Raw genomic sequence first — 72,089 nt, forward strand, 5'->3', positions numbered from 1 at the left:
TTCATATTTAGGGTGTTAATAAACATACTTGTGAGTAGATCTAAGATCCTGGTAAAATAATTTCCAACAGATACTTCCTTCTTAGCCTTGGCCACTGCAAGGTTATAACATTCCCGAGCAGACTGCTGGTTTCCTCTCAGACAGCCTACCCCATTCTTTGTTGGGAACTTCAGGCACGAGTGAAATATTAATGTGACAACCTTTAAGTCATACAAGGCTAGCCGACCAAGCATTAAGTTAAAAGCTGAAGGAACATCCAATATTAGGAACTGTGCCATGATAGTTATGCTCATCGGAGCTTGTCCAACAGTGAGGGGTAGACGAATTTGTCCTAGAGGTGCAACTCCTTGACCGGAGAAACCTTAGACAAGCTGGAGGCATGGGATTAGATCTTTCAGTTGGAGTCCCTTTTTTTCGTAAGCAGTTTTGAACAAGATGTTGGAAGAGGCTCCATTGTCGATCATGGTTCTAGCCACAATTTTATTAGCTATCTAGACTTCTACAACCAGCATGTCGTTGTGCGGATGACTTCTTCTTTCTCGTGGTGCACTGTTCGGCCATACCTCTCCCGAGCTTTTCCCAATCTCCTTCCATGTGAGGGCCTCCAATAATGACTTGCAGATGTCCATCTACTGGTGGAGGTAGCAAATCTTGGTTGTGCTGACCTTGGTCGGTCTTGACATACTTCTGCAGGTGTGGATTGTTTTTCCTTATTAGGAATTCAATTTCCCGCTTCAAGTTGTAGCATTCATTGGTGTCGTGGCCGTAGTCTCCGTGGAATCCAAAAAACTTTGTCATGTCCCTTTTGTTGGTATCTTTCTTCATGGGCCCGGGCTTCTTGTACACTTTCTATATCATCAGTCAGAATAGTGAATGCAGTGTACTTGGCATGATTCTCCCGGGGAGTCTGTTTGGACTTTCCAGTGAACTTTCCTTTCTTTCCATTCCCTTGCTTGTGGTTGTTTCTGGAACGCTTGCCACTTGAGCTTGAATTATTTGGGTAGTTGGGAAGTTGGGCGGATGTTCCAGTGGAAGGAGCCTTTGACTTGCCCGGCTTTTGTTCACCTTCCGCTCGTTGAATGGCTTCTTCGAGCTTGATGAAGCCTTCGGCTCGGTCAAGGAAATCACTCATTGAGTCTACTGGCCCGTTTTTCCTTATATCCTTCCAAAGTTCACCGAGGACTTCGATGACCACCAGTATCGCGGATAACTTTCCATCCTCGGTTACCTGTGAAACTTTGGTTGCCTCTGTCATGAATCTGCTGATGTATGCCCGGAGTGGCTCGCCTGGTCGTTGCTTAACTTCGACCAAGTCTCCCAAATGCAATGGAAGTTGGCATGAGGAGGAGAATTGTGCATGGAATTTCGAAGAGAAGGTTTTCCATGAACTAAACTTTCTAGGAGCCAACTTAAAATACCATTGTTGAGCGGCTTCCGACAAAGTGGCAGGGAAGATTCTGCAGCATTTCGAAATACTTGAGATGGGAAAGGGGATCTTCTCTCCCCATGTACATTTTCCACGTCGGCATTTTGAACTTGTGGGGAAGTGGCAGAAGATTGATCTCTGGTGAGAAAGGAGTTCCACGTGCTCGGTCCAGCTCAAGATCATTGTTTATTTGTCCAGCCATGCCGTGGAACATATTTTTCAGTTCGTCAAGCTGAGCCTGTACGACTGGGCTAACTTGCTCGGCATTCTGGTCAATTTGAATTACGTCAGCATCTTTCTGAGCGGGAATTTGAGTATGGGCTCCAGGCTGCACGATCGTCGTAATATTCTATTCATCTACTCCCCTCCTTCTGTTCAGATCATTCCTTAGGTCATGGGTTGCTCCCTACCTTTGAACACAAAAGTGCCTGGTTGCCTTAGCGATTGATTCGCTTGGTTGATGGGTGGAATGGCACCATTAATCTGGTTGGAACCATCAAGTATGACTTCTCCTGATGAATTACCAGACAAGGTCCGCTCACCTACTGCTGGGCCCATGAGCGGAACTCGTGACCGGGGAATGGGTGGCTGACCATTTATAGTCTGGGAAGTATTCATCGTTGGATCTTCGTCTGTTCCACCTAGGGGAATGACATTCGGTGGCTGTTGACCTACAATTTGATAGGCTTTTCGTATCAGCACGGTAGCCTGCCGACTACGGTTTTCGATCTCTTCATGGTGAGCCCTTAATGCCTCCATCTCTATATCCCTCCATTCAGTGAACATGCACCTTTGTTCATCAAATGCGAGTTTTACTGCAGCACGAAGTTCGTCCTGATCATGATGCAGGGTGTTGTTATGATTCTGCAGGAGTCCAAGAGCGTCACAGAGATTTTGTAATTCAGTGGCATCTCCGATAGTCGTCTGGGTGTTGGTTCCAGGCGGAACAGTTGTGTTATGGACGCCCTAGTTGGGTGCGGAACTGTTATTCCTAGTCTCTCGCACACCAGGCGCAATTCCATCTATAGGAACTATTTTACCATTCCCCACGCTCGCCGTCTGTCCAGGATTAACAGCCAGCGGAACCCTTGTGTTTCTTGGATTCTGCAAGGCAGGATCCACCGTCTGTGAATTTGTTGGATCAGTCAAACCTCTACGAGTTTGCACCATCGTATTTGTGGTCAGATTTTGAATAGAGAGCGATTCTTGATTCTTCTCTCAATGAAAGCACCAAAATGTTGACTTCGCTTTTAGCCAACGACAATGAGTCTATTTTACAAGCGATAAATGATTCATAATAACAGATATATGATAAAGCAATAAAAAGACACATGAATTTTGTAGAGGTTCAGCCCCGAGCAGTTCAGTAATAGCCTAATCCTCGTTATTTGTATTGACTTAAGATCAAGGAGAAAGATTCCTTTTCTTATAGCTCTTACAACAATATCTCTAAATATATAATTCTTAGATAATAGTATAGTCTTAGCTCAACTGCTTTTCGACCGATCTTTTGCCCAGTGAATATACATCACTATGTATAGGGCTAGTAAGCTTGGAGAGGAAGAGTTTCCCCTCTCGTTACAATACGTATAAACAGAAAGATCGTGGGATCAATGCTGAATACAAGGATCGTGAGATTGAGGTTGAATACACTAATAGTGGGATCGTGTGTATGCCATATCCACGTAAACTGATCCCTGAGTTATAGGGATTGTGCTGATGACTCATGATGCAAAAGCTGAATTCGCTAAGTGTTGGTTGCTCTGCGCGGATTGCTGAATACTTTGCTCTAAGCGTGCCAGCGATATGTCCTGCTCGGACTATGCTTCCCGGGCAGATATTCCAAGTGGATTCCACGTGTCACCATTCATGTGATGCCACGTTAGAGTGCAAAATTTGGGATAACAACAAGGATGACTTGAAAGGTACAATCGATCCAAAAAATGCCTAAATCACTTTCCTAGTCATGCATAATTTATAATTTTGCCTGAAATAGCAAGCAAGCAAGTTCTAAAATTTTCCAAACAACTTTTCATAAGTCAAATTTAGCATACATAAATCAATTCAACTACTAGAAAATGACCTAATATGATTACATGTTCTTTTAAAGCACAAAATTAACATTAGTCAGGAGTATAACATCACCATGCACACAGATTTTTTAAATAAACTTTTCAAATCATGCTATCTACTTACTTCCAAATTAACTCATATTAAGCAAATTAATTCACACAAAAAGAATTAATTTTAGAAACTAAAGATTAATGAAAATTTTAACCAAAAATTTAAGTTTACCCACCAAACTAAAGTGACACATTGTTCCCAATGTGACATTAAAAGAAAAGGGAAGGGAACTTACCTGAGCGACATGTGAGTATGGCGGTCGTGGTGGCGGCGAGTAGAATCCACCTCTTGCATCCATGAGAACCTTCGTGCCAAACGAAGAAAACTGTAACGCCCTAAATAATTAGGCACACTACCCAAAATACTTATGAAACCCTAATCCCCTAAACGGGATTATTAATCAAAAGGGCACGCAATTTAAACTTTTATAATAAATGGAAGGAAAATAAAACTTGTAATAAGTTAAACTTTACAACCTAAAAGTTACAGAAATTGGGATCCCAAAAATATTTACAAAATATTATTTCAAGTTTCTTTCTTTCAGCAAACCTAAGCGGAAAAATAGAGTATCAAAATACATCACTAGTAGACCCAACTCGCTGTTGGAATATGTTTTACCAGGATTTAGATTTACTAACAAGTATGTTTCATTAACATTCTAATATGAATTTCTAAAACAATGAAATGAAACACATATAAAGTTTCAGAAAACCTTACATTGGGTGCAGCGGAATAATATGTCTCCTTCCACTCAGATCTCTAACCCTTGTATTCTGTCTGTCGCATAGTATCACCAAGATCTGAGCCCGAATGTCCTTCTCTTCATTCTGGATTCTTCACAATCTTCCACACTATGATTGAGATACCACTTGATGTGCGTGGGCACTCACTCTATCACTCAAGGGTTTGAAAATTTGAAGAAGAAAAGCGAGGGGTATAGGTTCGGCTATGACTATAGAATAGGAGGCTTACTTTTTCTGAAGACAAGAAAATTTCATCTACATCCACCGTTAAGTGTGAGCCATCATTATCTATTTATAAGTAACCACTAGGTTTAGGTTAGGAATTATTAGGCATTAAAATAATGAAAATATTAAGTGGATAATACCAACCAAGTGGCCGACCACACTAATGGGCCCCACTTTTGAATTTTTCCACTTTTGACAAAATTTTCTTTATTTTCTCAAAAATGCCACTTTTCCAATTATAACCATTTAAATGCTAAGTCTAATTATTTAATAATTAAAATTAATTATCAAATAAAATTTCCATTTAACATATTTATTAATTAGACATAATAAAGTCTTCCAATTAATAAATAAAACCTAGAATTCACAATTTAGCTGTTGCTTAGTGAAAATTCATAAACAAGACATAGTCTAATTTTAGAATTATAATTGATTAATTAAAATCAATTATCCGAGTCTTACAAGTAGTATGGTCTCAACTAGTATGGGGACCATGGGCCTATACAATTGAGCTTTCAATAAGCCGAACTAGAATTTACCAAGTAAATTCCCTAACTTATTAATTCCTTATTGTATCCACTCATAGAACTTGGAATTGCACTCTCAGTCATATAGAACGCTCTATATGTTCCACCATATAGATACGCTATCAACATTTAACCATCGTTATAATCTCAATAATCAAAGTTCCTCTATAGATTATTTACACCGAGTAGGAATAAATTTACCATTTCACTCCGCAATGTATTTTATCCTTAAAACACTTAGCTTCCTGTAAATGATATTTCAGTGAATATAATCACTGAAACAAGAGCTCTTCTATTTACCTCTATTAAGCGAAGCTCGAAGGAAATCATCGTTTCACTTCTGAGTACCTATAGAACCTATAGATTCCATATCTATGTTTAGCGCTCCTACTCAATCATACTACCATGTTCCCAAAATGTACGTATCACCCTGACTAGAAAGTAGGTTTAACTAACAAATCAAAGAACATGAATAACACTCCTGAGATTGAACCTAAGCATTTCACGATTAATCTTTTGATCTAAGATCAACTAGTGATATTGACTTAGAAAGATACAACAGTAAGATTATAATATCTTAACCAAGATCAATATCGGTCCAATCCAATGTATACTCCATACATTTGAAACTAGCATACTTTGCCAATGTTCTGGAAAGAACATAACACTTATGCAAAGTGTAAGTACACTTCATCGCTGATTATCACATCAGTGTAAATCCAATGCACTAATGAAATAGGGACTTTGTCTTTCGAAGCATATAATCACAATCACATTCCACTATTTTGACATCACTGTAATTGTAAATGACTATATGTTCTGGACTTAACAGATTTTGTATATATTAAACCATAAACATGAAAACAACATGTAAACATAAATGACTTCTAATCTTTTATTGATAACAAATTAGATTAGATTGAAATGGGTTTTATTTAGGGCATAAAATCCCAACACCCGCTTGGTCTATTATGGCCCGGACATGTACATTCTTTGCCCAGCTCCTACACTCATGGCTGATTAGCTATAGACTTACCCTTTCCTGCACAGTAGAGCACCCGTGAGCCAAGCCCAACAAGACAGTATAAACAATAACAATAATAAGCTCATCATGCTATTTAAACAGTAATGCCATTCATATTTATATGTCTGTGTGACACAGATATGCATGTTGCACTCTCATGCCCATTTATGTCTACGTGACGTAGAACTATGTGTTGCACTCACACATTTATTTATATCTACGTGGCGTAGACCTACGTGTTGCCCTCACACATCCAAATACAATAAGGCCTTAGAATGGTTCATCTCGGTTATCGTTATCGAGTCCAACCGGATTATTCCTTAAGCGCATAATCCTTAAATCTCATTACATTTAACATGGCATGGCATTTACACACATATATCACTAGGGTAATAACCCTAGGCTACCAGACCGTTCCTATTAGGGTAATAACCCTAATCTCGGTTACTAAATAATTATACATATCATTTTCAACATAAGCGCCACTGCGCATACTCTATATGCTAACCACTGTCTTACCTGTTGTCCCGCAATGGCAGAGATTCTGAATCCTCGGGTGCTCTTGACTAGGTGCCGGTTATCCTAGTCACACAATTCGCGATTTCACAACTAGGATCAACCCCTGATTTCAAACTCATAAAATATATTCTTGGCATTTAAAATTCAGATAATCACATAGAGCTCGGAACGAGCTTTTTAATGATATAACGAACTCCCAAATCGGAGTTCGGAATCAAAAGTTATGAAATTTCAAAGTTTGCACTCAAACTACTCAGAAAATCGAGGGCGGGCCGCGACATGCCCAAGCCATGCCGCGACACCTGGAACAAATCCCAGGTTCCACCAACAGGGGCGGGCTGAGCATGCCGCGGCACCTGGGTTGAAAACCCAAAAACCAGCCAGCAAAAACTCGAATTTTCAGCCTCAATTCATCACCAAATCATCCCATTTCAACACCAAACTTTCAAATCAACAAATAAGATTGCTAGCAAATAATAGATGCTCAAATAAACATATTTCATGCATCAATTCCAATAATAAACCCTTAATTTCAGATTGTAAAAATCAACTTAAAATGATGTTCAAACTCCAAAACTTCAAGCTCTAAACTTGAGCTTCAAACCCACATACTCAACCAATTCCAGTAGAAAAATACCAAATAAAGTTAGATTCAAACATAAGAATCTCCCTAGAATAACATCCATAGCTTAACAATAAAAATTCATCACAAAGTTCTGGAATCAACACCCAAATCCAAGAAGATCAACATCAAACTCCTTTTTCATGCAACTCAAGATCAACAACACCTATTCATGCTTTTCTATAATTTATTTCAGTAATAAACAGAGATCCAAACCCATAGAAAATTACCTCAAACTCAATCCAAAAACAAGCTTAAGATTTAACAAGAACAAAGCTCCAAAACAAGCCAAGAATCAAGCTTTTCTTCCCAAAAATCAATTTAAATAAGAAGAGGGTTTGAGAGAGGGAGAGGGGTCGGGTGAGAGGGGAAACAACCAGAATTTTCATTTGCTTTTCCTAAAAAAATCAATTTTGTCAAAGTAAATCAAATAAGGTCAAAAGACCATTTTGCCCCTAGGGCCATATAACATGCATAAACACTCTCAAGGGCATAATTGTCATTCCATGCATAACTAATTTCAAATAAAAAAATTCAGATTTCTCAATACCAAATAAAATGCCAATATTTAATCCAATTTGCATTTCGGGCCCAAACCCAGTTCGACCCGAAATACTCGATTGTGACTATACCGCGCCAACCTGTCTGAACACACCTGAAAAGACAACAGAGGCATACTATATAATAATATAGTTCTATTAAGCACATAATTAAATTAATTTCATTAATTTACCCTTCTCGGGCTATAATTACTAAAATGCCCCTGGCTCACCAACAGGGTTTTACCATATAACAAAAACTCCCAATAGCTTCTCTACTCTATCATTTCAAATAGAATACAAAAACTCTACTTTATCTATTTTACCTTTTACTTTTACATAATATCATACATCAATTATTCTATTTTCTCTTTATATAATTTAAATATTATATTTGTTAATATATTTTATTTATTTAATTTATTTAATGTATTTATAGAATATAGATGATGTGAAACAAAAAGAAAAAAAACAACAAAAAAAAAATTAGCTAATAGGTAAACCTTAACTAAATATGGAGATGCACTATTTATGAGATAAAATTTTGAGGTATTATAGCTGATTTATTGAAAAGGCTACTTTAAGAGTTTTGAGGCATAATTTAACTTTTTACCTATTATACCTCATATATTGGGAGTGCTCTTAATGTTCTAAATTTTAATTTTTTAAAAATATAATTTTTTTGGGTATATATATTTTTGTGTATAAATGCATATATAGATTTTTAGATTGTGTAATTAGATTTTTTAAATATATATGTATGTATAAATGTGTACATATATCTTTACACACATATATTTTATTTTAATTTTGATTACCATAGATAATTGTATATGTGTGTGCTTAAGTGTGAGTATTTATATATGTATATGTGTGTGTAGTTTTTTATTATTATATATATGTGTGAATATGTATATATGTATATATGTGTATGTGTGTGTGACACTGTGAGTATGTATATGTATATGTGTTTGTGTGTGTGAGTATGTATATATGTATGTGTGTATGTGTGTGTGAGTATATATATAAGGGGTTGTACATTTGTCTGCATTTTTGAGGCGATCAGTGAACCAAGATTGCAGTGTCAACTTGATAAATTCAACCAAAGTAGTTATTGGATATTTCCTAAACTCTTCTGTCACACTGTTGAAGCTTTCAGCATGTTGCTGGTCATGATGTTGTATCGATCACACAAACAATAAGGGTGAGCCCACTTCTCAAAATCTACACTCTCCACATATGTAGCAATGGTAGGATTCACCTTTCTAAGCTTCTCAAAATTTCTATCACATTCAGTTTTTGACCATGAGTAAGCAACATTATATATTTGGTTGTAAAAGCATCAACCTTGAACTTAGAGTTCACGTTCATAACAATGTAGTGATAACATGCACAATGGACTACTTCGGGGAAAACAAGTTCAACAGTATGATAAATGCTTTGATACCTATCTGACATAATGTAACACCCTAACTAGCATAGGCGTATTACGTGATTTTTAAACATACCGTGCAGCTTGTTGCTAATCAACGAGGTTTATGGAAATCGTGATTAATTAAAATTTTGGCTTTTTAATTAAACTTATAAAATATTTATACAAAAATACTCGGGATCCCGATTACAAAATATTTACAAAAGTTCACTGACTATACAAAATACTTGTCACCTAGCGACTAATTACAAAAATAGCCTTGCTGTCCCGAGGATCGTACGCTCCAGGCCTAACCGCCCCGACATGTACAATCTTCACCGGCTCGCTCTCACGGTCCTTCAGCCTTAGCCTTGCCCTTACCTACACATAAACATAGCACTGTGAGTCGACAGACTCAGTAAGAAAAGCATAATCAAATATCATACATATATCCCGAGTTATGATCAAACGCCCATACCCCTGACCATAACCCTAACTGACGTGTCCCACACGATACTGAGTCCTGAACGTTCATAAGACGGTACTATTGACAAGTAACAACCTATACTCGGTACACTTGTCATACTCCAGCTGCTAGTCATACTCTAGCCTGTACCGATGTGTTACAGTATCAGCCTATACTCAGTACACTGGTCATACTCCAGCTGCTAGTCATACTCTAGCCTGTACTGATGTGATACGTCAAATAGTACAGAACCACCAACCCTAGTATCAGCCTATACTCGGTACACTGGTCATACTCCAGCTGCTAGTCATACTCTAGCCTGTACCGATGTGATATAGTGTCAGCCTATACTCGGTACATTGGTCATACTCCAGTTGCTAGTCATACTCTAGCCTGTACCGATGTGACACAGTCGGATGGTTCGAAGCCAACATACATATCTAATGTAATCTAACAGGCTTCCTACATGCACGCTAAACATGTAATATATATGCATACTGTTATACTAATCTTACCTCAATTCCGAATTCAGGTGTGCCGGTCAACCTGACTGGAACGAACTGCGCGACGGTTTACAGGCTCCTAAACCATAACAATCACAACACTATAAGTGATACGCTAAATCACTTCCCGAGGACTTAAACTAGGAACTAAAAGTTTCCCTATCGATAAAAAGCACGGCAATACCCCAAATAAAATAAAAAACGAGAAAAATCTAGGGTTCCTGAAAATTTCCCAACCGGCAGACCGGTTGCACAACCGGAATTCCGGTTCTGGAAATTCCTGAACCCCATCCGGAATTCCGGATGCACAACCGGAATTCAGATTCCTCGCAGGAAGCTTTCAAAAAATCACACATTGCTCAAATCAAATCCAATTTACCCCAAACCTTCCAGACCTGTTCTAAATACCCTAGAGAACAAATCCAAAGCACTAAAACAGCCCAGAATGCACAGATACTAAAAATGCCATGTGAGCTCCAAGCTTTGAGTTTCAAACTCAAACTTGGCTAAATCTCACCTACAAGCATCAAACCTTGATTAAAACTACATAAACATGCATTTAGAAACTGTAGAAAACATACACAAACTCATGCAACAATCACAGCAACCAATTTCAAAATTTCTCTTTGAAAACTTAAGCTTTTGAATAGAAAATCTATAACTTTAAACAATACCACTAATCATGCATTACTAGCAGCTCAATTCAACTCAAATAATCATGCTTAAATCTCTGCAAACAACAACAAAATCACAGCAACAACAACAACCTAAACTAAGCATGCAAACCAATTCTTTTCCTAAAAAAAACAAGAAAACTAAAGAGCAAAGGACTTACCAAGAATTAAGATCACAAGACTTTGATAAATTTAGCTTGAAACACACAAAGAATCCCCCCCCCCAAACCCAGCTGCTCAAAACCGAAAGAGAGAGGAAGAAAGAGAGAAAGAGAGGTTTGAGAAAATTTTGGTTTTTCCTTGATTTTTTTTTCTAACTTTGAAAATAAAAGATGAATGAACATACCAACACTATATTCAGCCAAAAGTAAATCAAATATCATTAAATCTCTAATTTCTAAGTCCACTAAAGGACAAAACATAAATGGGGCAAAATGACCATTTTGCCCCTTCCCACCAAAATAGCATTAAGAGCACTAAAGGGGATATTTTGGGAAATTCTAAATTCCCGGCCAATCCCGACATTCCCAATGTCTAATAAACCGTCCCAATCTACTAACATACTAAGTTGTGATTTTACTGAGCCAAACACCGAGTTCCATGTTACCGGGCACCGGAAATGTAAAATTATGAAAATCACTAAATGACATATAATGCATTTCAGAATTCAATAATAACAGTATAAATAATTATTTAAATATCTATAAATAATTTTCCATAATTAAATATGATTAACTGCTAATTTCCAAATTAAACTAAGCGGTCTTTACACATAAACACTAAGTTTTTAATCACCCCAATTGCTTCCCTTAACTTCTGTAAGAAATACATCCAAGAGTCGTTATTCTCACTGTCAATGATACCAAAAGAAATCGAAAACAATTGTTTGTTGGCATCGTATGCCACGTCAACTAACATTATACTGCCATACTTTGTGTTCAAGAATGTGCCATCGATACTCAAAATAGGACGACAGAAAGTAAATCCCCTTCTACATGCACCGAGTGATATAAAATAGTACTTGAACTGCTCATCCTCTAAATACAAGTCAGTAATGGTACCTGGATTCTTCTATTCCAGCATTACAAGTATCTAGGTAGCTTCATGTATGAAAACTCCAGCGTACCCCTAGCATACGTAAGTGCCTTCTCCCTGAATCTCCACGCATTCACATAACTCATCTAGATACCATAGGCGTCAAATATGTCCCTCTATAAGTCTTTAGCCTTGTACTTAGTTCCATCTTAGGTGTACTTTCCCTTAATAAGGTGGCCAACCACCCATGGTGCTGCTTGACGGTGATCTGAATGTCTCACATTCAGGTTACATGTGTGTTCGTTGTGAAATACAGTAACCTCAAAGTTGTCCGAATGTATCTTCTTCCTCCCCCTCAATCTCCATTTACAATCTGGATCCTTGCATGTAATGTACAACACATTGGGGGTTGACTTCTTCACCATCCACTCAAAATTGTTATTAAGCGCAAACTTACCCACTACTTGTCTCAATTCTTCCTTGTTTTCATAAAAATTGCTAAGTTGTATCTCCCCTAATTCCTTACTTTGTAAATAAGTAGTAAGCTCATGATTTTCCATTATATCTTCCTTTGTCCACATAGGAGCTTTGAACTTGGTACAAACTTCAAATGACGAGAACGTTGAGAATGTTGCATGACGAGGAGGAGCATGTTCTTCGGATCTGCCTTGTTGACTGCTGCTAGTTCTAGGTGTATTGTAATTTTCATTACCATGGTTGCTCGGTGCACACTCTAACCTCAAGGAAGGTATCTCTACGGCTTCATCAACTACAAAATCATGTTCATCATTCATATTCAAATCTACAATAGGATCGTTGTTGTAGAAGAGAGTATCAAACTCCTCAAACTGATCAAATCCTGCCGCTCCTTGCTGTTGATCTACATTGGTAGGAACCTCCACATTCACACCAATTCCAACATCTATTTCGGGAACGAAAGACCCTATCACACTTAGAGAGGATTAATAGGCGGGGTAGGCTCCAAATTTCCAATTTTTTTCTCACCTTAGTCACAAATAATGGCATAAAATCTGTGTTTGACATTGTTGCAGTCATCTCTAAGAACGTTCTTAGTTGGTGTTACTTCTTAATAAGCTCTGGCGGAACCATTTGTCCCTTCATGTACAAGGAATAAATCTCCAATTTCAAATCATACGCGAAAGGATCAATCTCCAACTCTTCATATAAAATCTAGCGCATTTGTTGTATGGTTGTGTCAATTCTAACTGTCAACGTCAAACTGTCTTCGGCTTTATAAACTCAATTAAAACCCTCAACACACCAAACACCATCGTACAATACAACAAGAAACACAGTCGATCCTGTAATTTCAAACAAAAAAAGGTAAGTTAGGGAAAAATACCAAAAAAATTATAAAAAAAACTAAAAACAACAGAAATTTAACATAAACGACAAACTATCGACATTCCATCAATATCTCATCGATAAGAACTGTTAGGATTTCGAGCAGTGGCATCGTCGACAGAGGATTGACATATCATCAATATCATATCGATAATATTAATGCTAATTGATATAATGTCGATAAATACACATTGCATGTCATACCAGTGTACAATTGGACATTTAATGCTAATTAATTTTTTCCACCTTTCCAACTTCTATTCCATCTGTCGTGGCAATCGACAGCTGTCAACATATCATTGATATAATATCGATAAAGTGTAGCCTCAATTTACTCCTATCCACATATTATCGATAACCTATCGACAATGTATCGACATTATATCGATAAATGCACATTGCATGTCATACATGTGTCCAATTACACATTTAATGTTGATTAATTTTTCTTACCTTCCCAACAACTATTCTGCTCTATAAAAGCAAATTTATACTTCATAAGTTACATATTTTCTTATTCTTTAACCATAGAGTGTTCTTCTCTTATAAGTTGTAAATGTCTAGTAAAGAGAACAAACACAAACTTCTATCTGCTGAAGAGATCAAACAGGAACCTAGTGACAAAATTATTCCAAAAATGCAAGAATATATAGATTGATTTAAACATTTTGAAAATGAAAGGCTGGCGAATGAATGGAGGTTCCTACAGAGTCAAATAAATGATGAGTAGATGAAATATTCATATCCACCACCAGGGTTCCCCGAAGAGTGTCGTCGTTGCAGATTAGGTTATTTTAATGGCGAACCGGTCAAGCCTAGATCTTTATGCCCATATTACGAGTCTCACCGACAGAGTAAAGACTTTTAAATTTTTATGTTATGATTGTTTAGTAGTTAGTTTTAATGTTTGTTTAGTCTTTACTTATGTCTAAAAAATTTCACTTGTTTCGCGTCTAATGTTTAAAAGTTTACAATATTTTTTGTCTTAAAGTCAATAATATATGACATTCTATCGACAAATTGTCGACAACAATAAATACCAGTAAATATTCCTAAATATCCACAATAATTTAAATTAATTAGGTGTATTGTCGACAAAATGTCGACATAATATCAACAAATTGTCGATATATTGCCAAATATATGAATTTATTTAAATTACTTTATTTATCGACATGATATAGACATTTTGTCGATATCATGTCGATAATGGCCATCCCTAACCTTCCTTCGCATATTATCGACATTGCATCGATATTCTATTGACAAACTGTCGATAATCTCTAGAAAACCCAAATTCCGACAGAAAACCAAATTTACCAAATCTATCCTTTAAGACCAAAAAATACCAGTTTCGACAAATACCACACACATATGACAAAAGCAAACTACATACTATTACAAATGAGAGAGAGAGAGAGAGAGAGAGAGAGAGAGAGAGAGAGAGAGAGAGAGAGAGAGAGAGAGAGAGAGAGAGAGAGAGAGAGAGAGAGAGAGAGAGAGAGAGAGAGAGAGAGAGAGAGAGAGAGAGAGAGGTGGTGGTTTTTAGTTTTTTTACATTTTTTTTTATTTTAAAAAAGGGTAAAATGAGAAATTCATGTAATCAAAGGTCTTATTTGGTAAAAATTTGTAAGGGGATTCAAATTTGATATGTGGTGTTTTATTATGCATCAATAGTGAAATGTTCCATTAGAAAACAAATTGATGTACCACAACAAAAAAATTATAATATATTAAATCAACTTATATGGGACATGCTCCATATTTTGATCACAGAAATTTGTTTCGTTGTTCATAATTTCTTTTGAATGAATAAAACATGATAATACTTTATATATAGTTAAGGGTATTTTAGGTAACAAAAAGTAAAAAAAAAAAAAGATATTTGCTTTATTATTCTTAAAAAGAGACATTAACTTTCACTAGAGAGAGAAATAAAACCATTTACTAGTATTTCTCTAAAAACTAATGTATGAAATTGTGTCCATAGAATTTAGTGATATAAACACAAGTCGAGCATTTTGACATAACACGAAACCAGTACGAGCATGACTAGGCACGAAAAAATATAAATTTTGACACGACACGAGACGATCTGACAAATTGGTACAACACGACACGAAAAATGTGGACTTAAACACGATACGACACGAAATATATAGACTTAACCATGACATAACACGATAATCTTAAAAGACATGGCACGTAAACACGAATAATCTATTCTAAAAGCGTGATATATGAAAAACCTGATATTTGATAATAATAATAATAACAATAATTTGAATATTTATTAGTAAATATTTAAATTTTAATAGTTCTGATAATTTTTTTATATAATTTTATGTGAAAAATTGCTAAAAAATTATATAAAAATAATTGAGATTATAAAAAACACATAATTTTAGTAATTATCTCATTAATTATAAAAATAAATTGTGAAAAAATAGAGCACGAATTTAAACTTGTATAAAAAAACCGGCTGACATGAGTAAAACACGACACTAATATGAGCACAGCAAAAGACAACCTATATTCTTTTATGGTATGATATCATACGACACAACCTATATTTTTTAGGGATATTGGCGGCTAAACCACCTGAACTTTACGGTTTGTAACACTTAACGACAAAAATCGAATTTTTGGCGGCTAAACTACCTAAACCCTGGTTCCGTTTTGCTCTGCACACCTCCGTCCAAAAAACACAGTTAAGTGCCACGGTGGACTATCCATGTGTACACACTTGTACACGTGGCAAATTTTTAGTGGTCCACATAATATTAGTTAAAAAAATAATTATAAATATTTAAAAAAATTAAAAAAAATCAGAAAAAAGAATTAATTCTTTTTTTTTTCTTTTTCCTTTTTTTTTCTTTTTTTTTTTCTCTTTTTCTTTTTCTTTCTCTTTCTTCTTCTGCCATTCTTCTTCTTCCTATCGACAGCCTTCCCTTGAGATAGGCAGTCAAAACCCTCCCAGCCTCTTCTCGAACCGGACCCTTTGGACCCATTGGAGCCCAAGCATCAAGCGAATCCAGAGACCATTGACAATTTCTAAACAAAAAACTACTAATATTCAAAGCAATCCAAGATTTTTGTTCAAACATCAAACACCATATCATACTTAGAAACTGGGATCTCAAACACCATGTCAGTAAACAATGCATTACTGTCCATCTTGGGGCCAATTTTCGATCTTGGGGCCAAGAGTATATGTAACATTAGGTTGATCTCAGAGTCGGCAAGCTCATTCCGGTCATTAGGATCACCGTCGGATCGGATCTCGGCGAGGATCCGGTTCGTCTCTTCGATGATGTTCTGGTTGACGGCGTCGGCATCGGAGCCGCCAAGGTTTCCACGAGGTAAGCTCCCAAATCCACGACTTCTACAATTCACAGCTGAGCCATTATTAAAAGAGAAAATGTAGGGGGGGTTTTGTCAATAGGAAGAAGAAGAAGAATGGCAGAAGAGGCAGAAGAAGAAGAAAGAGAAAGAAAAAAAAAAAAAAAACAGAACAAAAAAACAGAACAAAAAAGGAAAAAAAAAGTAATAACAAAAATTAAATTTTTTTTAATCTGATTTTTTAATTTTTTTAAATATTTATAATTATTTTTTAAAACTAATATTACGTGGACCACTAAAAATTTGTCACGTGTACAAGTGTGTACACGTGGACAGTCCACCGTGGCACTTAACTGTGATTTTTGGACGGAGGTGTGCAGAGCAAACCGGAACCAGGGTTTAATTAGTTTAGTCGCCGAAAATTCGATTTTTGTGGTTAAGTGTTACAAACTTGTTAAGAAAAAATTTTCACATTTAACATATTAAAATAAATGCAAAACACAATTTCACCTATGCTGAATTTATAGCATAAGAGTTTATTAATTTAAGTTCGACCCATCCAAGATTATAAGAATAATCTTAATTACAATTCTTTTATTTAAAGGAAATACCCTTTGATTCCAATTACAATGACATTAAATAATTAAAATAAATTTGGGAAATTTGGGGTAAATTTGGAATTGCAGCTGAACTCAGTCCATTTAATTAACCGAGCTGCCTACATACCTTCTTTGTGAAGGATCAAGCCACTTGTAGTTCAGAATACGGTAATTTAGAATTTGGATATAAGGATTCCGGTAGATGACCACTTTCAGGAATCCTTTACTATTTCGAAAATTTGGAAAAATTCCTAGGTGTATGACCTTTTATGGAATTTTGAGAGTTGTGTTTTATACCATTTTGCGGTATTGGCGACTGCACTTAGTCTTAGCAACTAAGTTGCCTACGTATCCTTTCATAGGAATCAAGTCAAACGTAGTTCCAAATTTTAATCTTTTTATGAGGTGAATGACCTCTTTTTCTTTGGAATGCCATTTAATTTGCCATGGCTTTGAATTTTAGTGCACTTTTTAATTTTTAGGTAAAATTACCATTTTTGAGATTTTTGTGAGGTTAATGACCTCTTTGAAATTTGGTGAGGTACGTGACCTCCTTAATATTCCAATATTAATTTTGGTGAGCTCATTTGGAATTTTGTGCCATTTAGTATGGCTTTAGAATTTTACCACTTTATTTTTGTGATGAAATTCAGTTTTGCAATCTTTTTATTATTTTTTAGAAATAAAAAGATTGTTTGACTGATATTTAATTATCTATTCCAAAATTTGGGGAATAATAATTATTTATCTTTAAATCGGATAATATCTCTCAATTAATTTCTGAGAATAATTATCAAAATAGGAAGAATTTAAAATATCTTATAATTCGAATTTAACTTGGATTTGAATCACCACGATATCTTTTTTCTACTTCCTTAAATACGGGATACACAAATAATTGCTCAAATATCTTATAATTCGAATTTAACTTGGATTTGAAGAGACTATTTGATTCGTATATGCTGAAGGCAGCATAAGAAATTCAATTTTCTATTCTTCCAGATCAAGCCATATACATATACCTCTTAGATTTTATATCTATACCGTAATATATATATATGCTATTTTCTAGATTTGATTTGTGTAACAACTGACAACGACAGGTATATACACATACATATATAATATTGATTTACAATGTGTCAATTATTCCTCTTTTTTCCTTATGCGTGTGAACACATATACGTATATATATATAGTCATTATTTGTACCCATATATATTCATGCATTTACTTCATTTTTTTTTTACACTTTTCTATGGCTATGTAGGTGTGTATGTTTGTTCACATATATGTATCTCTTGAATTATACATATCATGCGATCACAATATCTGCATAGATATTCCTCAAACGCCAAAGAATCAATTAATCATAGGTCAATGATATTTTTCTTACTGCATAGTTGATCGACTTCACAACATAGTAAATTTTTTATCATTCCGTTATCAAGATATATTATTGTATATATATAATATAATAAATATATGCATCGAAACCAGTGATACATATACATATTTATATATTTATATATACATATATTTTCTTTTACAGTCCTTTTTTCTTTACAGCATATATCTTGATATATATATATAAAAAGTCATATCATTGGCATATATTTAAGCCACACGAAGAAATTATTTTGGATTTTTTTATTCTTCTCTTTGGTTATATACCACACATCGACTTATTTTCTGAAGTCTAGTGAACCAAAGGGAAACCTTAGGGATTTACAATAAATTGGACAGCATAACACCATAAAGATTTATATTATTCTCCTCGATTATATATCACATATTGACTTATTTTCTGAAGTCTAGTGAATCGAAGAGAATTATAGAAATCAAATTGGCAACATAAAAATATTAGTCTTTTCCTTTCCCTTTGATTATATATCACATCAACTTATTTTCTGATGTTTAGTGAATCAAAGGAGATTGGAATGACTATTTGCAGTAAACAAAAATAAAGAGAAAGAAGAAAGAGAGGTAGATCCATTTATGGATCTTTGCTTACCCTTGTAAAGCTTGAAAAATCACTTGGAATAATGTAGTTTTTTTCTCTCTTTTCTCAGATCTCTTTTCTCTGTTTCACTCTTACGTATCAATTGCCAAAGATATTTTTTCAAAACCCTTTTTCCTTTTTCTTATTTTTAACCGTTCCCCACCCTCTCTCTTTATAGCCAATTTTTTTATTTTATTTTTTTTTTTGTTGATAAAATCCACTTAATCGTGAAAGTGGTGGAGGTGGAAAAAATATCTCCTTAATTTTCTCTTCCTTTTTGACTGACCCATTCCTATAATAATAATAATAATAATAATAATTATTAAAATTTTATCGTTCAACAGATGCCCCCTCAACCAAGTGCGTGTCATTTATGTAAACGTATCTTGCTTGAGAATTTTTTAACATACTGATTTTTTTTTTTTGCAGCATGTCTACGTTTGGGGCTCTAGGCTCTCAGAGAGCTCCTGATGAATTCGGGAAAGAGGTCAATATCGGGCCGCGTTCTCCTCGCTCTATGTCATTGACAGAGATTCAGGCGTCTAATAACCACCAAGATCCTATTTCTCTTTTCAAGATCGAGGGTGTCAGTTCAGGAGACTTAAGATACCATTCTTCTGATGATGATAACGCTGTTCACCATGTCAGGGGTTATGGTGCCATTTTTCAGGAAAATGTCTTAGGAAATGTTGATAATAAAGATGATGGGGATTTGACTTACCGGGTGGTCGAAAATTTCTTTCCGTGTCTTTACCGTTTCTTAAAAGATAAGAAAGTGCATAACGATTTTGTCTTTCTGGGGCGAGCCGGCTTTATGAGGTGCCTTATTGAATGGACTGATCAAGTATTACTTCAACACTCGGGTGTCTTAAATAAGGCCGGCATTTATGGTGCTGTTTCTGTATCCCGGTACCCCTTTTTATGGGTTTTTCATGTTTGGCGGGCTTTTTCAGAACTGTGGGGCCCTCTGTCCAACACCTTCCATCATAGTAGTGGCGAAATGGGTATTTCTTTGTATGACTTGAAGGTTATCGGTGGTTTGCCCATTTTAGGAGTTCCTTATGAAGAATTTATCCCTCTTAATGAGAAACTGGTGAGCGGTGATCCATGCTATTCTACTACCGCAGAGCTTTTAAGAATCCACGCTCGCCTTTGTGATTACTTAAAGAGCAGGGATATATATAGCCGTTCTAAAGGTATGGATGTCTCCTGGAAGCAATGGATTGAGTTCTTTTACAGGGATCTAATTGTGAAGGAGTAAAAATGGACCCGAAGGCTAAGACTCAAGGAAAAGTTAGCCAGCAGAGTACTAATGAAGGTTATAATCTACGTTCTATTCCTTTGAACGTAACAAAGGAGGGTAGTCTTGCAGCATTCTTGTCCTTATGGCTTAGCCGTTTCGTTTTTCCTGCTTCAGGTCAGAATATTAGGCCTGAATCTTTTTATATGGCTTCAGTAATGGCACATGGGGTCAGAGTTTCACTTGCACCTTCTGTTTTGGGCTATATATATCGGGCTTTATATAATTCTGCATTACATTGTCAAGAGCGAGGTGAATGTTTCCTACCTATGCATTATGTGTTGGGGTGGTTAGCTGAGCTTTCGTGATCTTTATCGTGGTTGGGATCTCATTCCCGATTCACCTCATTTGAGTAAGTATGCTGGGATTCAAGCTAGGCATCATACTTTGAATAGGGCTCGACATATTTTAAGGGGGAAGGATTATGTTATACATCGACCATATTATTTCCCTTCAGAGGAAAATCATGACTGTTTGGATAATGAAGATCTGTCTGACGAAAAATTTGAATTGTTAATGTCGATGCGCTCTGCTTTGTTACCCGTTAGAGTTTATTCTCCCAACAGATTTGCTCGTCAATTTGGTTTTGACCAAGGTGTTCCTTCAGAGAACTTTTGTTTGAGTATCCCTAGGAGGATGCAATGTGGAATAGAAGATCTAGCCAACGCTTGGGATTTGATTTTAAGGAGGAATACAAACATTCGCTTTCATATACCTAAGATGACTCCTATGGGTCAATGTACATGGTGGTATTGTCGTTGGTGGGTGAGGAGTAGCCTTCCGTACTTAGGGAGGTCTGTCAAGAAGATTCATAAAGAGTTGAAACAACCCTATGAAGAGGAAGAGTCAAAATATGTAATCCAAGACATTCGCGAAATTGACTCCACCCTTGATGAGGTTTTTGTGAGATGTCCTCCTCAAGATCATGAGTTTACTGGTGCCAACTACGCTGTCTCTAGCGCCAACTATGCTGTCTCTAGCGCCAACCATGTTGTCTCTTGCGCCAACCATGCTGATACTGAATCAAACATTGGCTCAGAGAATGACCATTCTTTTGACCCATATTTCAAACGGACGAAGCGCGCAAAGCATGACGAGTCTAGTCATATTGAATCCTTCCCGCTTACTCAGAGTGTAGAGATGCCACCATCTAATACTCGCTTTGACGCTTCAAGCTCTAGGGATGAAGAACTTGTTGACTTTGATGGGTCTGATGGTTATGCCGATAATAGATTTGACAGCGAGGCATTGCCTGCAGAGGCAATTGATTCACCAGAACCCGTTATTTCCTCATTAGTTGTTGTTTCCTCTGATCTACCTGTTCCTTTACCAGATCCAATGTTGGCAATGTCAGCTTCAACAATCACCAACTCTGATTCGAGCGAACACATTAAGAGGTTTGTGATTGAATGCATGAAAGACATTCATCGTTTGTTATCTTCTCCTTTGACAACAACAGACGTCTCAAAACATTGTGCGGACGTGGGTGTGCAACTTGACGTGTTGAATACCCTTTGCGGGCATTATAAATGTGGCTTAGCAGAGGTTGTATGGTTCATTGACAATGTTAATGACTTGCTCAAAACTCAAGAAGAGTTTCTCGCTTCTGCTCAAGTTGTTGAGAATGCCCTTAGTCTTGATGAATCTCTTATCACAGATCTTCTTCGTCGTGATAAGGATAATTTGGCAGCTATAGATCATTTGTCCATATCTGTTACTAACAAGACAAAGGATTTTGAAGATTTTAAAGCAAAGGAAGCAGAGATTATTGCGGCAGAACTAGCCATACAACAGCGACGAGCTGAGTTCGAAGCTGAAAAAGCATCATTTGAAGTAGATCTTTCTAGTCTCAATGATTCCTTGAAGGAGCAACGACATCTCGCTGAGGAGATAGATCAGTCAAAGAACCAAGCTAATGTGGAAAAATTCCATGAAGCTGAGAGAGCGAAAGCAACACTCAAGATTCAAGAAGAAGAAATCCAGAGGAGACTCGGCGCTTTGACTTTATTTCTCCAGATGGACTGAAGATCTTACAACTTTGCTTCTAAAACTTTTTAGCTTTAGTTTTAGTTTTTGTTAGCCTTTTTTTTTTTTGTTTATTAGCCTTGAGGACTAATAGTATTTTGTCATTTAGACCTTTTAGAATTTTGACTCCTTTGTTAGGAGGAATAAAGAATATTTAACTTTTTTATTTTGTGGCTGCATCCAATTTCTGTTCAGATTGCCTACGTACCCTTTTAAGGGATCAAGCCGTTCGTAGTTCTTTACAATTTTTTTTTTTGAGGAGATAATTTTTTTTATTTTGTGTGGCTGGGCCTAGTTATAAACTAGATTGCCTACGTACCCGAAGTGGGATCAAGCCTTACGTAGTTCATTGCACACTCGTTTTTTTTTAAGTGCACTGTCTACACCATGGGTAAATACCCTTTTGTTTAAGTGTAGAACTTTTTGATGAACTTCCCATTAACACATGGATAAATGCGTCGGCCTTCTGAATTTGAAAGTTCATATGCCCCTCTTAGGAAGACCTTAGTAACAATATAAGGTCCTTCCCATTTTGCCTCAAATTTGCCTTTCATCCTTCTAGTTATGACAATTGGTCGTTTCACAGTAAGCACTAGATCTCCAACCGAAAAAGATTGAAGTTTAACTTTCTTGTTGAATGCCCCAGCTACCTGGGCTTGGTAAATTTCGAGCTTTTGTTGAATAGCAAGCCGCTTTTCATCTAATGCTTCAAGCTCGGCTAGACGGACTTGCACAATTTCATCTGGGTCTGTTAGTTGAGTAGCAATCCTTAGTGAAGGTATTTGAACCTCCAAAGGTAACACTGCCTCAGACCTAAACACCAAGTTATAAGGTGTGCAACCAGTCGCAGTCCTCACAGTGGTTCTATATGCCCACAAAGCTTCTAGGAGGCGTTCATGCCAATCCCTCTTATTCTTTGTCGCTGTCTTCTTCATGATTTTGCATAACACTTTGTTAAATGCTTCTGCTTGACCATTTGAAGACGGGTTGTAACTAGCCGAGAAACTGTGCTTGAATTTGTACTTGTTCATCAACTTGACCATTGCCTTACACTTGAAATAAAGGGCATTGTCGGAGATAATTTTTGAAGGAATCCCGTATCGATAAATTACGTGGGTCCTTATAAAATCAGCGACATCTTCTGCCCGTACTTCTTTTAGTGGTATGGCTTCAGCCCATTTAGAGAAGTAATCTATGATGGCCAAAATATACTTATGGGCTTTAGAAGAGGGTGGCGTAAAAGGACCAATGACATCCATTCCCCATGTTTCGAAAGGCCATGACAGTATAGAAGGATGGAGTGGTTGAGGGGGTTGGTGGATGAAATCTCCATGTAATTGGCATGACTTACAACATTTAGCAAAATTAATTGCATCTTGAACCATAGTAGGCCAATAGTAACCCAACCGCTTTAATTGAGCTGACAATTTTGGGCCAGCTTGATGGGCACCACATGTACCGGCATGAGTCTCTTGAAGTGCATGTGCCGCTTCTTCTATCGAGAGGCATCTCAATAATATCCCATCGAATGAACGCTTGTACAATGTGTCATTAAAGACCACAAATCGAGGCGCTCTTCTTCTTACATCCACTCTTTTCTTCAAGTCTTCTGGCAAGACTCCTTTTTGGATGTAGTCTTTGATTGGCTGACGCCAGTCATTTTCATTTGCACTATCCAGGAAAGTTATCAAGTTGACTGTATTTCCTTCTTCAACTCTTTCCGTAGATTGGGATAATACATGGCGTTCCCCTATGGTAATTTCAATATCCCTTTCTTCAGGAAGTGTTAGTGATGCAGCTAAATTAGCCAATGCATCAGCTTTACCATTTTTTGATCTGGGGATGTGATTTAGAGTTATTTCTTGAAATTGGCCAAGCAAATATTTAGCCTTTTCATGATAAGGGACTAAATTCTCATGCTTGACCGCAAATTCACCACTCATTTGTTTAATAACCAAAAGAGAATCGCCAAATACCTCCAATGATTGTATTTTCATTTCGAGTGCAACTTCGAGGCCGATAACTAATGCTTCATATTCTGCTACATTATTTGTGCATATAGCTAGAATATGGAAAGAATAAGGTATCAGGCCTCCTGACGGTGTCACAAAGACAATTCCCGCACCTGCCCCACTACTTCTTGCTGCCCCATCAAAATATAATTGCCACGATGAAGTATCAACTGTGAAGACTTCTTCGTCCGGGAGATCTTCTCGCAACTCCATATCATCTGGAATTGGGTGTGCTGCCAGAAAATCAGCCAAAGCTTGTCCTTTTATTGCTTTTTGCAGGACAAAGTTAATTTCAAATTCTGACAACATCATGGACCATTTGGCAAGTCGTCCAGACAACACGGGCTTGGATAGGATATATCTTAGCGGGTCAGCTTTTGACACTAAAGTCACAGGATGTGAGAGCAAATAGTGTCGTAGTTTTGTGACGGCAAAAATTAAAGCCAAAATACTTTCTCAATTGGAGGGTAGTTTTGTTCTGCCCCTACTAAAGTTTTGCTTAAATAGTAAAGAGCAACTTCTTTTCCCTCCTCATTATTTTGCGCTAGCATGGCTCCAAGGGAGCGGTCGAGTGAAGTGATATATAATATCAATGGCTTTCCTAAGATTGGAGCTCTCAACACTGGTGGGTGCAACAGGTACTTTTTAATACTTTCAAAAGCATTCTGGCATGCCTCATCCCAAATGAATGGGACATTTTTCTGCATCAATCTCGAAAAAGGTTGACATCTACCAGACAGGTTTGAGATGAATCTTCGAATATATGCAAGTTTTCCCTGTAGTCCACGTAGTTGACGTAAATTACGCGGGGGAGGCATTTCCAAAATTGCTTTGATCGTTGCAGGGTCGATTTCAATTCCTCGATGTCTGACGATAAACCCGAGGAACTTTCCCGATGTTACCCCAAATGCACATTTTAAAGGATTCATCTTGAAATTGTGTTGCCTGAGCCTGTCAAAGACTCGTTTTAAATCATCAAGATGATTTGTCCTTTCTTTTGTTTTGACCACTAGATCGTCGACATAACATTCGACAGTATTGTGCATCATGTCTTCAAAAATTGTGGTCATTGCTCTTTGGTAGGTTGCCCCTGCATTCTTGAGGCCAAATGGCATAACTGTATAACAAAATATGCCTTTTGGTGTCCGAAAAGCAGTGAGCTCTTCGTCCTCGTGTGCCATTTTGATTTGGTTGTACCCAGAAAATCCATACATGAATGATAAGGCATCAAAACCAGTGGTAGCGTCTATCAATAACTCAGTGATGGGGAGTGGGAATTCATCTTTTGGGCAAGCCCGATTAAGATCTCGATAATCCACGCATATGCAGAGTTGCCCATTTTTCTTCATCACTATGACAATGTTTGCAAGCCAAGTAGGATACTGAACTTCCCGAATAAACCGGCAGTCTCTTAACTTGTCAATTTCTGCCTCGACTTTGGGAAGTAATTCTGGTCGAATCCTTCTTTGGGATTGTTTAACAGGGGTAGCATCTTTTGATACTGCCAACCTGTGCACAACAACCTTTCGGTTCAACCCCGGCATGTCTCGGTATAACCAAGCAAATACATCTTTGTTCTCGCGAAGGACTTGTATGTACTGTGGTAACTCTTCTTCAGATAATAAAGCACTGACAAACACGGGCTTTGGATCATCCTCGGTCCCGAGATTGATCTCTACTAAGTCATCCACAGTTGCTTGTCCTCCATCTTCGAATTCCCGAGGTGCTGGTTGAAAGATGTCTATAAAATCTTCCGAAGGGTTTGAGCTTGAGCCTTCATCTTCTACGGTCAAGCTTTCTTCGAAAGAGAGGTAATTGACTTGAGCAAAATTTTCTCCATCTTCTTGTGTTTCATGCCCCCGAATAGTAATTCTCAAAGATTTCTTCTGTTTTGGCATCCACTGTTTTTGCTTTTTAGTTCCCTTTGACTGTGGAGCACTTGGGAAAACAAGCCTTTCGAATGCTGACACTCGTGGGGTGGATGTGCTTGGTTCAAGTCTATCAAATACTGAGACCCGCGGGGAAGGTGTAGGAACATCGTCGCTGTGAAACATTTTCTGTTCCTCCTCTGTTAACTCATCTGGTTCAAAAGAAGCTTTTAAACAATCACTATTTTGATGGATTGTGACTCCTTTTTGCTTCTTGAAATGAACATTTTTCTTCATTGTTTTGAAGGTTTTCGGAGTTACAGAAGTGGAGGACGTTTTATTGAGAGTAATGACTGTTTTATTTTTCTTGCTATCTTTACCAAAGGAAACTGAAATTTGCATTTTACCCTTGGGTAGTGACTGATCGATTTTCCTTAGTGGTAAAGTAAAGCTTGTCATCAGGGCTGTCATCGAATCTTCGATCGGTGTCAAAGCTTTTTGCCCTACTCCTCGTTGACTTTTAGGGATATACTTAAAGGTTCGTTTTTGGTTAGATACCTTCAAGTTCTCCTCTTTGGACTGAGGAGATTTCACCAGCGATAGTCGCTTAATTTGTGGAGAGTTTTGTATGACTGAGTTTTCATGACGTTTGCTCTCCTCAGGTTTCCCTTTCAAGATGGTGACATTATCTGGCTTGTAAAATTTTGCATCGGCATAATTCACTTGTTCCCCGTAAAAGGGATTCGGGTCTGCATTGACACTTTTGACTTTGCCTTCCTTGCAAAACTTAAAGCATTGGTGGAGTGTTGAAGGAATGACTCCATATTCATGAAGCCATGGTCGCCCTAACAACACATTGTAGGATGTATCTGAATCGATGACATGAAATAAGGCTTCAGAATTTAACTCGCCTATTTCAATTTTTAGTGTGATACTTCCCCTTACTTTTTCTCCAGCTTGGTTAAAACCTTGAATAGTCAATGATGATGGAGACAATTGACGTGGGTGTAACCCGACATCTCTCAAGGTTTTTAAGGGGAGTACATTCACAGCCGATCCACAATCCAACATGATGCGGCTCACGCGATTATCAGCAACCATACCCGTCACGTACAGAGGTTGATTATGTAAGGCAGCTCCCAACTGACGATCTTTGTCATCGAAAGTTATGCATGCCATACAAGAGGTATGCGTCTCAAGTGATATAGATTTCATTGGCTCTATTTTCTCCGTATAAAATTCAGGACTTGTCAATGCGACAACAAGTGCATTTCTATGCTCAGGAGACATTTGCAGTGCATCATAAACGCTTAAAAGAGCAGGGATGCGTTTTAGATGATCCAATATATCATATTTTGCTCGCGTCATCTCATCTTCACCAGTGCTTTTACATCTTCGATTGTCATTGGCGGATTCTTGGTTGGCCGAAGATGAAGGCTTTTGAAAGTCTTGTTTAGCTTTTTCAAGCTCTTTCGCCTCTTTTTCCTTCTTTGCAAAAACTTTCCGCCGCATATCTTGCAAGGTAATTTCATCTACCTCTTTTTCACTTTCAGGTGAGATAGATTCATGATCTTCTTTTGTTAAAGTCATGCAGCAATCCGACACACTGTCATTACAACTAGCTGCCTTGTCCCGTAACTCTTTTGGTAAAAACTCCTCCAGAGTTACTAGATTTCGTTTTGGTTGTTCGAGTTCGTTTCTTTTGGAAATGGCCTTTTGCTTGCCGATCCTTTTCTTACTCTTTTGATCCTTTATATCTGGTCTACTCCGAAATTTGACTCCGGAGCTTCCAGATGACTTCCGAGATGGAATTTTTGCCAGTTTTTTCCGAGTACATGTTTGCCATGTACTTTCTAAATCCTCTTCACTATCATACCAGTCCTCCAAAATTTCTAAATTAGGCTCTGTCATGAGCTCATATAATGTAGGAATATTTGGGTTTCCTGGCCTTGGCATGTCTGAGTGGGCTTGGACTATTGTAACTTCCTTGTCGACTTCAAATGCCACAGAAATTATGTCCCTTTGTGTGGGATCATTTGGTATTTGGTCATTCTCGGTTAGGGAAGTTGTGTTTGTTGTCGCTTTCCCGAGAGAAGAGTCAATCTCAATCTCTTTTCTCTTGATCATGCCTTCGATAATGTTTTTGAGGATGTAGCAATCCGACAATGGGTGACTCACAATTTGGTGGTACCGACAATAATTTGGATCATTTGTCATACCAACCTCGTTGGGTCGTTTCGGCTCGGGGAGTCGTATTGCCTTAGCTTTTAACAACTCATTGAAAATTTGGTCGACATCATCATCGTCGAATGAATACTTAACTTCTTTCCTTTCTTTGAGAGTTAATTTCTTTTGCGGCTCCTGTGCCTTCTCTTTATCTTTGTTGCCGGTATTGACAAAAGTTGCCATTGATTCTCCCCTCTTGAATGGCTTTTTATTTTCGAATCTCGGTGAGGGTTTGCCACCCCTTTGTTGAGAAATTTGTATCTCAACGTTGCAAGCCTTCGAGACGAGCTCATTAAAAGTTTTGGGTTCTGTTGTGCCCACAAAAGTTGCCACCTCAGGGTTGAGGTTTTTGGCGCACATTGAAATCGCCGCTTGTTCCGATATCCTTTCTGGACATTGGAGATTGAGATTTCTCCATCTGGTTATGAACTCATTAGCGCTTTCACTAATTCGTTGCTTTGTTTCCACCAGGTCATGGAGACTTATGGTCTTCTTTGAGCTCACGAATTGTGCTAGGAAAGCTTTTTGCATGTCATCCCAAGTAGTTATCGATCCTGGGGGTAACTGAGTATACCAGGTGAATGCTGCCTCTTTTAGAGATTGCACAAATTGCCGGATCAATAGTGCATCTAATTGGGCAGATTCACCACATGCAGAGGTGAAATAGGCCAAATGCTCATGAGGAGAACCATTAATTCCATCAAACTTTTCAAACTTTTGTCTGATATAGTTTGGTGGAAATGGAATTTGATCATAGTAAGCCGGGTATGGCTTATGATATCCAAGAATAGGCATTGTTGCAGCCTGATATTCCCGAATACCCTCCATGATAAGAGCCTTTAGGTCCTGCTGAGGTTGGGCACCAGCTAGTGGTGGTTGCACACCTTGTGGTGGCGGTTGTGTGTTGCCTACAGGCGGCATTGAGGACGAGGATTGTTGCCCAATCTCACTCTCCTTTTGTCTCATATTACCTTGATGAGATAATTCTGTTGAGAGTCGGGCTACTTCTTCGTCCCTCTCAGCCAATAACCTTTGCAGTTCTGAATCTTCTCTTCATTACTGATTGTCCCAGTTACTAACACCGGCATATTTTTATCATTGCCAATGGTTAGTGCTTCGAACTGAGTAATGAGATCAGCAGACACCCCCTCACTGTGTTCAATAAGGGGAGTGTCTTCTAAAGAGTGTTCAGATGTACACCCTTCTTCCTGAACTTTTTGAAAAGAGGGATTCACTGATTCCTGTATGGCGCGAGCTCTCGATCGAGTTACAGGGCCCGTGTAGGAGGTAAGCTTAGTAGTTGAGGTGACCCTTGTTGGTCGGTAGCCCTGGAGAAACATCCAGTCACCATGTTCTCTTCGAAATGAGTTAGGGCTTGCTTTGGGAACCCTTACACTATCGCTTCTAGCCTTCTTTGGGAAGGAGAAAGGCGTCCTACGCCCTTCATCTAATAAAGGGCGTTCATTGATCTCAGAAGATGCCCCCTGTTGACCTTGGCGGTTGACAGAGATTACGATCGGAGGCCTAATCGGGGTGCCTCCTACTAATTCCCTCATTTCAAGAGGGTTTGGTGAAGGTGAAGTGTTTGTCCCCCTCCCCTCTTTTGTTGCCTTCCTACCTCTCCGAGGTTGAGAAGTCGGTGTTGCCTCAGTTTCCTCCGCAGAGGTAACCATCACCGAGACGGTAGTGGGCAAGAAAATAGGAACAGAACCAATCAAGATACGCTCCCATTCCTGGATCATTGCGGGGGAGCCAATCTTCGTTGGCCTCCCTTCTGTCTTGGCAACCTTTGCTGCAGACCTTTTCACTGCCCAGGCTTGCCTCTTTTTAAAGCCCTTTGCTGCCTTGCCTCTTAAGGCCTGTGCAGTCTTACTGATGTTTTTCACACTTTTCCCTCTTCCAGCCTTTTTAGCTGGTGTAGGTGTCTTCACATTCTTTATTGGTTCGGGCACCCTGCATGAAATGGGTGCTCGGTCAATAGAGAATGCTGCCAAAAAGCGGCTCTTTTTCCCTCCTTGGGCAGAAGAGGTTGTTGGTAACTTGTGGAAGTAAACCGTGACTTGTGGTGCCATTTTTTCCTGAAAACAGTAAACATGATTAGCACCATAAAGTTAAAGTTGAATAGTAGTCATCATATTTGGAGATGAAAAGGAGAATGGGTCCCACCGGGCGTGCCAAAAATTATATTAAGCAAAAATTTTCACATTTAACATATTAAAATAAATGCAAAACACAATTTCACCTATGCTGAATTTATAGCATAAGAGTTTATTAATTTAAGTTCGACCCATCCAAGATTATAAGAATAATCTCTTAATTACAATCCTTTTATTTAAAGGAAATACCCTTTGATTCCAATTACAATGACATTAAATAATTAAAATAAATTTGGGAAATTTGGGGTAAATTTGAAATTGCAGCTGAACTCAGTCCATTTAATTAACCGAGCTGCCTACATACCTTCTTTGTGAAGGATCAAGCCACTTGTAGTTCAGAATACGGTAATTTAGAATTTGGATATAAGGATTCCGGTAGATGACCACTTTCAGGAATCCTTTACTATTTCGAAAATTTGGAAAAATTCCTAGGTGTATGACCTTTTATGGAATTTTGAGAGTTGTGTTTTATACCATTTTGCGGTATTGGCGACTGCACTTAGTCTTAGCAACTAAGTTGCCTACGTATCCTTTCATAGGAATCAAGTCAAACGTAGTTCCAAATTTTAATCTTTTTATGAGGTGAATGACCTCTTTTTCTTTGGAATGCCATTTAATTTGTCATGGCTTTGAATTTTAGTGCACTTTTTAATTTTTAGGTAAAATTACCATTTTTGAGATTTTTGTGAGGTTAATGACCTCTTTGAAATTTGGTGAGGTAAGTGACCTCCTTAATATTCCAATATTAATTTTGGTGAGCTAATTTGGAATTTTGTGCCATTTAGTATGACTTTAGAATTTTACCACTTTATTTTTGTGATGAAATTCAGTTTTGCAATCTTTTTATTATTTTTTAGAAATAAAAAGATTGTTTGACTGATATTTAATTATCTATTCCAAAATTTGGGGAATAATAATTACTTATCTTTAAATCGGATAATATCTCTCAATTAATTTCTGAGAATAATTATCAAAATAGGAAGAATTTAAAATATCTTATAATTCGAATTTAACTTGGATTTGAATTACCACGATATCTTTTTTCTACTTCCTTAAATATAGGATACACAAATAATTGCTCAAATATCTTATAATTCGAATTTAACTTGAATTTGAAGAGACTATTTGATTCGTATATGCTGAAGGCAGCATAAGAAATTCAATTTTCTATTCTTCCAGATCAAGCCATATACATATACCTCTTAGATTTTATATCTATACCGTAATATATATATATGCTATTTTCTAGATTTGATTTGTGTAACAACTGACAACGACAGGTATATACACATACATATATAATATTGATTTACAATGTGTCAATTATTCCTCTTTTTTCCTTATGCGTGTGAACACATATACGTATATATATGTAGTCATTATTTGTACCCATATATATTCATGCATTTACTTCATTTTTCTTTTTTACACTTTTCTATGGCTATGTAGGTGTGTATGTTTGTTCACATATATGTATCTCTTGAATTATACATATCATGCGATCACAATATCTGCATAGATATTCCTCAAACGCCAAAGAATCAATTAATCATAGGTCAATGATATTTTTCTTACTGCATAGTTGATCGACTTCACAACACAGTAAATTTTTTATCATTCCGTTATCAAGATATATTATTGTATATATAATATAATAAATATATGCATCGAAACCAGTGATACATATACATATTTATATATTTATATATACATATATTTTCTTTTACAGTCTTTTTTTCTTTACAGCATATATCTTGATATATATATAAAAAGTCATATCATTGGCATATATTTAAGCCACACGAAGAAATTGTTTTGGATTTTTTTATTCTTCTCTTTGGTTATATACCACACATCGACTTATTTTTTGAAGTCTAGTGAACCAAAAGGAAACCTTAGGAATTTACAATAAATTGGACAGCATAACACCATAAAGATTTATATTATTCTCTTCGATTATATATCACATATTGACTTATTTTCTGAAGTCTAGTGAATCGAAGAGAATTATAGGAATCAAATTGGCAACATAAAAATATTAGTCTTTTCCTTTCCCTTTGATTATATATCACATCAACTTATTTTCTGAAGTTTAGTGAATCAAAGGAGATTGGAATGACTACTTGCAGTAAACAAAAATAAAGAGAAAGAAGAAAGAGAGGTAGATCCATTTATGGATCTTTGCTTACCCTTGTAAAGCTTGAAAAATCACTTGGAATAATGTAGTTTTTTTCTCTCTTTTCTCAGATCTCTTTTCTCTGTTTCACTCTTACGTATCAATTGCCAAAGATATTTTTTCAAAACCCTTTTTCCTTTTTCTTTTTTTAAACCGTTCCCCACCCTCTCTCTTTATAGCCAATTTTTTTATTTTATTTTTTTTTGTTGATAAAATCCACTTAATCGTGAAAGTGGTGGAGGTGGAGAAAATATCTCTTTAATTTTCTCTTGCTTTTTGACTGACCCATTCCTATAATAATAATAATAATAATAATAATAATAATAATAATAATAATAATAATAATAATAATTAAAATTTTATCGTTCAACAAAACTGTATAGTTCAGGTGGTTTAACCGCCAATATCCCTATTTTTTTATAGCATATTACAACACTAGCATATTACAACACAACTTATATCACGACACGACCCGCATTTTTTATGACACGACACTGCACGACTTATATCTATAGCACAAGCCTTATTTACGACTAGTAAAATCTATCCTAAAAGTATATAATTATATATATATTGAAATTTCTTATGGTGGGTAGGAGAAAATGCCTCACAAGTTGGGGCACAAGAGGTTACCACATCAATAAATATAGGTTCTTTTTTAAATTGAGAGATGCATGAGATTTTTTTTTTTTATCTATTTAACTTATTTATTTTTAAAGCTTTCTTGTTATTATTTTAAGATCCATTCTCCGAATCACCTTCTTGGCCTCTTGCGAGCCGTTTAATTACTGGCAATAGCGGATCTATCGCCATGATTGTCAATCTCAAAGAGTACACAATTATTCTCTCTTATTAGGTTCACTTGACCTGGCATCGTTTCCAGCAAAAGCATCGACATAGATCGTTGCCAAAAGCAACAAAGGGGTTGATACCAATGGCAGTGGCCAGGGCGAAGGTGAGAATTTTGCTGGAGAAAAACTTCTTGAGCTTGGAGTACTTGACGCGGTGGCTATTGTTGTAATTTTTGTTAAGCTTAGAAGTGGTGATTAGTGTGGTGTGTTAGAGTGCGTAATGATCTAGATGGAAAGTTCCAACCCCACCATACACTCCCTATATATTTCAAAAAAAATCTCTTCATTTTATTGCTTTAAACTACTAAGTTTAGTTCTTTTTTATCCTTCCCTAAGACTGCTAGAGTTATAACCACTAATTCAAAGCACAATAAAACTATACTAAAAAGGGGGAGCAATAAAAAATTTAAAACTGAGCCGAAAAAAAAAAAAAATAGAGAGAACAGAAAGTTTGCATACTCTGTGTTCTGATTAATATTGAATTACATCGTACTTCAGTAAATGTCAAAATCAAATAAGACTATAAATTAAATAATGAAAGCTAAAATTTATAAAATCTCATCTCTGTAAACCGATGAATCTCATTTCTTTGTTCCAGGTCGAGCAGGTCCAAAGTAATTCGTCACAAGTCCCATAATAGCAAACCTGTGTCGAGCATATAAATTAAGATCACTAATAAAACAAAATGCACATAACCATGGGATTACTAAAAGCATTACTTGTATGAAAATTGCCCCTACCAGAGATAAAACCTATATTCCAATTATGGGGACATTTTACAGCCTGTTCGGCACCTTCGGTCCTTAATTGAAGAACTGTTTTATAAAACTGAAAAATGTTTTAAGAAAAAAAAAATGTTTGGTTCCCTGTTTCTAAAATAGCTTTTAGGAAACAGAGTTAGAGAAAACACCAAAAAAATGTTCTCAGGCTCTCTCATAAGATCATATCTATTTCAGCACGATAAGAATGTAGCTCTGACTTCCTCTTTCTCCACGAGACTAATTCTACCTCGGCCTCAAATTTCCTATCCTCTCAACATTTTTCAGGTATTTTGATTCGTCTTCTTCTTGTCTTTTTCACTTGTTCCCTAATTTTGTTTGTATAAAATCTCAAAATCTCATTTATACATTTCAAATCTTGAGTTTCATCCTACTTCTATTTTGATTCTTAGTGATTTTAGGTAATGATTTAATTTGATTCAGGTAGTTTTGCTCCTTTTTAGGGTTGATTTTAAAACACAATCAAAAACAATTCTATTAATGTAAGAAAACCCATATAATATACATGTATATATATACATATACATATATAAGAAAACTTATATAATATACATGTATATATATACACATATATATATTTTGGATTGGCATAATGGGGTCAACTCCACCCCATCCTCTTGATTCCATCCCCTTTACGTACAGCTAAGGTTTTTATTCCTAACTCATCAAATCAAGTATACAGCCTTCTACATATATTGGGGCTTCTAGCATTGAATCAACTTTGAATTTATTGAGTTTCTGGATAAAAAATTCCAAAACACATACAGTAGATGTAAGTAACTAGGCTTTAATAAGGAAAACAAAAATAATAATACTAATTATATGTAATATATAAGTACCCTAGTGAACTTTTGCTAAGTTTGTGGTCATAATTATCACTATTACCTTAATTTCACAAGCTCGTTATCTTAATTTGGATGGTTGTGGAAGTGGTTTTTGTGCAAGCTAGTAGAACGCCTATACCTTTGTCTTGTAAAAATCATTAAGGGCTCATTTGGTAAGCCGTATTGTATTAAATAACAAATAAGACTATGTCTTGATAAAACATTGTATTATATTAATTATTACAGCCATAAATTTTAATAGGATGTGAGTCGTATTATTTAATACATAACAAATAATCTGTATTAGCTTGTATTATAATATCTACAAAGGGTCTGGGTCAGCCCCGACCCCAGCCCCAGACCTTAGACCTCGACCCATACCCTGACCATGGACCCGGACCCCACTCGTACCCCTGACACCAACCCAGACCCAGACTTGAACTAGGACACCGGACCTGAACCAAGACCTTGACCCGAACCTCAGGTTCAAGTCCGAGTTCTAGGTTTGGGACCCAAGTCCGAGTTCGAAGTCTAGGTCCAGGTTCGGTTTCGGTGTTCGGGTCGGGGGTCCGGGTCTGGGTCGAGAGTCCGAGTCCAAGTCCTAGTTAGGGTTCGGGGCATGTTCCGGGTTCAGTTTTGGGTCTGAGTTCGGGTCAGGATCCGAGTCCAGGTCGTGATCGATGTTGGGGTCGAATTTCTTGTATCTTACACAACCTATTAATACAAGTGAATATCAAATATAGTATTGTATTAAATAATATTAATACAATACAATACAATCCAACACAATTAATACAATACAATACATCACGGTGTACCAAACGAGCCCTAAAAGGTATGATTAGTGTCTGAATCTTGGCTTTAGTTAACCAATCATCCAAGATTTGAACTGGTCTATGTGCTTGAGTGATAAAAGCTTACAAGTGTATGCATGATTTAAGCTTGTTTATTCTGAAACTGGTTACTTTGGTTACAATTGATCTAACTAATGCAGATTAAAAAAGCTCCAATGAAAGGCTCCCCTATGGAAGGCTTGATTTCAGTATTAGTTCCTAACTATTGTATTGTTTTGGTCCTATTTTTTTCAGTTTTTTTTTTTTTTTGAAAAAAGAGAGGAGGGACCATTCATTAAGATTGGCCCCCACTCTCGAGATATATAAAAATCCTCGCTAATGGCGGAGGAAAACCGTGGTTACAAAGTGCACCAACTTCTAAGACTTAAACAAGGTCTCAAAGATATGATTACAGCAAGCACTCCCCTAGGATACACCTAAAGAATTATGCAATTGAAGCTTCACATCACCATCTTTCTTCAGGAATTTCTCGCTTAGACAGTTGTAAAGTTGAGATTGAAAACCATATTTCTTTACAATGGTAGAACAGGCTAGATGGAATTCCTTAATCTATCAAAAGCACTGTCAACATAGTTCAAAGGTTGAACTCATTCACTTCATCACTTATTCTTCTATTGTTAGTTTTTATTGAGAAAAATCATAATAATTTGTAATAATATGCATTGAAAAAAGAAAAAGAAAAAAAAAAAAGGAACCTATGCAAACATGTTTTAAGCTTTTTGCTTTTTGAAAATTGTTTTTAGAAAACAGTCGCGTCATAAGATTTTAAAAACTACAAAACACGGTATCCTACTCTTACTTTTAAAAACTGAAAACATAAAACAATGCCAGACAGGAAACAGAATACTTCCAATTCCGCTTGTCCAAAAGGAAAAGTTATTAAAGAAACTATTGTTTTGAAACTCACAAACAATCATATAAGAATTTCCCCATCTCCAAGAACCAAACGCAACCATTTTATTTGAATTTGCAAAACGAGTCAATTCTAGTTTTAGTGGTGGGGGCAATTTATATATTCAACGTGGCCAAAAATAGAAGTTTTGCTAAAAGAAACAACTTTCAAAACTCATGATCCATCCACAAACAAAATTGGTTATAGTACTTTTAGTTATGATAAGACTAATTTTTGCACCTTAGAAGATAACCAGGATTTCTTATGTGTCTAGTGTCTTACTCAAAAATAGCTTAAGTTGTCCATTTTGACACCATAACTTGAGACTAAAATCACAAACCCAGAATATCAACAGAGGCAGTTAGGTTGGAGCATAGAAACAATAGCTTTTGTCTAGTCTAATATCGACTCGTTGATCAGGGGTTAGCTAACTAAATCTAGAATCCTAGGATTGCCTAAATGTTAGTATTAAGACCCAACCAATATATCCGTTAGGGTGTGTTCGTTGAATCTAAATTCCTTAAACTTATATATATTCTGAAGTTGTTTAATTCCATTTACTTTTGAAATTGGTTACTTGATCTTACATAAAATAGAACAACATAAACATGAGAGAGAGTGAACAAAGCTTACATGAAGGCCATGGAGACCTGTTTGAGATCGGTTTCAAAGTTTTTCATGTTGGCAAGCGATTGGGCACAGAATATGATAGCTAGCCACGAGCAAAGCTTATACTGCATGAACAAATGAACACACAAATTAAATAAATTGAATACCCAAAATCACAAAACTCGAAAAAGAAGAATCTGAAGAAGGGTTTTAGTAAAAGGGAAGTGTGATCGGATCTGAGTTCGAACCCTGAACATGACGCCGAAAACGCCAAAGATGACGGCGATAAATCCCGAGTAATCGACGGGAAGATCTTGAGGAGCCACTGGTTGCGGCATGAATGGCCTTGCCGCCGATGGCTGCCGCGGATCGTTCACCACTGATGCGTTCCCATGAGACGACATCTCTCTCTTTCTCTCTCACACAGACTATCAGGTATCAACGATGTAATGAATAATTGAATAGTTTTACACTTCCATAAAATCTCCTCATTTTATTAATTGATGTCGTTTTCATAGCAGTTGTCGTTTAGTTGTAATAATGTCGTACACTGAAAACCCCTTATATGTGTTATTTTTTTTTTTTGAACAACCCCTTATATTATTATTATTATTTGGGAATTTCTCATAAATATAGAAAAATAATTTAAAGTTTACTTTTATATAGCATAAATAAATAACGCAAAAAAAAATATAAGATTAGAAAATAATTAAAATTTAAAATATGAAAAACTAAATAAACGACCATACATAAATTTTTTTTTTATTTTGACAAAGACCATACATAAATTTGATAAAACTTCTAATAACAAATATCCTCAGAGAAGACTTTGGCATCGAAAAAGTCACAGACACCAAAAAAGTTACTGTTGTTGGAAAAGATGTTAGAAAATTCTTTATCGCCAAAAAAGTCACTGAAATTGTCTCGTCGTCGGAAAAATCATTGGAGTTAGATATCTCAGATATAAATTAAAATAGAATCGTATCTATAACATAATGAATAAAAACAAGTAACACACAATAACTAAAACTGGATATAATTAAATAAACAAAGATGAAATCTGTTTCTAAAACACTCAAACATAAATTAAAAACAAAATTAGTTTCATAACAAAATAAGTAAAAATAAATAACACATAATACCTCATAAGTAAGTTATAATTTCTTTTAAAAAAAAAAGTTGTGGATCAATTTTAAAAATACTGAAGCATAAATCTAAACAGAATCGGTTCATAACAAAATAAGAAAAAATAAATAACACACAATAACTCAAAAAATAAGATAAAGAAACCAATTATATTTATCAACTAGTTAAAAATGTGAGACAAAGAAACTAGTTCTATAAAGCATCTAAGATAAAAACTTACACACGAAAACAAGTTAAATAATATAAATAAATAAAAAATTAGTTCTCGAAATAACTAAATTAAAAATTAATTTCTTCATTATTTAAATCAAAAACTAATTTATGAAATAAATAATTCAAGAACCATTTTCTGAAATGACTAAATAAAAAATAGGCTTAGATATAAATTAAAATAAAACTAGTTACACAACAAAATAAATATAAACAAAAAATACATTGTTGACCTCGCTTTTAGTCAACGACGTTGAGTCAATTAAAGCGATAAGAATAAATGATAATTATTAAAAAAAATTAAGCAATAAGAACATAGAGATTTAAGAGGTTCGGCCCCGTGATAGTGGTAATAGCTGTTGGGTTTTATGCCCTAAATAAAACTCTGTTTCAATGTAATCCAAATTATTCAATATCAATAAAGTAATAGAAGTAATTTTTTCATTCACTTGTGTATGTTTTGGTTCACTTAATTAATTGCTTGTCTATTTGATTCATAAATTCATCCAAACCCTTTTCACATACTTGAACATGTTTATTGTGTTGTCAACACAGTGGAAAATAAACATGACTATGTGAATAAAGTATTCCTAGATTTATCAGAACACTGGGTTTCACTGATATGACAATCTACAACAGAGTTTACTTACATTTGGAGAAATGTTATGTTCTTTCTAGAACATAGGTTAAAGTAAAGCTCAGGTTGGATGCATGGAGTATGCATTGGAATGGACCGATATTGAACTTTGAATTAGATTTTGAAACTTACCGTAAACATCTATTCAATTCAATATCATAAGTTGATCCTAGATCACATGATCGAAATCCTGATATGGTTAGGCTTAATTTCAAGAGTATTATTCGTGTTCTTTGATTTGTTAGTTAAGCCTAATCTTTAGTCTGGGCAATACATACATTTTGGGAACACGGTAGTGCGATTGAGTGGGAGCGCTAACATAAATATGGAATCTATAGCTTCTATCTGGCGAATAGTAAGCAAAGGGTGATTTCCTTCGAGCTTAACCAAACGAGATAAATGATTGAGTACTCATTTCACTTAGTTGAAATATCATTTATACAGGGTTAAGTGCTTTAAGGATAAAATACATTGTAGGGTGTTACGGTAATTTAGTCCCTTTACAGTGTAAATCATCCATATAGAGGATCATTGATCACATTAGGATTATAACAATGGATAACTAATAATGTGTCTATATGGTGGAACATATAGAGTATTCTATATACTGAGAGTGCAATTCTGAGTTCTATGTGTGGATTCAACGAAGAATTAATAAGTCAGTGAATTTAAGTGGTAAATTCTAGATCTGCTTATTGGAAGCTCGGATATATAGACCCATGGTCCCCTCACTAGTTGAGATGATATTACTTGTAAGACTCATTTAATTGATTTTAATTAATCAATTAAAAATTCTCAAGATAGACTTGTCTATTTGAGAATTTATCACTTATTAAGGGCAAAACAGTAAATAGAGATTTTGAAGGGCATATTTATTAATTAGGAAACTTTAATTAGTTTCATTATTAATAAAATAAATGATAATATATTATTTGATAATTAATTTTAATTATTAAATAATTAGATTTGTCATTAATATGGTTAAACAATGGAATTGGCAGTTTTTCACAAAACAGGAAACTATCAGTGTAGGAAAAGGAAAGTTGGAAAAGTGGCAAGCCTTGTTTCCACAATGCCTAGGCCGGCCACTTAGCTTCCTTTTCTCTTTGATTTTTTCAATTCCAAATGTCAATCATAGCCCTTGGTGGTCTTCTATAAATAGAAGACAAAGGCTTCAGAGTTGCACACAACTGTACAACCTTTTCACAGCATTATTCTGAAAGAATTTTCTCTCAGAAAATTCTCTCTGAGCCGCCACCCTCTCTCTCTCTCTCTTCCTTCACTGTTTCGAAATGTATAAGTGCTAGAGTAGTGCCCACACACATCAAGTAATACCTCAATCATAGTGAGAAAGGCTGTGTAGAATTCAGAAACAACAAAGAAGGACTATCGGGCTCAGATCTTGATTATACTCTGCTACAGAAAGGAATCAAGGGTTAGAGATCTGAGTGGGAGGAGACATATATTTCGCTGCAATCACTGTAAGATTTCTGATACTCTTATGTGTTTAATTTCATATCGTTTTAGAAGTTCATATTTAGGTTGTTAAATCAACATACTTGTGAGTAGATCTAAGATCCTGGTAAAATAACTTCCAACAATAGCCTACTCCCTTTTTACTTGTATTACTTGTGAGAAAAAAACACAATTTTGTTTCTTGATCTTTCTCAAAAGCTTACAATTTTGTAGTATAAAAGCTCTTTTGAAGAATAAAATTTGGATTCCTGAATAATAGAATGGCTCCACTATTTATATATAGGGAAGAAATACATTAATTAAGTTTTTGAAGGGAAGCTAGGAATGCTTCCTGTTTTACAACAATAACGTGTGGAAATCCCTTTAAAATAATAATTAAATTGATAAAATAAATAAGAAAAGTATCTCTAAAAAAATTTTAGTCGCATTTACACTAGTTAGTGTATGCGAGCTTGCTGCGAGATTGACGCGGGTTGGACGGTGCTATTTACCTTATCTGGATATTCCAGCTTATTCCTCAAATAAGTTATTGATGAGGAATAAGCCTCCAAGGATGGTATCACCCGTCTAGGTCTTAGAATGCTCCGCGTGTCACCTAGATGAACGACGTGTCACCTTGTGTGGAATTTATGATAACATTATTGGGAATATTTTACAAAGATCTAAATTTACTAGAAAGTATGTTGAATTAATATCCTAAATATGAGTTCTCTAAAACAATGAAATAAACACATAAGGGTTTAAGAAAACCTTACATTGATTGCAGAGAAAATATAATGACCTATTTCGTTCAAGATCTCTAGCCCTTGATTCCTTTCTAGAGCAGAGCATTATCAAGATTTGAACATGGATCTCTTTCTCTCATTCGGGTTTGGTTACCACCGTCTTACTCACTATGATTGAGTACTTGACTTGCTATGTGTGGGCATGGCACTCATTCACTATGGTTTCGAATGTGACGAACAATGAAGGAGACTGAAATCATTAACGAAGGAACTCTTTCATCAACTAGTTGTCTAACATAGAAAACTAGGTTTGATTTGGTTGAAGGCATCAAGTGGATGAGTGAGAGTATCATGTTCCTTTTATAGTGTTTCAACTAGGTCTTAGGGTTGAATTATATGGATTAAAAAAGAAATATTGGGAAAAAATCACTTCTTGGCCGTACAAACGAAAGACCAATTTCTAGTTAGATTTTGCCACTTTATTTCAACCACTTATTCTTCTTTTCAATAATACCATATTTTCAAATTCAATCTTATAAATACCAAAACTATTTATTGAATAATTATAATTAATTACTAAATAAAATTGTCTTATGTAATTTATTGATTAGACCATACAAAGTCTCTTAATTAACAAATTGACCCCAAAACCTCTTTTCTTCACAATTATGCCCTTGCTTAGTAAAAATTCTTTAATAAGACATAGTCTAATTTTTTAATTATAATTGATTAACTAAAATCAATTAACTGAGTCCGCAAGCAGTATTATCTCAACTAGTGAGGGGACCATGGGCCTATATATTGGGAATATTATACCAAGATCTAGATTTACTATCAAGTATGTTAAATTAATATCCTAAATATGAATTTTCTAAAACAATGAAATAAACATATAAAGGTTTAAGAAAATCTTACATTGATTGCAGCAGAATATAATGACTCCTTCCGTTCAAGATCTCTAACCCTTGATTCTTTTCAATAGCAGAGCATTATGAAGATCTGAACATGAATCTCTTTCTCTCCTTCGGGTTTGGTTACCACCGTCTTACTCACTATGATTGAGTACTTGACTTGCTATGTGTGGGCACATTACTCATTCACTCAAGGTTTCGAATATGGAAGAACAATGAAGGAGGTGAGAAATCACTAAGGAAGTAACTCTCTCATCAACTAGTTGTCTCACATAAAAAACTAGGTTTGATTTGGTTGAAGGCGTCAATTTGACAAAGTGTCAATTGGATGATATGAGAGCATCATGTTCTTTATATAGTGTTTCAACTAGAGCTTAGGGTTGAATTATATGGATTAAGAAAGAATAAAATATTGGGCAAAAATCACTTCTTGGCCGTGCATATTAAGGGACCAATTTCTAGTTAGATTTTTGCCACTTTATTTCAACCATTTATTCTTCTTTTCAATGATACCATATTTTCCAATTCAATCCTATAAATGCCAAAACTATTTATTTAATGATTATAATTAATTACTAAATAAAATTATCATTTATGTAATTTATTAATTAAACCATACAAAGTCTCTTAATTAACTAATTGACCCCAAAACCTCTTTCTTTACAATTAAGCCCTTGCTTAGTGAAAATTCATAAATAAGACATAGTCTAATTTTAGAATTATAATTGATTAATTAAAATCAATTAACTGAGTCTGCAAGCAGTATTATCTCAACTAGTGAGGGGACCATGGGCCTATATAACTGAGCTTTCAATAAGTAGCTCTAGAATTCACCTAGTAAATTCTCAACTTATTAATTCTGCCTTGCTTCACTATAGATTTGGAATTGAATACACTCTCAGTTCTGTATGTACCACGATATAGATACGTTATGATTATCCATTGTTACAATCCTAATAGTCAAGGATCCTCTATAAATGATCTACACTCAATAGGGACAAATTTACCATTCTACCCTTCAATGTATTTTATCCTTAAAACACTTCTCCACCTATAAATGATACTTCAGTAAACTAATATAATTACTGAAATGAGGCCTCAATCATTTATCTCTATTCAGCTAAGCTCGAAGGAGATTATCGTTTCACTTCTATGTCTAGATAGAAGCTATAGATTCCATATCTATGATTAACGTTCCCACTCAATTGTACTATCATATTCCCATACGTATCACCCAGACCAAAGGTAGGCTTAACTAACATATCAAATAACACAAATAACACTCTTTAGATGGAACCTAGCCATCTCAGGATTGAGATCTATGTTGGAAATATTTTACCAAGATCTAGATTTACTAACAAGTATGTTTTATTAACATCCTAATATGAATTCTAAAACAATGAAATAAACACATATAAAGTTTAGGAAACCTTACATTGGGTGCAGCGAAATATAATGACTCCTTCCCTTCAGATCTCTAGCCCTTGATTCCTTTCTGTAGCAGAGCATTATCAAGATCTGAACCTGGATCTCTTTCTCTCCTTCCTTGATGTTGATTCTCCTTCTTGTTGATTGGATTCTTCACAATCTTACACACTATGATTGAGATATCACTTGATGTGTGTGGGCACTCACTCATTCACTGAAGGCTGAATAATTGAAGAAGAAAAGAGAGGTAGAGAGTGGCGACTAGGGTATAGGTAGAAGGCTTAGAATTTTCTCTAGAGGAATGAGATGCATCATCTTTTTTCCTGAAGCCATCACTACCTATTTATAGGTAACCACCTAGGTTTAGGTTAGATTTATTTTGGATTAAAATAATAAAAAAAAATAAATGATAAAAGCCTACACTAGTGGCCGACCTGGGCTTTGGATATTGGGTCTCACTTATGCAATTTTGCTGTTTTATCATTTCTGCATCTTATTTTCTCAAAACGCCAATTTTCCAATTTAACCACTTAAATGCCAATTCTAATTATTTAATAACTAAAAATTAATTATTAAATAATATTGTCATTTAATATATTTATCAATTAGACATATAAAGTCTCTTAATTAATAAATAAAACCTAAAATCTCTTTTCTTCACAATTTTGCCCTTGCTTAGTGACAATTCATAAACTAGACATTGTCTAACTTTAGAATTATAATTGATTAATTAAAATAAATTATCAGAGTCTTACAAGCAGTATGGTCTCAACTAGCATGGGGACCATGGGCCTATATTGTTGGAATTTATTTTACCAGGATCTTAGATCTACTCACAAGTATGTTGATTTAACTACCTAAATATGAACTTCTAAAACGATAAATATCATTGGATCTGTCAACAAGTTAACCATGGCAATTTAGATCAAGCAATAATATGTTTTAAAAAACTTATAAACAATCTAAAACACATACTCCTGCAACAAGTTAGATTTGGATAGTTGGATGTAGGATTTATTTAATTTTAAAATATTAAATATATTTCGAAAATAATAAAATAAAAAAAAAATTTGGTTTTTAAAATTGAAATAAAATAATATTTAAAATTAAACCTACAATTTTGAAAAATTAGGTTTTAAGTAACCTAAACATCATTTCAAAATAAATTTGCTAACTTACCTTTTAAACTTCATGTTATTTAATAAATTAAATATTAAATAAAATTTAAATAAAATAGAAAATGATAAATACATACCCTTTTCTGATTTTATAATTTAATTTAAGTAAAAATAACAAAATTTAAAAGTTAACAAAAAATATCTTATTTCCCTTTTTAAAATACCATAATTATAGTAATCTTATTCTAAATAAGGTCAAATTACTTAAAAAAATATTAAAAAAAATTTAATATCTAACCTTATATTTAAAATAAGATAAAATAATCAAATTTTAAAGAAAATAAGAAAAGAGGTAAGCAAAACTTGATTTTAACCTATTTTGAAATTCAAATTACACTAATATCTAAAATTAATTTTGAAAAATCAAATTAATTTATTTCTGATAATTAGATTTGAAATATGAAAAATAAAATCAAAATACAAAACTACACGAAAAATCGGAAGTTAATTTCATGAAATAGCATGAAAAATCGAAGAAAACGAAGAAAAATTGTACGTTGTACGGATGGTATGCATTGCATACCACCCGCACGCGCAGGAGGGGTGTCCAGCCGTGTTTCCATGGTGCTGGGAGGCTGCAAGCAGCCCTTCCGCGCACGAGGGAGAGGTGATCACCACCTTGATTTTTCCCGATTTTCAAAAATTCATAACTAATTCAAATAAAATCGAAATCGAGTTTTATAAAAAAGTAAATTGCTTAAAATTTTCCAAACTATCCAATAAAAATAATTTCAGAAACAGAAAATCAATTATTTTTCCAGAATTCATAAATATCAATCAAACATCAATATGACACACCATGATACCATCCAAATCACAAACAAATCGTTTTAAGTCCAAATTTCTTGCAAGAAAATCAATTACCATGGCTTTGATACCAGTTGTTGGAATATATTTTACCAGGTTCTTAGATCTACTCACAAGTATATTGATTTAACAACCTAAATATGAACTTCTAAAACGATAAATAAAAACACATAAAAAGTTAAGAAACCTTACAGTGGGTGCAGCGGAATAATGTGTCTCCTTCCACTCAGATCTCTAACCCTTGATTCCTTTCTGTCGCAGAGTATAATCAAGATCTGAGCCCGAATGTCCTTCAGTTGGATGTGATCCTTCACAGTCTTCCAATCTATGATTGAGGTACTGTTTGCTGTGTGTGGGCACTTCTCTCTCACAAAGGATTTCGAAATTCTCTCTCTTTTGCTCTCTGTATTTCGTGTGTTATATCATGCAAGAGGAAGAGAGGAGGGCTGCTATATATAGGGAAAAGGGAAGCTCAACTTTCTAAAATAATCAGTTTCCTCATTTACTGAGTAATTGATTTAACTGCCTAATTTGGTGTGATCCACCACTTTCCATTTATAAATAGCTGCTAGGTTTAGGTTGGTAATTATTTTGGCATTATAAAATGAAAATAATAATTGGGAAACACACAACCATGTGGCCGGCCATGGTTTGAATAGGCCTCACATGGATTTTGCAGTTTCCACAATTTTATTTCTATTTATCCAAAAATGTCATTTTTCTAATTCTAACCATTTAAATGTCAAAACTAATTATTTAATAACTAAAATAGATTATTAAATAATATTGTCTTTTAATATAATTATTAATTAGACATACAAAGTCTCTTAATTAATAAATAAATCTAGAATCCCTTTTTCTTTACAATTTCATCCCTGCTTAGTGAGAATTCACAAATTAGACATAGTCTAACTTTTAGAATTATAATTGATTAATCATAAATCAATTATTGAGTCTTACAAACAGTATGGTCTGAACTAGAATGGGGACCATGGATGTGTTGGGTTTTATGCCCTAAATAAAACTCATTTCAATATAATCAGATTTACTTATTAATATAGATCAGAAATAACATTTAATGTTGCATGGTTCACATGATTTATTTCATGATTATATGTACATAAAGAAAAAATTCATCTGAAACCCTTTTCACATACTTGATCCTGTTTATTGTGCCGTCAACACATTGGAAAGTAAACATGACTATGTGAATAAAGTTTCCTAGATTTATCAGACACAGGGTTTTACTGATATGATAATCTACAACAGAGTTTACTTGCATTTGGAGAAGTGCTATGTTCTTTCCAGAGCATTGGTTAAAGTAAAGCTCAGGTTGGATGCATGGAGTATGCATCGGAAGGGACCGATATTGAACTTTGACTTAGATTTAATTAAACTTATGGTAAAATCTATTCAAGTCAATATCGCCTAGTTGATCCTAGATCAAATGATCTTAATCCTGTTATGATTAGGCTCAATCTTGAAAGGCTATTCGTGTTCCTTGAATTGTTAGTTAAGCCTACCTTTTGGTCAGGGTAATACGTACTTTTTGGGAACACGGTAGTGCAATTGAGTGGGAGCGCTATCATAAACATGGAATCTGTAGCTTCTATCTGGCGAATAGTAAGCAAAGGATGATCTCCTTCGAGCTTGACCAAACAAACATAAATGGTGGAGTACTCATTTCACATAAGCTGAAATATCATTTATACGGGGTCAAGTGTTTTAAGGAATAAATACATTGTAGGGTGTAACGGTAATTTAATCCCTTTACAGTGTAGATCATTCATATAGAGGATCATTGATCAAATTAGGATTATAACAATGGATAACTAATGATGTGTCTATATGGTGGAACATATAGAGCATTCTATATACTGAGAGTGCAATTCTAAGTTCTATGCGTGGATTCAACGAAGAATTAATAAGTTAGTGAATTTTAGTGTCAAATTCTTGATCTACTTATTGGAAGCTCGGTTATATAGACCCATGGTCCCCGCACTAGTTGAGATAATATTGCTTGTAAGACTCATGTAATTGGTTTTGATTAATCAATTGTAATTCTCAAATTAGACTATGTCTATTTGTGAATTTTTCACTAAGGGCGAAATTGTAAAGAAAGAGTTTATAGGGGCATATTTGTTAATTATGATACTTTGTATGGTTCAATTAATAAATATGATAAATGACAATATTATTTAATAATTATTTATAGTTATTAAATAGTTAGAATTGGCATTTAAATGGTTGAATTAGAAAATTGGCGTTTTTGAGAAAATCAGATGCAGAAAAGATAAAACTGCAAAATTGCAAAAAGTGAGGCCCAAATCCACTAAGCATGGCCCAACCACTTTTGTAGGCAATTTAAACTGATATTTTCATTATTTTAATGCCAAATAATTCAAACCTAACCCTAGTGGAATGCTATAAATAGATAGTAAAGGCTTCAGGAAAACTACACTAAATTTTCTACACTTCTGATTCAGAAAAACTGAGCCTTTCTCTCTCCCTATCTTTAGCTACCACTTCTTCTTTCTCTTCCTTTGAATTTCGAACTACCTTAGTGTATGAGTAGTGCCCACACACATCAAGTGATACCTCAATCATAGTGAGGAAGATCGTGAAGAAAGATCATTAGCAAAGGAGATTCAGCATCAAAGATTTAGAGAAAGAGATCCAGGTTCAGATATTGATAATACTCTGCTACAGAAAGGAATCAAGGGCTAGATATCTGAACGGAAGGAGTCATAATATTCCGCTGCACCCAATGTAAGGTTTCCTAAACTTTATATGTGTTTAATTTCATCGTTTTAGAAAGTTCTTATTTAGGATGTTAATAAACATACTTGTGAGTAGATCTAAGATCCTGGTAAAATAAATTCCAACAACTGGCCTCAGAGCCATGGTAATTGATTTACTTGCAAGAAATTTGGACTTTAAAACGATTGTTTGTATGTTTTTTGGATGGTATCATGTTGTATTGAGTGTTATTTGATGATTGATTGATGTTTGTGAATTTTCGTGAAAAATAATTTTGATTCTGTTTCTGGAATTATTTTTATTGGATATTATGGAAAAAATTAAGCAAGTTACTTTTTTACAGAACTCAATTTCGATTTTATTTGAATTAGTTATGAATTTTTGAAGATTTGAAAAAATCGGGGCTGTGCTGAAATTTTCCTGCGATCGCGAAAACTGTCCGTACAACCCACAATTTTTTCGTTTTTCTTGGATTTTTCATGCTTTTTCATGGAATTAACTTCCGATTTTTTGTGTAGTTCTATATATATACTATTACTATTCCTAATTCAATTCTAATTATCTTTTTGAATTAATTTAATATTTTTTAAATTTAATTCAAGATATTAGTGTAATTTGAATTTGAATAGAATTAGTATCTATCTTCTTGCTTAAAAATCTATCTTATTTTAAAATTTGATTCTATCTTATCTTATTTTAAATTTAAAATAAGATAATTATAATCATGTAATTTTTAAATGATATAAGATATTTTGCTAATTTTTTAAATTTTGTTATTTTATTTATTTAAATTACATTTAAAATTTGAAAAAGATATTTATTTATCTTTTTTAATTTTTTATTTAATTTTTATTTATAAAATAACATTTAAAAATTTAAAAGTAGTTAGCAAATTTTGAAATGATATTTAGGTTGGTTGAAACCTAATTTTTCAAATTGTAGGTTTAATTTTAAATTTAAATTTTTTTAAAATTTTCGAAATTTTTTTATTTTTTTTTAATTTTCGAAAAATAAATATTTTATTTATTTAATTAATTATTTCGAAATTAATAATTTAATTTAAAATTAAATAAATCCTACATCCAACTATCCAGCTAACCTTGTTACAGGAATATGTGTTTTAGCTTGTTTGTAAGTTTTCAAAACCTATTATTACTTGATTGCAAATAGCCATGGTTACTTTTTGCCAGATCTAATGATCTGATGGCTCCCTTGGTCAAGTTAATAATTTGTAACAGGTATATTTACAATCTTCTTTCATCTGTGTATGACCTAGCAACATGATAGGACTCATCCAAAGTGTGCCTGTGTGAGCCTATGTGTTTAATTTTATTATAGATGCATATAGGTTGTTGTTGCTAAAATAAATTATCATAGTTCTTTTCGAATATTAACTTAAAATGGAATATTTTCAAATTAAGTGGTTACAACTTAATTTTTGATATTTAATTAAATTTAAATTTGAAAAATATTTAAGTTCTAGATTTTTTCTAATACAACTTAAATTAGATATTTTTTTTTTCAAATTTTGTGGAAAAGATACTTAGTCAAATAAGATATTTTCTAGATAGTTATTTCTAGACTACTTATTATTTCTAATATTAAATAGGAAAATATTATACATTGTGAAATTAATTATTTATATAATTAATTTTGGTACAATTTATTTTAAGTATATTTTTCCTAGTATTAAACTAGAGACTAATAATTAAGCCTTCTCTACACTTAATTATTTATTTCTTGAATTTAATACATTTAATTAATTTGAAAATTGAATATCTAAGTTGATTTTTATCATCATACTTAAATATTTCTTTTTCATGACATTTAATTAAATAGAAAATTATTTTTAGTTGAAATTTATTTTTTCAACTAAATTTAAATAATTTTCAAAATATATTTTTTCTTTATTTTATTAATCAATTTTCGAAATTGCATTTCTTAAATGCTAGAATTTCGAATTTTATCTTGAAAAATAGATTAAGTTGTAAATTAATTATTTATTTTAATTAATTCTTGGATCAACTTAAATCAATGATTTTTTCATTTATTGATTAATTTAAAATAAATTGAATTAAAGTATATTATTAGAAATTGAATTAATTAGTCAAAGGAAAATCTAGATAGATGATATTTTTGCTTGAAGTATTTTTCTAGTGTATTTAATTAAATAGAAAATTAATATTTAAGTTGATTTTCATCATCATACTTAAATATTTGAAATTTTTCTTATATATTTAATTAAATAGGAAAATTATATTTTTTGTTGTAAATTAATTTTATTAATTAATTTTGGGCCAACATTAAATTAGAATAATTTTTTCAGGATTAATTTTTTAACATGCATTTTCGAAAATTGTATTCTTAAATACTTTAATTTTTCGAAATGCAATATATATTTATAGAAAATTAAATTTGAGTTGTAAATTAATTTAAATTAATTTTGTAACAACTTAAATATTTTTTTCTAAATATTTATTGGAAATTATTACTAAGATGGAAATATTTCATGTTATTTTCATATCCTTCTAAGTAAAATTTATAAATATTAAATTAAAATTTATATTTAGAATTTTTCATTCTAAATTGGAAATTTTAATTAAATAAATATATATTTAAAATAAATAGAATAAATAAAGAGAATCAAAGAAAATACAACTCACTTTAAATAATGAGCTTGATTATTATTAAGATATTCGATCTCCATTGTGGGTTTTACACTGCGTTTGTTTTAGTGAGTAATCCTCCCTAATGGAGGAACGTTCATTAGCAATTTCGCACCGTTTAACCTCGCATGATAAGTAGTTTGTAAGTGTTTTGTATGGTATGGATCACCCTAATGGTGGCGACCATACTTGACTTGCAAATTATGAAACAATGGTGGAAGCTCATAAGATAGAATTGCCTTGACTCTCGCCTAAACGGGACAACGCTGAATTCCAATCTTGATCGAATAAAAGGTTGCTAGAATGGTTATCATTTTAGATGAGCTGACAACTCTATTCAATGGATGATGCTTTGACTCTCGCCTAAACGGACACCGTATCGCCTTGTTGAAAAACCTTGGAAATTATTTAGGATTGTATGTTTTAGTATTTTCACTTGTCATTCCTACTTGCTATATGCTTATAATTTCTGAATTGTGTATGAATTTATATTGAACCATGTTATTTTCTGTTATTAAATTGTAGTATAATTTCGAATCTTCATTGTTGGTCTAACATGTTTGTTTTTCTAATGAGATAAATCCCTAATGGATTTTCACCATTAGACATACATAATAGTGTAAGATCTCAAAAGATAAATATTGTATATGCAACATCTAGCTGTTCATCAATTGATGACACCTTAGACTAGTATTTTTACAATATGAAACAAGAAGATTACATAAATAAGATTACTTTGTCTTTCGCTAATCGAAGCATCGTTGGATTCTTATTTATAATCGAAATTATCCTAATTCCTCTTCGCTTATTCATTTCGAATTAGCTCCATAATATATCATTGGATGAATGGTCTATAAATTATTTCATGTCATTATATTTTTTCTTAAGAAATTAAATGACGCTTATGATTATAATCCCGAAATTCTATTCCCAATTGATATAAATCCTCATTCTTAGAAATCTCCTACTTGTATGGGCAAATCAGACTTAGAGTTATATTAGTAGTGCTGGTCCAAGAAAGAATTACTCATTATATTTGGTTGAATTTAAGTCTTTGACTTTAATTTTAGAATCCAAACAGAAATTTTCTTATATTTCTAATTCCAAAATACAATACAGTTACACTTTCTCAAGTGTTTAATATCCATCTTCTATTAATGGATTAAAACTGTATGGAATATGAGTTAGGTATTCTGTGACCAGGATCCACTTGCAGTATTCTAAGAACTCTTTGATGTAACTAAACCTATGTCATCAATAGACACTACCACATTTTTTAATTAATCTATGGCATTTGTATCTTGTTCATAGTGGATTTGACAAGATCAATCTCTGCAAAGAGTTAATATGCCTATATCCACTGAAAGTAGTTCATCTCATTCGCAGATGGATGTACATTCAGAGGTGGATATGAGTTTTTCGTTGTATTCTTAAAACGATAACTCTAGATTATACCTTTTTGCAAAGAAATTTGAAATGTTTGAAAATTTTCATTAATTTCTAGCAATGGTTAAAACCATTAAGGTAAGTGGTTAAAGATCTTGCGAACTGATAGGGGTGGAGAAATAGTTAGTAGATATGCAGTTCAAAGATCATTAAATTGATTTTTGAATTATATCCAAACTTACATCCCCAGAAATTTCGAGTTGCATGTTAATGATTAGTTACTAGTCGTTGCCTAATTCCTTCTATGGTAATACAATTTCAGAATGATGTAATGGTTGTATACTTAATGTAAAACATTACTAGATTCATGGATGACCTAATAAAAAATCTTAAGAAAAGCCAGAACTGTTGACCATGGTTTGTTAGCTTTTCTAAGTGATTAGGGGTGGACCATCCCATTGTCAATAGATAAGAAAGTGTTTGTTCAAACAAATACTACTTTTCTAAGAAAATGACTAAGTCTGAAAAACAAGTAGCAAATAAAGGAGATATTTAATTCTTGATTCCAAAAGTGTTCTATCATCTTATATAACATATGATGATCCCACTGCCTCTGTTGTCTTGTCACAACCGAAGAGATCAATACCATTTAGTTTTCTTAGACATAATTCACGGTGCCTTGTCGTAGTGGGAGAGTTTCTAGGAACTCACCTTCTTATGACTTGGGAGACACTAGTGATTAAAATCCATTGTGAGTTTAAACAAGTAATGGATTGTCAAGATAAGAAACTAAGAAGAAAGCCAATAGAACTATGGTTTAATCCATTCACATGGAATAACCTAAAGTTTTCTATTACAAGGACATAAAAGGAAATTTTAGTTAATAAGTCTATTCTATGGACTTAACAAACTTCCTGTTCCTAGTATTATAGGTTTGAGTTTATCTAAACCTATGGCTTGTGGTATACCTGGTAATTACTTACTCTAATGCAAGCAACTTACTTTAGTAAGATGCTGAAGCATTTTCTTTTTAATGGCAATCTATAGAAGCTTCACAACTTCTTAGGTATAGATTTTATTTATCTAAGGAAAAGTCTTAACTATTCCAGAAAAGATAAAGCCATGAAAGAATTTCTTATATCAACAGTGAGAGGTCTTAGATATGCTTTTGTATGCCTTAGACCAGACACCTGCTGTTGAGTGGGAGTAATGAGTAGGTATCAGATTAATCCAGGAGAAGAACATTGGAAGACAATCAAGTAAATCCTAAGATTAAGAAGAGGAACTATATGTTAGTCTATAAGGGTGTGCTTAAAAACTCTTTGACTACACCATATCAGATTTCGAAATTTGCCTTTGTGCTAGTAAATATTTCGGATAAGATGGTGGTTACTCTGGGGGTGGAATAGTGATTTTGGAGAAGTGTAAAAACCTATCTGAAGTCTCTAGGTCTACCAGAGAGGGACTGAATGTTAAAGTTGTAGGAAAGGTACTTATTCAGTCTAAGGAAAGTTCTATACATTTTTGGCACCATTCCAAATTGCCTAAACTACTAGGGTAATTTCCTGATTAACCAAAAGTAGTTGCCAAAGGTATAGAATCCAGTATCCCAATAGAGTAAGACATATAGAGAGGAATTTCACATTATCAATGATTTTGTGATTAAAGGAAGAGTAATGGTGGAGAAAAGGTTGTGTTTAATTCAACCTTTCAAATCCTATTACGAGGAGTTTACTACTACTACACTTGATTTGTATATCAAGGTGTTGAGATTATTTGAAACGCACTTTTTGTTTTATATTAGTGCAAGTGGGAGTTTGTTGGGTTTTATGCCCTAAATAAAACTCATTTCAATATAATCAGATTTACTTATTAATATAGATCAGAAATAACATTTAGTGTTGCATGGTTCACATGATTTATTTCATGATTATATGTACATAATGTATAAATTCATCTGAAACCCTTTTCACATACTTGATCCTGTTTATTGTGCCGTCAACACATTGGAAAGTAAACATGACTATGTGAATAAAGTTTCCTAGATTTATCAGACACATGGTTTTACTGATATGATAATCTACAACAGAGTTTACTTGCATTTGGAGAAGTGCTATGTTCTTTCCAAAGCATTGGTTAAAGTAAAGCTCAGGTTGGATGCATGGAGTATGCATCGGAAGGGACCGATATTGAACTTTGACTTAGATTTAATTAAACTTACCGTAAAATCTATTCAAGTTAATATCGCCTAGTTGATCCTAGATCAAATGATCTTAATCCTGTTATGATTAGGCTCAATCTTGAAAGGCTATTCGTGTTCCTTGAATTGTTATTTAAGCCTACCTTTTGGTCAGGGTAATACGTACTTTTTGGGAACACGGTAGTGCAATTGAGTGGGAGCGCTATCATAAACATGGAATCTATAGCTTCTATCTGGCGAATAGTAAGCAAAGGATGATCTCCTTCGAGCTTGACCAAACAAACATAAATGGTGGAGTACTCATTTCACATAAGCTGAAATATCATTTATACGGGGTCAAGTGTTTTAAGGAATAAATACATTGTAGGGTGTAACGGTAATTTAATCCCTTTACAGTGTAGATCATTCATATAGAGGATCATTGATCAAATTAGGATTATAACAATGGATAACTAATGATGTGTCTATATGGTGGAACATATAGAGCATTCTATATACTGAGAGTGCAATTCTAAGTTCTATGCGTGGATTCAAAGAAGAATTAATAAGTTAGTGAATTTTAGTGTCAAATTCTTGATCTACTTATTGGAAGCTCGGTTATATAGACCCATGGTCCCCGCACTAGTTGAGATAATATTGCTTGTAAGACTCATGTAATTGGTTTTGATTAATCAATTGTAATTCTCAAATTAGACTATGTCTATTTGTGAATTTTTCACTAAGTAAGGGCGAAATTGTAAAGAAAGAGTTTATAGGGGCATATTTGTTAATTATGATACTTTGTATGGTTCAATTAATAAATATGATAAATGACAATATTATTTAATAATTATTTATAGTTATTAAATAGTTAGAATTGGCATTTAAATGGTTGAATTAGAAAATTGGCGTTTTTGAGAAAATCAGATGCAGAAAAGATAAAACTGCAAAATTGCAAAAAGTGAGGCCCAAATCCACTAAGCATGGCCCAACCACTTTTGTAGGCAATTTAAAATGATATTTTCATTATTTTAATGCCAAATAATTCAAACCTAACCCTCGTGGAATGCTATAAATAGATAGTAAAGGCTTCAGGAAAATTACACTAAATTTTCTACACTTCTGATTCAGAAAAACTGAGCCTTTCTCTCTCCCTATCTTTAGCTACCACTTCTTCTTTCTCTTCCTTTGAATTTCGAACTACCTTAGTGTATGAGTAGTGCCCACACACATCAAGTGATACCTCAATCATAGTGAGGAAGATCGTGAAGAAAGATCATTAGCAAAGGAGATTCAGCATCAAAGATTTAGAGAAAGAGATCCAGGTTCAGATATTGATAATGCTCTGCTACAGAAAGGAATCAAGGGCTAGATATCTGAACGGAAGGAGTCATAATATTCCGCTGCACCCAATGTAAGGTTTCCTAAACTTTATATGTGTTTAATTTCATCGTTTTAGAAAGTTCTTATTTAGGATGTTAATAAACATACTTGTGAGTAGATCTAAGATCCTGGTAAAATAAATTCCAACAGGATGTATATTGCTGAGCTTCCAATAAGTTGAACCGAATTTACCAAGTAAATCCCTAACTTATTAATTCCTTGTTGAATGCACTCTTAGAACTTGGAATTGCACTCTCAGACTTATATAGAGCATTCTATATGTTTCACGATATAGATATGCTATCTCATTTAACCATTGTTATAATCTTAATGTGATCAAAGATCCTCTATATAGATGATTTACATCGAGATGGGATAAATTTACCGTTTCCACCCCTCAATGTATTTGGCCCCTTAAAACACTTAGCTACCTGTAAATGATGTTTTAGTGATCTAATATATAGTCACTGAAACAAGAGCTTATCCATTTACTTCTATTTAGCTAAGCTCGAAGGGAATCATCACTTGACTTCTATACACCAGTAGAAGCTATAGATTCCACATTTATGTTCAGTGCTCCCATTCAGTCATGCTATCAGGATTAACTAATAAATCAAAGAATATGAATAGCACTCCTGAGATTGAGCCTAAGCATATCAGGATTTAGATTCTTTTAATCTAAGATCAACTACTGACATTGACTTGGAAAGATACAACGGTAAGTTTATAATATCTTTGACCAAGTTCAATATCGGTCCAGTCCAATGTATACTCCATACATTCGAAACTAGTATCCTTTACCAATGTCCTGGAAAGAACATAACACTTACTCGAAGTGTAAGTATACTTCATCGCTGATTATCACATTAGTGTAAATTAATACTAGGAAAAATATTCTTAACTTGAATTGTACCAAAATTAATTATAAAATAATTAATTTCACAATGTATAATATTTTCCTATTTAATATTAGAAATAATAAGTAGTCTAGAAATTACTATCTAGAAAATATCTCAATTTAACTATGTATCTTTTCAAAAATTTGAAAAATATCTAATTTAAGTTGTTATAAAAAGAATCTAAAAACTTAGATATTTTCAAATTTGAATTTAATTAAATATCAAAATTAACTTGTAACCACCTAATTTGAAAAATATTCCATTTTAAGTTTAAAAATAACTTAAAAAATATCTCAAGAATCTTCAATAACCAATTCCTAAAATTCCTCAACTTAATTTTAAATTCAACAAAATATTCAAATTTAAGTTAGATAAGAAAAATCAGTTAAAATAACTAATTTATAACTTAAATAGGAATATTTAATGAATAAGCTTCAGAAAGAATCTAGTTAGTTAAAATTCTTTATTTAATTAAATACAAGAAAAATACAAATAGTTTCTCTAGAAATAATATCTAAAAACTAAGAGTGTTTTTCTTAATATTAACTTTAAAATATTAAAATGAAAATAAATTTCATATATTTTAAAAGTTAATTATGTTGCTAATCAATTTTATTAGGTTAAACTAATTTAATTAACATAGCACAGTTATTCAAATCAGGCAAATGGACCTTCACAATTGGGGTAGTTCATGTGAGGGGGAGCTGGGTTCAGTATGTCGTACCCACTTCTATTGGCCACCAACTCTCCCACAAGGCCCAAAAGAGAGGAATTTAACCTTAAAATAAATAACTGTTATTAATTGAATAAGTCCAAAAACTAAATGGACCTAAATAAAATCTATCAGGGTGTGACATTTTATTTAGCAACAACCTATATGCATCTATAATAAAATAAATATATAGGCTCACACAGGCACACAGATTTGGATGGACCATATCATATTACTAGGTCATACACAGATGAAAGAAGAATGTTAAATTTACCTGTTACAAATTATTTACTTAACCTATTGACAATTGAACCATGGGTTAAAATCAGATCATTGGATCTGTCAACAAGTTAACCATGGCAATTTAGATCAAGCAATAATAGGTTTTATAAAACTTACAAATAAGCTAAAACACATACTCCTGCAACAAGTTGAACTGGATAGTTGGATGTAGGATTTATTTAATTTTAAACATTTATTTCGAAAATAAAAATAAAATTAAACCTACCATTTTGAAAAATTAGGTTTTGGGTAACCTAAATGTCATTTCAAAATAAATTGCTAACTTTCCTTTTAAATAATAAAAAAATATTTTTCGGATTATAAACTAAAATAAAATAATATTTAAAATTAAATCTACAATTTTAAAAAAATAGGTTTCAACTAACCTAAATATCATTTCAAAAATTTGCTAACCACTTTTAAAAATTTCATGTTATTTTATAAATTAAATATTCAATAAAAAATTAAAAAGATAAATATCCTTTTCATATTTTATAATTTAATTTAAATAAAAAAAATAACAAAATTTAAAAGTTAGCAAAATATCTTATTTCTATTCAAAATATCATGATTATAGTGATCTTATTTTAAATTTAAATAAGGTCAAATTATTTAAAAAAAATTTAATTTAAAAAAAAAATTAATATCTGACCTTAAATTTAAAAATAAGATAAAATAATCAAATTAAAAAATAAGATAAAAAATTAAGCAAAAAGATAGATTTTTACCTATTTTCAAATTCAAATTACACTAATATCTAAAATTAATTTTAAAAAATCACATTAATTTATTTCTGATAATTAGATTTGAAAATTGAAAAGTAAAAATCAAAATACAAAACTACACAAAAAATCGGAAGTTAATTCCATGAAATAGCATGAAAAATCGAAGAAAACGAAAAAATTTGCAAGTGGTACGGACAGTATGCATTGCATACTGTCCACCCGCACGAGCTGGGATGCTTGACCGAGTGGACACGGCGCAGGAGGCTGCAAGCAGCCTCTTCGTGCACGCCCAGCGACAGCTTCAGACAGGCGCCCGTGTCCTGACCGAGAAATCTCGGACAGCAGGCTGTCTGAGCGCGTGCATCCGAGGGAATGCCCCTCATCCGCGCGCGTAGGTGGGTGACACCATCCCGATATTTTCCGATTTTCAAAAATTTATAACTAATTCAAATAAAATCGAAATTGAGTTATGTAAAAAAGTAAATTGCTTTATTTTTTCCAAACTATCCAATAAAAATAATTCCAGAAACAGAATTTCAATTATTTTTCACGAAAATTTAAAAACATCAATCAATCATCATATAACACATAGATCAACATGAAACCATCCAAATCACATACAAATCGTTTTAAGTCCAAATTTCTTGCAAGCAAATCAATTACCATGGCTCTGAGGCCAGTTGTTGGAATTTATTTTTCCAGGATCTTAGATCTACTCACAAGTATGTTGTTTAACATCCTAAATATGAACTTTCTAAAACGATAATTAAACACATATAAAGTTAAGAAAACCTTACATTGGTTGCAGCGGAATAATATGTCTCCTTCCACTCAGATCTCTAACCCTTGTATCCTTTCTGTCGCAGAGTATTATCAATATCAGAGCCCGAATGTCCTTCTCTTTGAATGTGATCCTTCACAGTCTTCCAATCTATGATTGAGGTACCACTTGCTGTGTGTGGGCACTACTCTATTACTAAAGGGTTCGAAATTGTGAAGAAGAAAAGAGAGAGAGAGAGGGTCGGCTATAGAGAGAAAGTGGAAGGCTCAATTTTCTGAAAAGGCAATCTCTGAATTACTGACAAAAGCTTATTTTTGACTGAGCCATCACTTTCTATTTATAGGCAACTACTAGGTTTAGGTTAGTAATTATTTGGCATTAAAATAATGAAAATATTAATTGAAAAAACTCAACCAAGTGGCCGGCCATAGGTATTAATGGGCCTCACTTGGATTTTACAGTTTTCACAATTTTTATTTCTATTTTCTCAAAAACGCCAATTTTCCAATTCTAACCATTTAAATGCCAAAACTAATTATTTAATAACTAAATTATATTATTAAATAATATTGTCATTTAATATAATTATTAATTAGACATATAGAGTCTCTTAATTAATAAATAAACCTAGAATCTATTTTCTTTACAATTTTACCCCTGCTTAGTGAAAATTCACAAATTAGACATAGTCTAACTTTAGAATTATAAATGATTAATCATAACTCAATTATTGAGTCTTACAAGCAGTATGATCTCAACTAGAATGTGGACCATGGATCTAGATGCTGAGCTTCCAATAAGCGAACCGAATTTACTAAGTAAATTCCCTACTTATTAATTCCTTGTTGAATCCACTCTTAGAACTTGGAATCGCACTCTCAGACTTATATAGAGCATTCTATATGTTTCACGATATAGATATGCTATCTCATTTAACCATTGTTATAATCTCAATGTGATCAAAGATCCTCTATATAGATGATTTACATCGAGATGGGATAAATTTACCGTTTTCACCCCTCAATGTATTTGACCCCTTAAAACACTTAGCTACTGGTAAATAATGTTTTAGTGATCTAAGAAATAGTCACTGAAACAGAGCTCATCCATTTACTTGTATTTAGCTAAGCTCGAAGGGAATCATCACTTGACTTCTATACACCAGTAGAAGCTATAGATTTCATATTTATGTTCAGCGCTCCCACTCAATCATACTATCATGTTCCCAAAATATACGTATCACCCTGACCCAAAAGTAGGCTTAACTAATAAATCAAAGAACATGAATAACACTCCTGAGTTGAGCCTAAGCATATCAGGATTTAGATTCTTTTAATCTAAGATCAACTACTGATATTGACTTGGAAAGATACAACGGTAAGTTTATAATATCTTAACTAAGTTCAATATCGGTCCAGTCCAATGTATACTCCATACATTCGAAACCAGTATACTTTACCAATGTCCTGGAAAGAGCATAACACTTACTCCAAGTGTAAGTACACATCATCGCTGATTATCACATCAGTGTAAATCCAAAACACTGATGAAACAGTGACTTAGTCTTTTGAATCATATAATCACAATCACATTCCACTGTGTTGACAATACTGTAATTGTGAATAAATATATGTTCTGGACTTAACTGATTTTGTGCATATATTAAACAAATTAAACCATAAGCATGAAAAATTCATGCAAACAGAAATCACTTCAAATTTCTTAGATTGACATGGGTTTTATTTAGGACACAAAACCCAACACATGATAGACCCCTCTGTGATGACCCATGCCCTCAACAATGATTCAAACTTCTGACCTGTACAATAGAGAAGGTGGTTGTTGGAAAAATAGCATGCCCAAGTGCTCAAAGATGAGGTCGAAAGGCTACGAGCCCATGACTTCATCACCGAGGCATTCTATCCACTTTGGTTATCCTACCCTGTACTGGTGCCCAAACCAAACAAAAAGTTGAGAGTGTGCATAAATTTCACCAATCTGAACAAAGCATGTCCCAAGGACTGCTTTTCGCTCCAAGGATCAACTAGCTGATGGATGCCACAACTTGCCATGAAATCCTAAGTTTCATGGATACGTACTCGGGCTACAACTAGATCAAGATGCATTTGCCAAATTAAGAGCACACAAGCTTAATGATAGACTTAGGCTTATACTGCTACAAAGTCATGCCCTTTGGGCTGAAAAATGCAGGGGCTACGTACCAAAGGAATGTAAAAAAATGCTCAAAGATCTCATTGGCTGCAACATGGTGGTATATGTGGATGACATGTTGGTCAAGTCCAAAAAAGCTGGGGGAATGTTAAAGATCTAGACGAATGCTTTAAGATCTTCTGTAAGTACAACATGAATCTCAACCCCCTCAACTTTCAGAGTAGGCTTAGGAAAATTCCTTGGCTTCATAGTCAACGCTAGAGGAATAGAAGCAAACCCAGACAAGATTCAAGCCCTTTTGGACATGAAGTTGCCCACAATCATTAAGGAAGTATAAAGCTTGATGGGACGTATTGCTACACTAAGTAGATTTATGTCCAAATCTACGAAAAAATGTGTACCCTTCTTCATCATTCTCAGAGGGAACAAAAAATTTGAGTGAAAAAAGGAGTCTGAAAAAGTATTCCAAAAGCCGAAAAATAAATGGATCAGCCACCTGTCTTGTCAAAGCATCTGGATAATGAAGAGCTAGGCGTGTATTTAGCTATCACAAGACATGTTATGAGTGCAAACTTAACAAGAGAAGAAGATGGTATACAACACCAAGTATACTACATCACCATGAGACTGATCGATGCCAAAAGTCGATACCCACTCATGGAGAAGCTGGCCTATAGCTTACTCCTAGCATCCAGAAAGCTGAGGCCATACTTCCAAGCACACCCCATAAAGGTGTACACTGACTAGCCATTGTGGTAGGTTTTACCAAAACCTGAAGCATCTAGCCGACTACTCAAGTGGGCCATTGAACTTGGCCAATTTGATATCACATATCAACCAAGAATGTCCATAAAGGGTAAGACTCTTGTAGACTTTGTGGCTGAATGTATGAACACACCTCTTGAGAGCTCTCAAGATTCAAGAGAAAAGTAAGAGCCAGCGAAGAAGCGAGAAAAAGAGCAGCAGCAAAAACCTGAAGAATCAACATGGAAACTACATGTTGATGGAAGCTACAGTGACCAATTGTCCAGTGTAGGCATTGCCCACATAACACTTGGGGGCAATAGCTACACGGAGCAATCAAATTCGAGTTTAAAGCCTCTAACAACGAGATTGAATATGAAGCCTTGATCGCTGGCTTCAAGCTGGCCCTTGAAGTATGGGCTGACCACCTGAACATATACAACGACTCTTAACTAGTCGTGAATCAACTCCTAGGTGAATACACAACTCGAGGTGAATGAATGATGGCCTATTTGAGAAAGATTCAAGACTTGCCAAGTCAGCTCAAAGGCTATACAATAAGGTAGATCCCCTAGAGAATAGAATGCCACAACAGATGCACTTGCCCGTCTTGCAAGCAACACCATTGATGACAAGGCAAAACTAGTGCCAATAAAATTCTTGAAGGAAAAAGGCATTACCATCCCTAAAGAAGTCGACATGTTGGATGACAGTCCAACATGGATGACACCTATCGCAGCTTACCTCCAAATTGAGCCCTTGCCTAAAAACAAGAATGAGGCAAAAAATGATGAGAAGAAAGGTTGCTAGGTATCTAATCCTTAATAGAGTAATGTACAAACAGAGCTTCTCAATATCACTCTTAATATGCGTCACCAAGACTGAAGCTGAGCGGTTGATGATAGAAGTGCATGAAGGCTTCTGTGGCAATCATGCCACGGGTAAATGTCTATCCAAAAAGATACTCCAACAAGGATACTTTTGGACAACAGTGATTGAGGATTTAATGGACTATGTCTAAAAATATGACAAGTGCCAGAGATTCTCAAAGATCCCTAGAGCTCCACCCAACGAGCTCACGATGATGTTGCCTCCTTGGCCCTTCGCAGTATGGAGGATAGACCTGATTGGTCAACTCCCAAAGTGAAAAGGAGGGGCATAGTACGTCGTAGTCACTGTAGACTACTTTACCAAGTGGACAAAAGCTGAACCTCTAGCAATAATAACCTCCAAGAAAGTCCTCGACTTTGTTGTTAAGAACATCATATGTCGGTTTAAACTTCCACAAAATATTGTATCAGATAATGGAAAGTAATTTGACAGTGACATGTTCATTGATTTCTACAACAGACATGGCGTCATCAAAAGCTTCTCTATTGTGGCTCATCCTCAAGAAAATGGGAAGGTAGAAGCTGTTAACAAGATCCTCAAGGACACTTTGGAAAAGTACCTTGAAGAGGAAAAAGGCAATTGGCCAAAATTTCTCCCAAAGGTCCTTTGGTCACACGAGACTACCGAGAAGATGGCCACAAGGAAAACACCATTTGCTTTAGCTTATGGCTATGAAGTGATGTTGCTTGTAGAGCTAGTGCCACCATCTCACAGGAGGACAACCTATCACCAGGATACAAACAACATCCTACTGGCAGAATCCCTTGATGAAGAAGAAGAAAAAAGAGATCAAGTCAACTTAATGTTGTAGACCTACAAACAAAAGGTTGCAAGACACTTCAACAAACAAGTCAAGGATAGGAAATTCTTCATAGGAGACCTAGTGCTCTGAAGAGTGTTCTTAAACACCAAAGATCCAGTAGCATGAGTGTTTGGACCCAACTGGGAAGGCCCCTACCAAGTTACAGAGATAACAAGGGAACCTAAAAGCTAGGAAGGTACAATGAGAACATGAAGCTTGTTCTCCTACCCAAGATATTGGATTAGGGAGCACCTCCATAAGTACTACCAGTGACCAGCTTGCCAAATGATACTCTTTAGTAGTAGTTCTACCAACTCATTAGTAAGAGTTACTTTGAAAGAGCTAGTACCCATGGCCTTTTGGCATGGCCTCCAATCGTTCTTCAACAGTGACCTTTGCCTGGCATGTCAGGCAGGGATAGCCACTTGATTTCTAGAAGCATACTTTTTATTATGTAAGCTTGTAGAGCCAATTTATCTATGTTGCATAACAACAAAGACCAATTAATAAATTAAAAAAATGTTTCAATTCAAATATGTTTTGTCTAAATCACTTGCTAACAAGATTAACTTCTTAATGTTATTCTTTTCTAGTTCCACATTCGTACAACAGGTAGCACCCCAAGATATTCCCAGGAAGGTCTATAAAACTTGGTGAATTGCAAGTGACCAAGAGACTGTACGTCTGCGTGCTCACTTAGGGGCACCAACGCCATATAATGCATCAAACTAGCACAGAGAAATTTTAGCACTTAGTATAAGCTACTAAACCTACCTCTAAGTGAAGTGTAGGCATACTTCTGCTTTGCATAAAGAAAAGTAAATCCAGATACTAACATGTTAAGGAAATAAGAAGATAGCCAGGATTAAAGACCACCAATTCAGTCACAAACCCATGATAAAAAACTTTAGGGATAAACAGCAGAAATGTTCAAAAATAGAGTGCACATACGTCAAAATTACAAACATGAAAGCCCTAAGGCTGAAAATAAGTAGTGTTCAAAAGTAAAAGGCTAGTAAGCCATACAAAACATGAAATCAAAATGTCTATGCAAATAAAATCATAAGTTTGAAGTACTAAGAAAGTGAAGCTACTCGTGTGTAGGTGCAGGTGGAGCCGAGTCAGAAGTTGCAGTGTCTAGATTGCCAAAAAGTGGGCCACCTAGTCAGTACTTTGGCCAGCCACCTCCTTAGTGAGTATGTCAGCCATGGCCTCATCAAACTTCCCTGATGACGATCTCTCAGGCTAGACAGTGGTCTAGTCTGTCTCGATCCTACTCTCATACATCTCTTTCCTCTGGGCCAGTATGCTCTCAAGGAAAGAAGCTCCTATGTAGGAAATAGAAACCCTGGAGCTACGCAACTTTATCTCATAGATGATCTCTGAAGACAAGAAAGGATACTCGTTCCTAATGGCCTACTAGCCATCAAGGGAAAGCTTGAGTTCTTCATTGATGGCCAGCAAGTGTGTTATTCTCCTGGTTCTTAGTGTTGAGAATGCACTCCAAACCAGTAATCACGCCCTGCTTCTGTTTGACAAGAGCCTCTAAATTGGTAAGGGATTCACCCCTCGCTAGAAGCTCAGCCTCATTGGCCTTTAGCTTCTCCTGGAGAGCTCCTGAGGACCCCTTGGAGTTATTGTGTGAAAGGCTGAACTTCAAAAAGGCTTGAAAACAAAATAAAGTCAAGTTAGTGTTAGAAGACATGTCTGGCTGGTCAGCCCCTCTATGGTGCTTCTAGGACCAGCCAGCCTCTTAAGAACATACCACTAGCCAGCCAGCTTTGCATAGAAGCTCCCTATGGCCAGCCAACTTTTAATAATATAGAAAATGGAGCAAAGTTATATGTGCAACTTACCGAGGCCATGTCCTAGAGACTGCTAGATGATAGCCTCTCCAGCTCGCCATCACTGAGCTCCTAAAGCTCATCATTGACGGTGGGTAAGACTCAGTCAATACGCTTGTGAGCTGCCTCCATGGCTCTTTGCCCCATGACCGAATTCGCCCCTCGGTTGGGCCTCTGGATGCCCTTGCCTGAAGGCTGAGTCCTCCTTAATGGGCTGTCAACAATCATGGGCTGCTCAGGTAGTGAAGGCCTAGGAGGAGGAGGAGGAGGAGGAGGAGGAGGGAGAGAAGAACTTGCAGCATCACTTAAATAGGTGGTCTGAGCCACCTTGGCCTTAGGGAAACTTGAAGCCTCACCTGAAGGCCCTCCAACTAGATCTCTGAGCCTAGAGGCCATATTTGCAAAAAGAAAGTAACAAAGTCAAAACATGAGTTATAAATATTTAATAGAAGAAGAAAGTAGAAAACATGGTGCAATCAATTATAAAATACCATCATTTTTTGAAAGATGAATCATCTAAACTATCATCAGCAGCTGCCTTTCCCTTTCCTCTAGATGTAAGCAAGGGGTGAGTGGGCCTGGCAAAATTTTGGCCGCCAGGTCTAATCCGTAGTGTAATGTCACCAATAGTACCTCTGCGATGGAGGGCTCTTTCTCTCTTCTACAAGTTCCTGGCAATCCAGGAAAAAGGAACATTGTTGTCCATATTGTGAGTACACACGCCTCCTCATCAATTGAGGCTCCGTCTGGACCACCCGATGGGCCCTCAACCCTTGGAACTCCAAACTCTATTGGATACAGGTCGTATCTCTGGAAGTTAGATGTATAGGCCAACCTTAGTATATTCCTCCTCTCTACTGGGAAGGATAGAATGTGGTTAGCTCTATCTCTCATCTGAAGGGTAGGAATGGAGCACTTCTAAGTGGGCACTCTCTGAAATCAGCAGTGGTGGACTTGTTGGATATCCCAAGCAATGAAATAGTTTTGGGTATATCTCCCCAGCTTCAACAAAGGTGTACTGTTGGTATCACCCAACCACTAATAGCCAACCCGGCTGAAGTAGAAGTATCCTATTTGATTCTATTTTAGAGCAGACTTCAATTCAAAGAAGTATCCAATCTCATAAGGAGTAGGCTAACGCCAGCCTAGCTCGGCATAAAGAACAAACATCACTAAAAAGTAGTTGATACCTTTTGCGGTAATTTGTGTTGGGCATATTCCAAAGTATGCTATGATTTCTTTGAAATAGGGGTGCAAATGCAATATTGCCCCTGTTGAATGTGGTGCTCTAACCACTCTATATAGTTGAGGGCCAACTAGTGAACTCATTGGTCCCTCAATGCCACTCAAAATGTACACCTCCTACGAGTCTACTCTCTCTAATCCTATTGAGAGTCTCAACATTGATAACAGATGGAGGAGAGACCCAAAGGTCTCCCTGCACCCCCTGATTGAGAACCTGAGGCTTTGTAGCATGTATTTAGAACATGGTCTACACCAACCACTAAAGGTTGGCCAAGCCTATTCAAGGGCTTCCTATCAACATTGTACGAGCCCAAAGGGCTGTTGCTGAATTTACTGCAGGTCTTTTACTATATCTTCTGGACAAGTACAATCTCTTCAACCTCGGACTCGTTGTTTGAGCTCTCCACACCATGGTTGGACACAAGCACCTCTGCTTAGCCAACCTCCGGATCTCTACCGTCTAGAGGTTGTGTGGCCTCCTCTACTATACCAACCTTGCCCATGGTAGCCAGCCTGACAATGTGAGGGTCGAAAGGTGGTGCCACGTGGTAAGATTATTTGGTTCTGGCCATAATGTATCAATATCATTCTCGAGATCACTCAGAAAGCTGCGCGAGAAAGGACTGGATACTAGTCCACAAAGGCAAGACTGACTGAACCTATGATGACACGGTTGTCACCTCCCCAAGCGATACTCAAAATCACCTGTATTAATGACCGCTTTAGTAATTGGGATTAGTAAAGGCAATTAGCACTAATTTTTGACTTTTTTATAATTATTTATGAAAGTAATTATTTGTGGACCCCGATATTAGAAATGAGCTTTAAAGTTATAATTTCTCAATTTCGGAGATTTATAAAACTCTAGGGGTATTATTTCTTATATGTGAAATATGCAATTTTTGTAATTCTTGCTCGGTGACAACGGAAAATGCGATGGATGTCTAGTTTGATCACATGGATAAGTTTAGAACCTTATTTCTTAGTGGGAAATATTTTTGAGAAAATAAAATATCGAGGTTGAACGAGGTTATGGAATTTGACCATTTTAGCCCTAGTTTTGAGAAATACCTAAGTTATAGCTTGGAGGGCATTTTAGTCATTTATTATTAAGGTGATTAGGTGGTTACCCAATTAGAAGACACCTAGCAACTAATGTTTTCAGCAAGAGATTGATTAATCAATCTTTTTTCATTTGAAGCAAATTAAGGAATTAAAGAAAAAACCAAAAATATAGAAAGCTCTCTTTCCTTCCCTCTTTCTTTTTGAACCTGGCAAGAACAAGAGGGTTTGCTGCTGAACTTTGGTAATTTTAGCAAGGGATTCAAGAGAAATCAAGACAAGGTAAGCCTTAGCTTCTTTCTCCCTTAGTTCTTGAAGTTTTATTTGGTTTAAATGTGTGATTTTGCTATATGGGGGCTATTAGGATTAGGTATGTTTAGGGTTTGAGTTCATTTTAGTTGAATTTAGTTCCTAGCAGCTGGTTTTGATGTTTGGATTAGGTTTTGTGCAAGTTTGATCTTTGAGTTCAAAGCTTTGATCTCTAATGGCATGTTGAGTTTCAATGAGTTATTCTGTGAAATACTAGTTGGACTTTTTTGTTTATGCATAGTATATGTGTTATGGAAGGTTTGGTTGCATTTGGTGGAGGATTGAGCAAGAAATGGAAAATTGGGGTGAACTGGTGCAAATCGGCTAGCCGGTTTTGCTAGTACCTCTCTAGCCGGTTTTGGCAGGGTTCCCAAATGCTTCATTTTCTCGATTCTCGTCCATTTCAGTGCCGTAGTTGGAGGTTTCCCTATTTCCAGAGTTTGAGTAACCCCTAGAGAGTATAACAGAACCTAGGGTTGTGGGTTCGGGTTTCCCAGATTAGGGTTTTTGATCGTGCGATTTACTCGGTTTCATTATGTGATTAGGGCATCCATCTAGCACGAGACTTTCCGTTCAGGTCGGCCAGCACACTTGAATCTCGAAAGAAAGTAAGAACTGTATATAATGTGTGATATCAATATCTGAGTGTATGTATATGATATGTGTATATGCATGCTTAAAAATGTTAGTTGCACTACCAACACTTGTACAGTTAAGGTATAGAGTGCATTGGTGTAGTAAATATTATTTGAGAGTACATTACAGTGATACCAGCACCAGTACGGGAGAGTACTGAGTGTGTGTGGTATATCACTCAGTGGTACTCAGGGTATGAATCAAACCCTATCAACACTCGTACAGTAAGGTACGTAGTGTATGTGGTATAGTGGCTATACCCTAGTATGGAACGTTCTCACTCAACTGTTAAGCCTTGTAGATAGGTGTATGGGCGCTTAAATACAAGTCGGAAATTATATGATATGTTATATACTTTTCTTACTGAGTTTGTTGATTCACAGTTCTGCTTCCATGTGAAGGTAAAGGAAATGCGAAAGCTGAGCAGGAGTGAGCCTGAGCTGAGATGAAGTTGTACATGTCAAAGCAGCGCGACCTGGAGTGTTCGGTCTCGGGACATCTGGGGGTTTTATTTTGTAGTCGCTGTGTGACATGGTTATTATATTTTGACATATTTTGCATAAAAGATTAGAATCTGGATCCCGGTGTTTGTAAATTACTATGTAAATTATAAAGTTTAATATTAATTATAAAAGTTTTAATTTGACGTGTTTTGAGAAAAATCTTTGGTTAGCACTGTAATTGAAAAAGCACTGTAGCGTGCCTTAGCATTAGGGTGTTACATGTATAGAAGAGACAAAGGGAGCTTAGAGACCTGACAAAGCAATAAGGTACAGACAAAACACTAGCCAATCGTACCTTAATGCATTGGTTAATGAACTCTGTTACTGAGGCAATGCTGGGTCATGTAATCAATGCTCAACTGGTGAGATCTATACAATCTTTGAAAAATTGTTTGCCATAAGATCGAGAGCCAGATTACTCCAAATTAGAGGCCTGCTTCAATCCACCAAGAAAGTGTTGGGTTTTGTGCCCTAAATAAAACCCATTTCAATATATTCGAATGACTTAGGAAAAAATTCCTAATTCTCATGAAATATTTTATGGTATCTCTATTGATTGCTTTAATCTCAAGCAAGTATTTAACACTCAAGTTAAAATACTAGATTGCTATGTTGATGACTTAGTCTAGAAAGAACTTACAGTTTCAAACTAAAATAATATGTCACAACTAGATATCCCTCAAAAACAATAGTAAAAGGTTAAATGTACTTTTATGTATGAATTTAACCAGACTCCTACTATTGAGTGGGAGCCATCTGCGATGTAATCAAAAAAGAAACATTAAGGGACAGTCAAGAAAGATTTATGAAAGTGACCTATATGTTGGATGATAGGGATCTATATATTAGAAGTCCTTATATCTACACCAACTTATAAAGAATTTGAGATGGTTGTTACTCTTGCGGTGGAAAAGTTATTCTAGAAAAGTGTAAAAAGTCATCTATAATAATTCAAGCTCCATCAGTGAAGATATATAACTTTGTAAATTTTAAATTACCAGAAAGTTATTCAACTGAAGGAAATTCTACACAGGTTATCTCTATTTCATTCTTTAAAAAATTAGAGAAATGCCTTCTATTTATTCAGATGTACTTTTTAAGCAGCGAGGAATTCAGTATCCCTTGATGAGTAATGCATATAACAAATAATGTTGCATAATGTTTTATGAACATAGTTCCAGGAATTTGGGATGAGTCAAATATACTACACTTGATCTGAAGATCAAGACAATAGATTGATTGAAATGCACAACTTGTTTTATGTTAGTGCAAGTGGGAGTTTGTTGGGATTTTATTCCCTAAATACAACTCATTTCAATCTAATCTGATTTGCTATCAATAAAGGATTAGAAGTCATTTATGTTTACATGTAGTTTTCATGTTTATGGTTTAATATATACAAAATCTATTAAGTCTGGAACATATAGTCATTTACAATTACAGTGATGTCAACACAGTGGAATATGATTGTGATTATATGCTTCGAAAGACAAAGTCCCTGTTTCATCAGTGGATCGGATTTAAACTGATGTGATAATCAGCAATGAAGTGTACTTACACTTTGCATAAGTGTTATGTTCTTTCCAGAACATTGGCAAAGTATACTAGTTTCGAATGTATGGAGTATACATTGGACTGGACCGATATTGATCTTGGTAAAGGTATTATAATCTTACCGTTGTATCTTTCTAAGTCAATATCACTAGTTGATCTTAGATCAAAAGATCTTAATCCTGATATGCTTAGGTTCAATCTCAGGAGTGCTATTCATGTTCTTTGATTTGTTAGTTAAGCCTACTTTCTGGTCATGGTGATACGTACATTTTGGGAACATGCTAGTATGATTGAGTGTGAGCGCTAAACGTAGATATG

At 34.8% G+C, this 72,089-nt stretch overlaps 2 protein-coding genes across 2 annotated transcripts; both read right to left on the reverse strand.

Moving 5' to 3' along the window:
- Positions 1-24,920: 24,920 nt before the first annotated feature.
- LOC133035834 (uncharacterized) lies at positions 24,921-29,545 on the reverse strand. The gene has a single exon (XM_061112212.1). The coding sequence runs from the start codon at positions 29,541-29,543 to the stop codon at positions 24,921-24,923; it is 4,623 nt and encodes a 1,540-aa protein (XP_060968195.1). The 5' UTR covers positions 29,544-29,545.
- A 4,649-nt stretch (positions 29,546-34,194) lies between these two features.
- Positions 34,195-38,177, reverse strand: LOC115711566 (protein Asterix). The gene is made up of 3 exons (XM_030639920.2): positions 37,967-38,177; positions 37,743-37,843; positions 34,195-34,405 (listed from the first exon to the last, which is right to left on the reverse strand). The coding sequence occupies exons 1-3, from the start codon at positions 38,120-38,122 to the stop codon at positions 34,342-34,344; spliced, it is 321 nt and encodes a 106-aa protein (XP_030495780.2). The 5' UTR covers positions 38,123-38,177; the 3' UTR covers positions 34,195-34,341.
- Between the last annotated feature and the right edge of the window lie 33,912 nt (positions 38,178-72,089).

This window comes from Cannabis sativa, chromosome 3 (genome assembly GCF_029168945.1).
Source record: "Cannabis sativa cultivar Pink pepper isolate KNU-18-1 chromosome 3, ASM2916894v1, whole genome shotgun sequence".
Taxonomy (NCBI): domain Eukaryota; kingdom Viridiplantae; phylum Streptophyta; class Magnoliopsida; order Rosales; family Cannabaceae; genus Cannabis; species Cannabis sativa.

Coding starts and splice junctions, on each gene's coding strand:
- LOC133035834 (XM_061112212.1), bottom strand. CDS start 29,543: ATGAGACAAAAGGAGAGTGAGATTGGGCAACAATCCTCGTCCTCAATG.
- LOC115711566 (XM_030639920.2), bottom strand. CDS start 38,122: ATGTCGTCTCATGGGAACGCATCAGTGGTGAACGATCCGCGGCAGCCA. Junction 37,844..37,966: donor TTTTCGGCGTCATGTTCAGG/GTTCGAACTCAG, acceptor TTGTTCATGCAG/TATAAGCTTTGCTCGTGGCT. Junction 34,406..37,742: donor CAGGTCTCCATGGCCTTCAT/GTAAGCTTTGTT, acceptor TGCTCGACACAG/GTTTGCTATTATGGGACTTG.